Source organism: Sciurus vulgaris (assembly GCF_902686455.1).
Source record: "Sciurus vulgaris genome assembly, chromosome: X".
NCBI lineage: Eukaryota > Metazoa > Chordata > Mammalia > Rodentia > Sciuridae > Sciurus > Sciurus vulgaris.
Window position 1 is genome coordinate 25974644 of NC_136471.1, and position 72089 is coordinate 26046732.

A 72089-nucleotide genomic window follows, 5' to 3' on the forward strand; every position below is an offset into this window, starting at 1 on the left:
TGTTTTTGAATGCGATTTGCTAAAATTTTGTTCAGAATTTTTGCTTCGATGTTCATTAAGGATATTGGTCTGAAATTTTCTTTCCTCAGTGTATCTCTGGTCCTAGACTTTTTTTGTTGGTAGGCTTTTGATGACCTCTTCTATTTCATTGCTTGAAATTGATTTATTTAAGTTGTGTATGTCTTCCTCTATCAGTTTAGGTAATTCATATGTCTCTAGAAACTTGTTGATGTCTTCGAAGTTTTCAGTTTTGTTGGAGTATAGATTTTCAAAATGGCTTCTAATTATGTTTTGTAATTCACTCGTGTCTGTTGTGATATTTCCTTGTTCATTCCGAATTAGTAATTTGAATTTTCTCCCTCTTTCTCTTTCTTAGCGTAGCTAAGGGTTTATCAATTTTGTTTATTTTTTCAAAGAACCAACTATTTATTTTGTTAATTTTTCCAATTGTTTCTTTTGTTTCAATTTCGTTGATTTCAGCTCTGATTTTAACTATTTCCTGTCTTCTACTACTTTTGGTGTTGGTCTGCTCTTCTTTTTCTAGGGCTTTGAGCTGTAATTTTAAATCATTTATTTGTTGATTTCTACTTCTTTTGTTGAATGCGCCCCATCAAATAAATCTTCATCTCAGTACTGCTTTCATAGTGTCCCAGAGATTTTGATATGATGTGTCTTTGTTCTCATTTACTTCTAAGAATTTTTCAATTACGTCCTGATGTCTTCTGTTATCTAGTCATCGTATAATAGTGTATTATTCAATCTCCAAGTATTGGAGAAGTTTCTGTTTTTTATTCTGTCATTTATTTCTAATTTCAGTCCATTATGATCTGATAGAGTACAAGGTAGTATCTCTATCTTCTTGTATTTGCTAACAGTAGCTTTGTGGCATAATATATGGTCTATTTTAGAGAAGGATCCATGTGCTGCTGAGAAGAAAGTGTATTCGGTCTTTGTTGGATGGTATATTCTATATAAGTCGGTTAAGTCTAAATTGTTGATTGTGTTATTGAGATCTATGGTTTCTTTATTCAATTTTTGTTTGGACGATCTATCCAGCGGTGAGAGAGGTGTGTTAAAATCACCTAGTATTATTGTGTTGTGGTCTATTTGATTTCTGGAATTGAGAATGATTTGTTTGACATACATTGATGAGCCAATGTTCGGGGCATAGATATTTATGATTGTTATGTCTTGCTGATTTATGCTTCCCTTAAGCAGTATGTAATGTCCTTCTTTATCCCTTCTGACTAGTTTTGGCTTGAGGTCCACATTATCTGAAATGAGGAGGATACTCCAGCTTTTTTGCTGTGTCCATGTGCATGGTATGTTTTTTCCCATCCTTTCACCTTTAGTCTATGGGTATCTCTTTCTATGAGATGGGTCTCTTGCAGGCAGCATATTGTTGGATTTTTCTTTTTAATCCAATCTGCCATTCTATGTCTTTTGATTGATGAGTTCAGGCCATTAACATTCACAGTTATTATTGTGATATGATTTGTGTTCCTAATCATTGGACTCATTTTTGTTTTTTGACATGATTTGGTTTCTCCTTTATTTGGCTATTCCTTCAGGCCAGTTCCTCCTGTTGCTGATTTACGTCATTGTTTTTCATCTCTTCCTCATGGAATACTTTGGTGAGAATGTTCTGCAATGCCGGCTTTCTTTCTGTAAATTCTTTTAGGTTTTGTTTATCATGGAAGGATCTTATCTCATCGTCAAATCTGAAAGTAAGTTTTGCTGGGTATAAAATTCTTGGTTGGCTTCCATTTTCTTTCAGGCTTGGTAAATGGTGTTCCAGGCCCTTCTAGCTTTTAGGGTCTGGATTGAAAAATCTGCTGATATTCTTATTGGTTTCCCCCTGAATGTAATCTGATTCTTTTCTCTCGTGGCCTTTAAAATTTTGTCTTTATTTTGAATGTTAGGTATTTTCATTGTAATGTGCCTTGGTGTAGGTCTTTTGTAATTTTGCATATTTGGAGTCCTATAAGCCTCTTGCATTGGGTTTCCATTTCATTCTTCAGATTTGGAAAATTTTCTGATATTATTTCATTGAATAAATTGTTCATTCCTTTGGTTTGTTTCTCTAAGCCTTCCTCAATACCAATAATTCTTAAATTTGGCCTCTTCATGATATTCCATAATTCTTGTAGATTGTGTTCATGATTTCTAACCATCTTCTCTGTTTGGTCAACCTTGTTTTCAAGATTAAATATTTTATCTTCGATATCTGAGGTTCTGTCTTCCAGGTGATCTATCTTATTGTTTATGCTTTCTATGGTGTTTTTAACTTGGTTTATTGTTTCCTTCATTTCAAGGATTTCTGTTTGGTTTTTTTTTTCAGTATCTCTAACTCTTTATTGAAATGCTGTTTTGCTTCCCTTATTTGCTCTTTTAACTGTTGATTGGTGCGTTCATTTAATGCCTGCATTTGTTCTTTCATCTCCTCGTTTGCTTCCCTGATTGTTTTAATTATGTACATTCTGAACTCCCTTTCGGACATTTCTTCTGCTGTGCTGTCATTGGGTTTTATTGATATAGTATCTAGGTTTGTTTCGGACATTTTCTTCCCTTGTTTTCTCATATTGGTCAGATGTCAGTGGGACTCTGTGATATTGTAGATTTCCTCTGTTGGCTTATAGTGTCCCTGTAGATTTCCAGTGTATCACCTACCAGCCTTCAGTAGCCAGAAGTCTTGGATTAATTTGATAATGCAGTGCTTCCGAAGAACGCTCCCCCTAGTCTGCTACTGGTTCGAGGGAGAGAGACCTGGAGAGGTCTCTTTCTGCCCAGCCCTGGTCTCAGGCTGGTTGTAGGTCGGAGGTCTCCACTGGCTTGGGGACTTGTGGCTGGCTCTGTGTAGACAGGCTCTCACTGGGCGATTTGCCCCGAGAAGCTAGCCTAGAGAGGTGCTTCCCACCGGAGGGGGCTGGGCTGCTTGGGGAAGTCCCTGGCGCCCTGTGCTGGTCACTGAAACAACCTGCTGGCAGGCTGGATCTGGCAGTGGGGCGCCCCGGAGCTGGCCGGGGTGGGCTGTAGGTGGCCGTGCTGCTTCTGTGTAGAAGGGCTCTCACTGGGGGGCCTGTTCCGAGAAGCTGGAGGATCTGTCCCTGTGGGAGGAGCCCACCGCCAGACTGCGCAGAGCTGCCTGGGGGAGACGCTATCTGCCCTGTCCTACTATAATAAGCCACTCGAATCCGGGCCTGCCGCCCAGCTGAGCTTCGCTGGGTGGGGGAGACTCACCCTGTGGTTCTATTTTAGTCCGAGTCTCTCAATGCCTCCCCTTCTTGAATCCTGGGTTCTGGGGCGACTGGAGATGCAGTCACCCTTTAGTCCGCCATCTTGGATCACCCCTTGGAAAAAGCCTGCAGCTGAAGGGGAAAAGGCTGCCTGGAGAGGTCTCTGGCTGCCCAGCCCTGGTCCCAGGAGCCGCTTGCGTGTCGGATGTCTCCGCTGGCTTGGGGACTTGTGGCTGGCTCTGCGTGGAGAGGCTCTCACTGGGTGGTCTGACCCGGGAAGCTAGCCTAGAGAGGCGCTTCCCGCCGGAGGGGGCTGGGCTGCTTGGGGGAGTCCCTGGCGCCCTGTGCTGGTCTCTGAAGCAACCTGCGGGCAGGCCGGAGCTGGCAGCCTGTACCAACTTTTGATACATACTCTACATTTTAGGCAGCCGTTTTGCCACTGTGAACAAAAAACTCAACAAGAACAATTTTAGATAAGGACATGTTTATTTGAGGTTCATAGTTTCAGAGATCTCAGTATACAGACAGCTGGCTCCTTTGCTCTGGATCCAAGATAAGGCAGAACATCATGGCAGAAGGGCATCACAGAGGAAAGCAGCTCAGTTTTGTGACAATCAGGAAATAGAGTCTCCTGGCCAAGGATAAAATATAAACAACAAAGGCATGTCCTCAGGGATCCACCTCCTTCAGTCACACCCTATCTACTACAATTAGCACCCAGTTAATCTCTATCAGGGGATTAATTCACCGGTTAGGTTAAGGCTCTTATAACCTAATAGTTTCACCTCTAGACTTTCTTCCATTGTCTCACACATGAGTTTTGGGGGTCACTTAATATCCAAACCATAATACTATCATTTAATAGTCACAGAAAACCATTAAGGCAGTTATTACTGCTGTACCCATTTTACAGATGAAGAAAAAGAGTTGAAGAAATTAAGTAGTGGTTTTCCATGGTCTCACCACTATTAAATGGTAGGCAATATTCAGAGAGAGCCTATCTGACAAGGGCCCATATTCCTTGCATTTTCCCATGTGATTTCCTAATTATAATTCTAGGTCCATTGCATAGATGATTTAGATCAAAACTTGTCTAACAGAGCCTAGTGTAGTTTATTTAATTTGTGGAATCATTGCTGGAAAAAATCATCTAAGTTTTAATGCTTACATTCCAGGAAGTCTTCTTTTACAGGGATCTGGAAGTAACTGAAGCATTAGGTATTAAATCATAGTTCAGCAAGATTGTAAGGACTGAAAATCCTGCTGTGGAGCAACTGGGTTGGTGATAGAGAGGACTTGGTTTTATGGCAGCACCAAGGGACTATTCCTGAGGAACTAATAGTAATATAAGCCCAGTATTACTAATATTAAGATTAAATTTCCATTGGATTATTGAGGTACAGCTATAGATATATAGGATAGAACTGGTAGAACTCAGTTTAAAAAATCATGGTTAGATCATCTAGCTTCAATGATTAGAACAAGTTGGAGAAAACAGTTGTGTATATGTGTGTGTCTTGTGGGGTATGGATGTGGATGCCTGTGTTGGGTGAAATTAGAGGAGGGTTTTAGTCATCTAAGTGAGGTATTAATGGGTATTTGAGTTCCTTTCTGAATTAGAATGTGTTAATTAAAAATAAAAAGTAATGTTGGGTTGGGATTGTGGCCCAGTGGTAAAGTGCTTGCCTACTATGTATGAGGCACTGGGTTTGAGCCTCAGTACCACACAAAAATAAATAAGCAAAAATAAAGGTATTGTATCCACCCATAACTAAAAGAAAATTGTAGAAAAGTAATGAGCTTTATGTTCATATATGATATATCTTATAAATAAAGGTGTAAGAACAGCCTGAAAAGTAAAATGAAGGAAATTAATTTAAGAAGTTACAGTTTGTAATAGCTCATTATGCCATACATTCATAATGGTGTCATATACCTTGATGTAGGCATATGTCATATCAGAATTAATTGCTAGGTCAAGGAATTAAAGATACACTTGATTTCTTGAGCACTTGGTTTGAAAAGCAAAAACAATTTTGGGATTTTTTTTCTTGCTTATGATGAAGATACTAGAAATTCAGGTAGAAAATACTTTAGAAATTTATTATAAATGAATAATGTATGTCAAATTGTTGAGCTTTGGCTCTGAAATAGAGTAACACAGATCTGAATTCAAATTTCAGTTCTACCAATTACCAACTATGTAACTTTGGTTGGATTTCTTAACATCTATGAAGCCCATTCTCCTTATCTGTAAAGCAGTATTACAGAGAGAATGATTTTAAGTCATTTGTAATTAATGACTTTCATATAGTGTGTGATTAAAATATAATCTTTTTTTGTACATTTTGGTGTCAGTTTTCTTACACTGCAAATAGGGATGATACTACCTCTCAAACTCTTTCAGGGATGTCAAGAGAATTAAATATGACAATTATTTGAGATTGCTTTGCAAACTGTAAATCACTTCACACTTGTTAGGCTAATATAATGAGGGGTGATATTTCTGGGGCAAGAAGATTTTTTTCTGGCACATTTTAAATAGCACTGTGGAAGTAGGCACCTACTTCATCTACATATAAGACAATTTTTCATTTCCTAAGTCACTCAGGTGGGGAGGATTAACCACACTGAAAAACCCCATGATGTAAAGTGCTTTAAACTTTTCAATTGCTAATACATAAATCTCACCCATTGTTGTATTTAATGCGGTAGCTGTGTTAGAAGAAAGAGTTTGCATTTTTGTATTTGACTACATATTTAATTGGGCTTCAGAATCTTGTGTTTCACAGCAGGAATCACTGAAAGCTCCTGTGATGATTAGAGAGAAAAGCCTGGGGGAAAAAAGAAGGTTGCTTGGTTTCCTGATAGTGAAGATTTGATTGATTGATTCTCTCAATGATTTGTTCTTTAGGAAAAAAAATAAAAGATTTTCCTACCCTAGTGCCCCCTGACAATCCCTCTTAAATGGTCAAATAAATAACTCACTGAAGGAAATCTAACACTTTTATAGACTGACTATAATTCAGTGTACAGGAAAATATGCTGATGAAACTCAAAATTAAAATAATAATAAAGCCCATCCAGAGAGAGACCATTTTTAATTCTTATCTGAATTATTCTGTAAACGTATGTTCCTGACTTAAGTGTTTGTTTAAAAGTCCTGGATACTCAAATATTTGGAGTTATCTATTTGCCTTTAGTTTTGAAATATTTTATATCTTCCACCTCTAGTTTTTATGGTTGATATATGTGTTCAAATTGATATATGTGTTTAATGTAGGCAAGAGTTCACCATAAGAAAATATTATACTGTGGAGGGTCAAGCAATGGGAAAGGGCCTTTTAGAAAATTACTGAAGTATAATGGAAGAATCTTACTAATGTAGTAAAGTCTCAACAGTCCCATAATATTTGAACTACAGCAACAAATTCTTCTAGAGGCACTGAGTTATTATGCATATGATTAAACCAGAGCAAATTGATGTATGGCATATAGTACTATTTCAGGGTCACCTGGGCACTCAGCAATATCTATACTGCCTAAATTTTATTCAGCAATGGATTCTCCTGGAAATTCTAGCAGATTTCTGGGCTTCACCTTCAAGACTGCTATTCAGTTGATCTCTTCTGGGGTCTAGTTACCTGTAAATACTTAGTGTTTCTAATGGGGTGGTCTCCCAATCACAAAAGAATAATACAAATACTCCTCTACTTATGCTGGGCTTATCTCCTAATAAATCCATTGTAAATTGAAAATATCATCAGATGAAATGCATTTAATACACCTGACCTGCCAAACAGCTTAGCTTAGTAACACAGCACACTGAAGAGAATCATGACCACAGAACTGGTAGCGGGGGCTCACTGCCACTGCCCAGTATCAAGAGAGAGGATCTTAACACATGTTGCTAGCCCAGGAGAAGGTTCCAATTCAAAATGTGAAGTATAGTTTCTATTGAATTTCTATTGCTTTGGCACTATTGTAAAGTTGAAAAATTATAAGTCAAACTATCCTAGACTGGGGACCATCTGTACTAATTAGATAGTGTAAGCTTGTAGCCTCGCCTTCTGGAGATGGCCTTTTTGTGATCACTCTTCTCATCAATAAAAATACTGACCAAATAGAACACTTAAACAGAAAACACTTTAGACTATACCCTATGACTCCAATTACCTTTTGTTCAATAAACTTCCAAATATTATGATGTTTTGAACAGTTGTATTAAATTCATCTGCATCCAATGATTCTCTCAATGATTCATTCTTTAAATGAAAAATAAATAAACAAATAGATAAAAATGATTTTCCTACTCTAGTGCTCCTCACCAATCCCTTTCCAATGGTTAAATAAATAGCTTGCTGAAGTCTAACACTTTTATAGATGGGCTATAATTCATACAGACTGTATGGTCTTTTTTTCAGTCTTGTATCTTTCTCTACATTTTTTTTTGTTTTTGAATTACAAAGAACATTCTTCATTTTAGAAAACAAATATATCATTTTAAAACACACAAAAATTTTCTTAGAGACCTAAAGCAATGATCTGCTCCCCAGATCCTTTCAGAGGGTCTACATGATCAAAACATTTTTTTTATTATACAAAACAAAATATATTATACTTTTTTTATAATATATATTATACTTTTTTTGTCTTTTCCCTGTCATTCCTTCCTGAGAATACAGTGGAGATTGAAATTCATGCTGATGAAACTCAAAATTAAAATAATTATAAAGCCCATCCAGAGAGAGACCATTTTTAATTCTTGTCTGAATTATTCTGTATACATATGTTGCTGACTTAAGTGTTTGTTTAAAAGTCCTAGATACTCAAATATTTGGAGTTATCTATCTGCCTTTAGTTTTGAAATATTTTATATCTTCCACCTCTAGTTTTTTATGGTAACAAATTGACATATGTGTTTAATGTAGGCAAGAGTTCACCATAAGAAAATATTATACTGTAGAGGGTCAAAAGTCTAAAGACTACATGATATGTCATGTCATGTCTGTGATGTCCCATGGAATATATGTGTGTACATTCTGTTGTTTTGAAAATTTTGTTTGAATTTCTAATTAAATATTTATAGTTACAGTTCACTCAAATGAAAACTCTTTGGAGTTCTCGATACTTTTTAAATGTATAAAGTAATTCTAGGTCAAAACATTTTAGAACTTATGTCATTTTAGCAAAACACAGTTTCAAATATGCAACAGTTAATGTAAATTGAAAAGATTACCCCCAGAGCTTAGGGAAATCTCAAACTTGATTCATATTCAATTCCTATTTTTAGCTTCCTCTTTCTAAATCCAGAAGATACAAAATAGTAGGCCAAGGCAAGTCAAAAGTACTCATCAGATGTTTCCTGTATAATTGATACCATGCAAGTTACTTAAATGAGATTAAAAAATATGTTCAGATTTGAAGAGCTTATATTCATTTGGAAAAAAATAAAATTAAATTACACCAAATAAATGCCTAATTATTGAATGTTGACGTTATTTTCTTTATAAATTAACTGAAACCTGAGACAAGAGAGAGGTGAGCAATCTAATCACAAAAGATTTTTCAGAAGAAGCAGAATAACATCTGTACTTTGCAGGATGAATAAGGTTCAAATAGGAAAAAAAAATGCTATCCAATTAAATCTATGTCAAAAAGTTACTACAGATAGAGTTATAAGGGAGCTTTATTTTCAGCCTTCTGTTTTCCTATATGTATATGTATATACATACATACATATGTGTATGTGTGTGTGTGTGTTTAGAAAAAACATTTATCATCATTTCAAAACACACAAAAATTACCTTGGAGACCTAAAGTAATATCCATAAGATTCCAGCCTAAAACAAACAGAAACACTTGCTTCAAGGTTTTAGAAATTAATTAGGAATTAGTTTTCCAGTAGAATTAACTCAGATACTTGTCACAGATTTTTGGGTTAACCTCTAACCTTTGGCTAGAGATGTATAGAGAATAGTTACAAAAGCTTGACTTCAAAATCAGATTTTCCCTTTGATTTTAACTCTGTATAGCCACTTCATTTTATACGCCTACAGGGATTTTTGATTGTTTGGTGTTTCTGCTGTTTGTCTCTGTTTTATGTATTTTCAATGTTCAAATCATTTCAGAATGACAGCCATGTCTAGGCACTGTCTATGGAGTTTCAGGTAACATTTCATATGGAATCTCCCCTGGTTGGACTGCTGGAGCTGAGCTCTGTATTGAATTAACGGAAACATTTCCAAAAGCTCCAGAACAAAAAGCAATGTATCTTCCTATTTATTGATGTCAATTATTTACCATTTGCTTTAAGTCCTCCTCGTGATGACTCCTTTTGTATTATATCAATGGTAAGTGAAAACTGGAGATCCTGTTTGGGGTAAAGTTATCAGACTTTATTTTTGTAATGGGATGAAATCACTTCAATTATTACATTTGGATCCATTCAGCTCTGTTAAGAATGGTCCTGAAAACTACAAGGGACTAAAGGGGAGATAGGAGGAGTGGGGAAAGTGGGGGAGAGGAAAAAATGTAGCAGTAGAGAAGATGGACACTATCAATGCATGATATATGTATGTATATATAGAAATATCACAGTGAATCCTATTAATTTGTATAATTAATAAGTGTTAACATTTATGATAATAGAAAGGGTTCTGAAAGAAGATTTTCTCAGGAATCTCTGGCTATCCAGTTGAGAAAATACTGTTTCTATGTGTTTACTGTTCATCATGTTGCACAGTTGTTTGGTTTCATCAGATTACAACAATAATAATTTTGATTTATTTCACTCTCCACTTTGTATTTCCAAGAAATTTTTACTGGACTGAGGAAACAGCAGGGGAATAAAGTTTTAATTATATAAATATGAAAATCATCAAAGGGGGTACATACCAAGGTAGATTCGATGAAAGCTCAGACTGCTTTTCAATATTTACTGCTTGACACTAAATTAAATTTCAGCTTATACTTAGTAAGAGGATTACAACATTTAAACAAATAATAACTTTACACAGCAAAACCTAATTATATTTGTTTAGCCTTGTGCTTTGGATAACTTGCAAGAAAGAGGTTGGGAACTGCCAATATAAAGTGCTCAGTATTCATTTTATCACACACAGTTATTCGCTAAAACAGGATACATATTAGGTTTCACTACCTTCTAAACCTAAACTAAGTAAGTCACATTTTTTTCCTATGGCCGAGGTGAATTTCTGTGTTGCTAACCTCTGGTTATACATATAAAAAAATTAAATGGGACAAAATTAACTTCAGTATTCTTCGGAATATAATGTAGCTTAACTATAAATTTATTTCATGGCAATTACCTGACAATATACTGGAATATACCTCTATAAGAGTCAGGAAATGGCAATAAAAGAAAAATTCATGCTCTGGAGTCTTTAAAGCCTACAGGGACAAAGAGAACTTATTAAGCAAAAGTGCTTTCATATGTCACCCTGAAAGCTTAAATTAATATAAGCATAAACATATTTCATGTATCTATCAAACATCTAAATATTATGTTCAATATTTCACCCCATTGTTTGGTTTGTTGGTAGGTCTGCAAAAGCATTTTATACACATGATTTATCTAAATTATAGAACCTAGAAGCAATGATTGAAACAAAAACATACAACCATCTAGTGCCTAGAAAGACAAACATACTGAAAAGAACTGTTCTAAGATTATGATTTCAATAAACAACAAAAATCTTAAGAATTTTTTTCCTTTGGAGAACATGAAATAATGTGTGATATACCACTACTAGGACAATAGCCAGATTCTTGAGAATTGTAAGGTGTGCTGATGAAGACCTTTCATGCTTACAAGTCTGTGAACAAAATTTTACATTCTTTGTGAAAATGCCAAAGCGTTTGAAATTACTCCCCCACTTCTCCCAACAATCTATTGAAAATTGTTTTGAAAAATATGCCACTGACCTCTTAAATACTTCACACTACTTTAAGTACTAGTGCAAGAGAAGGAAATGAGCTGCTGAGATTGAAAAGCAGTTTTCAATGTAAAAGCTTCTGCCTTGTTCAAACCCTTCTGTTGTAACTATGCACCTTCTTTGGTAGGTGTGATATCAGGTAGGACCTAGAAGATAGGAAGAGAAGATGGTAAGAAGCACAGAGAAAAACAGTACTTAGTAAAAAGAGAAAATGTCAAATGCCTCATTCCTCTAAAGATTTTAAAGTGGACAGGTAAATAAATGTCTAGCCAGAGGCTACTGGCCCAGCTTTATTTTATTTCTGTTGTTTATATGTTTCATTTTTTTCTAGAACTTAAAACAACTTTGAAAAAGTAACTGAATCAAAAAGGGAGAACTGACAACTGTTCAAAGGTCAAAATTGATGACATGTTCAATATTGAGACTAATTCACAACCATTTAATTTTTTCAATTTCTGACAGTGCCATGAAATTTGGTTTTACTGATTTTAAATTCTAGATGTGACTTTAGATATAATAGTGTAATAAAGCCATTTTAATGCTACTTATCAATTCTTCCCCCTTTAAAAAAATGGCAAGTAGTGAGCAAGAACACACATACACAGCAAAATAACTAGAATTATGGAAAATGACAACTGTAGTTACAACTCTAGTAAACTGAGGAGGAAAAGGAGAAGTAGTCTAACTTATCTAGATTTTTATCTACTGAAATTTACACTTACTATGTCTTTGAACATAGTGGTTAAGAGTAATGGCTCAGGAATTACCTGTATGAACTTGTAGAGGTAATTAACCTTCTTTGAAATTCATTTCCTTCTTTTGTAAAATACCCATAATACTATTGTCCAACTTCTGAGTCATTGTAAAAAATAAAATACAACATGTAAAACACATAGTACTGAGCCTAGTAAAAAATAATTATTCCATATACACATTATAAAATTTGAGCAGATTTCTAATAAAGTCCTATGAACACTATTTGTTTTATATTAATAATAAAAAAATAATAGTCCCCTATCATTTTTTTAAATTCCTTTCTAAAGTTTGTTCAAACAAATTCTTCCTATGATACTACTCTATACTTCTAAATACAGATATTTCTCTGTATTTGATCTCTATCCAAACTTAGGAAACAAATATATTTGGGTAGCTGGGTATACCTAAATTCGAATATTATATTACTTAGGTTATATATGTTTCCTAGTTGATAAGGATATGCTATGTTGTCAGAGGGAGAATGCTTCTTGATAATTTATAAGTCTTTCCACAGTTGTCAGTGTTATGGAACTTGGCTCAAGAGAATTCTTTCGTTGGAAACATACTTAACATAGTACCTTTGCAGATTTATTTATTTATCTAATATTTATTGAAGATGTTCTATAAGTTGGTCATTTTTCCTGGCCCTAGGGTGGAAGACAAATCTAACAAAGTTCCTGTCCTCATGAATCTGATAATTTGTGAATATGGATATGATTATGAGTAGGAAGCAGGACCAATGTAGGTTACTTTCCATTAACTGATTATTGCTAACAGAGAGAACCAGGTTGTTACATAGCATCCTCCACTATAATAGTTCTAAACCTGTGAGCTTCAAACCTTGGTTTATTGTTAGGATGAGAAAGGACATGTTGTAAAGCTTGGGATGCTGCATGTTCCCTAGTTGTTGTGAACCCTGAACAACTCTATATTTTACAAATATGAATACAGCTTTTTTGAACACATGCAAATTATATGTTTAATACAATATAAAATTTTGAAGGTATTAATAAACATACATTGGAGTTTACTTATTTAAATCAATCAAAAACTACTAAGATGCAACTATTTTGTGAGGTCCCACATAATTTGTAGAAATTAAGTGTTGGGACTAATGACATGTTAACTAACTCAGGCTGACTCCTTACTTCCTGGCGAGTGAGCAAGATCAAGGCTTCAAAGGTGGTTTCAAAAGTTAATGACGATAAATCGGACCACCATCAGGGATTGGTTAACAACAGTTCCGCGAACGTGATCAGCTTGAAGCCATGTGACTTCCTCAATAAATGAGTTCCTGCTGTGACTGGTCTCCCTGACCTGTCTGATTGTCCTCCACCCAGAGGGGTGGGTGCGGGCCGTCAGTTGGCCCTACCTTTCCGGGTCTGACCATGTTGGGGAGTGCTCCCTTCCCTTGTCACTGGTTGAGAAGAGCAAGGGGGCTAAAGACCCCAACAATTAAGAAGTAGTCTTCATTTTTGAAGATTTAGGAGCCACTTACTCTATCAAACTCTGGATATTGTGAGAACACCTTAGGGTATTTCAGCTCATGTAAAAAGTTTCCATGTGCCAAATCTATATACACCCATTCTTAAAGAAATGAGTTATGTGGGATTGATAAATGTGAATGCAAAAATTCAGAGAAAAGTATCTTCCAAAAAAGGATATTTGGAAAAGTACAAAGTTAAGAAGTGGAGTTAAAGAATTTGTTTTGCTTTTCAAATGGTATTATTTTGCTTTCTGAATGGTTTTAATTGGAGATATAAATCACTTTATGGGCTGACAAATGATGATCATTCAAATATAATGATGAGAGTGAGAATGAACCTTAATTTATCTATTTGAATGGCTTTTACTATGCATAACTTTCTGTTGCTTTATTCTAATTAGGTCCATTATATTCTCCTAAACTTTCCCCCCCTCAATCAGTTTAAGCTACTCTTCATTCTCTTTAATCAACCACAGACCATTTCTGAATATTAATTCATCATTTGGTAAATGGTGTATCATGTGCTATGTGAAAAATGCAGTATTCAATTTGAGTTATGACAAGAATTAATTAGAAAATATGAACTTGTGATAAAGATATGTTTTAGTTCTAACTCTACCACTTACTCGTTTGTGTAAATTCAGACAAGGCATTTGATCTCTCCAAGCCTTAATTTCTTCCTTTCTAAAATGAAGGAATTCAACAAAATGATCTCTCTGGTTTATGATTTTAGAAGTAGAACCATGAATTAATAAGGTTCATTGTTAGATGGATTTAGGTATACTGCTGGTCAAACCATGCTTGTTCTAGGCCTGATAACTATTCAGTTGAAGTCTTATTTAATATATCCTACTGTTAGGGACATTAGTTCTGCCTCTAAAACAGCAAAGGTACAAAATATGTCACTATATTATAAAGAAAAAAACAACTGATTAATACCACAGTCTTACATGTATGAGCATAGTATTCAATCTTCCCCATAATCTTCTTATATGACACTTTTGATAAATAAGCTTAAGTTAAATACTCTACCTGGTGAATAATTTCTTGCCAACAGAACTGTTAATAGGTCACTTTTATGGGTAGGACTTTATTCAAACCAATAAGTTAACTCTTTCTAACTCCATGGGTGTAGTTTTCTCTAAATAGACTTTTAAGGCAACAGATTCATATTTTTATCACAAATTGATAATCCTTTTGAAAGCACCCAGAAACCACTCCGGACGTGGGAACTCACACAAGAGATTTTATTAAGTGGACAGGCAGACTGTCTGCCCACAGAGAGAGAGAGAGAGAGAGAGAGAGAGAGAGAGAGAAAGAAAGTGTGTGTGTGAGAGAGAAAGTGTGTGTGAAAGAAAGGCAGTGGAGCTATTCTTAAGTAGTGGAATTTCGTGGGATAATAACAACAGACCAATGACTGGCTAGGAAGTTTGTGGGCTAACAATCTGACCAATGACTGCCTAGAATGTTTGTGGACTGAGGAGAGGACCAATGGCTGGCTAGGATGTTTGCAGATAGACGATCTGGGTTGTAAAATGGTGTGTGTTGGGGAGGGGGAAGAATAATGGCTGCAGAAAAATGGTAAATCTGATGCCAATACCTTTAATCCCCCAAAACTGAAGAGATAATATTTTAGACATCTAACTGAAAGTGTCTGTCTGCTCCTTCACATATTTCACAACTGTTTCTTTGACTAATATGCTATGTAATAATTCTTCCTATCTTTCTCCCTCTCCTTTACTCTTTTCTTCTTTCTTTCTGTCTTCTTTCTTCTACCTCCATTCCTTCATTTCTTCCTTCATTTTCTTCTTTCCTTTCATGTTAAGGCAAGCTTAATTCACCACAGACCTTTCACGTCTGGGGTATGATCATGTATTTACAGAACAAGTGTTTTTACACAACTATGAATATGAATGATTGGAATGGATACTTAAGAGATCATCTAATGGTTTTGAGGAAGGTTAAATAAAATTGCCATATCCCCTTATTACCTTGGTTCTCTTTTAGTCAATGTACAAATGATTCTTTGAAGTAAAATTGTCATGAAATAAAGTATATCTTCAGTCTTCCATTTGGTGTTTTTACATTTGTATATATCCATGTAAATACCATTTAAATTAAAATGAGAAGAATGTTTCTATTAACCCAGAAGTTTCTGTCATTTCTCTTTTCAGTCAATTCTCTCTTCTAACCACTCAGAAAAAGGTCCTTTCTTGTTTTATTATTATAGGATATTTTGACCAGTTCCAAAACATTACTTAAACATTAATTATGCACTTCTTTAGACCTGGCTTACTACTTTCTTTTGAGGCTTATGCTGGTGCTCATATCAGTAATTCATCCATTTTTGGGGCTGAATAGCATTTTATTTATAAAAGTAGCATTTTTATCTATTCTCCTGATGATAGACCTTAGAGATGTTTTTGGGTTAAGACTATTACTAATAAAAATTGATCTTAAATTTGTTGTATGAAGTCAGTATAAGTATATATTTGCATACATTTGCTTTAATAGTCTTGACTTTGCTGCTGGAAGAGAAGAAAGTATGACTCATATCATGCACAATGCTAAATATAACCAAAAGAATATAGGCCTATCTTTATTGACTGAAGACAAAAAAGACATCATATAAAGGAAAATGGTCAGGGATAAATATAGAAATTACATAATGGTGAAGTGTCACTCTGACTCAACCATTGTAATGTTTCTGCACCTAATAAATGAGTGCCAAAATATGTGAAGGAAATAACTGATTGAACTCTAAGAAAAAATAGACAAGTCCGTTATTGTACTCATGGATATCAAATACATTCACCCAATAATAGATAAATCAAGTAGGCAGAACATCAGTAAGCCTATAGTTCACTCGAACAGCACTATTAGTCATCTTACTTTTACTAATATTTATAAATTACTCCCATCAAACAACAGCAAAATATATATTTTTTCAAGCTCATATTGAACATCTGGCACAGATATATCACAATTTAAGCCATGATACACACTTTAAATTATTTATTTATTTTTTCCATATTTTTCCATTTGTTCTTTATAATATACATGACAGTAGAGTATATTTTGACATATTATACATACATGGAATATATCTTATACAAATTAGGATCCCATTCTTGTGGTTGTACATGTTCATCAGGGATATTGGTCTAAAATTTTCTTTTCTTGATGCATCTTTGTCTAGTCAGGGTATCAGGGTGATACTAGCCTCATAGAATGAGTTTAGAAGGGTTCCCTCCTTTTCTATTCCATGGAATACTTTGAGGAGTATTGATATTAGTTCTTCTTTGAAGGTCTCATAGAAAGAACTTGGATGAGAATATATCTAGTCCTGGGCTTTTCTTTGGTAGTTGTCTTTCAATGGTGTCTTCAGTTTCATTGCTCGAAATTGATGTGTTAAAGTATTCTATGTACTCTTGATTCAATTTCAGTAGATCATATGTCTCTAGAAATTTGTGGATGTCTTCAAGAGTTTCTGTTTTATTGGAGTAAAAGTTTTCAAAATAGTTTCTGATCATCGTCTTTATTTTGGTAATGTCCATCTTGATATTTCTTTTTTTATCACGGATTTTAGTAATTTGAGTTTTTTCCCTCTTTCTCTTTGTTAGGTTGCTAAGGGTTTATCAATTTGATTTATTTTTTTCAAAGAATCAACTTTTTGTTTCATTTATTTTTTGAATTGGTTTTTGTTTGTTTGCTTGTTTCCATTTCATTGATTTCAGCTCTGATTTTAATTCTTTCCTGTGTTCTACTGCTTTTGTTGTTGATTTGTTTTTCCTTTTCTAGGGCTTTGAGGTGTAATGCTACATTATATATTTGGTGACTTTCTATTATTTAAGTGAATGAGCTCAATGCAATGTTCCTCTTAGAACTACCTTCACAATGTTCCAGAGATCTTCATAAGGTCTATCACTAATCTCATTTACCTCTAAGTAATTTTTTTTACTTCATCCCTGATGTTTTCTGCTATCTGTTGGTCATTCAATAGTGTATTATTAGTCTCCAGGTGTTAAAGTAGCTTCTATTTTTTTATTTTATTATGTATTTCTAATTTCATTCCATTTTGATCTGATAGAATGAAAGGTATTATCTCTATTTACTTTATTTGCTAAGAGTTGCTTTGTGGCTCAAGATTTTTTTTTCAGTGCTGGGGATTGAACTTAGGGCCTTGTGCTTGCAAGGCAAACACTCTACCAACTGAGCTATATTCCCAGCCCCACGACTTGGTCTAATGATAAATTATTTTCCCATCCTTTTACCTTTAGTCTGTCTCTTGGAGACAAAATATTGTTGGATCTTGTTTTTATTTATTTATTTATTTAACTTATTTTATTTTAATATGTTTGTAATTGTAGATGGACACAATAAAATAATTTATTTATTTTTATTTGCTGCTGAGTGTTGAACCCTGTGCCTCACACATGGTAGGCAAGTGCTCTACCCCCAAGCTACAACCTGAACCCTTAGGATCTTGTTTTTTCATTCAATCTGCCTGTTAATTGAAGAAAATAGAGACAGAGAATCAAGGGAAACAGATTTAAACACCAAAAAAAAAAAAAAAAAGAAAGAAAGAAAGAAAGAATACAAAACAAAACTGAAATATGCTAATTAAGCATCCTAACAGTCAAAAGACTGAGCCGACAAAGAAGCTGCCATCTTTCCAGGCAGTGAGTGGAGGACAAAGGAAGGAAATATTTTGCAACTGCTGCACAGAGGCTGGCAGCTGAGGGGGTTGATTCCTGGCAAACCTGAGTTTGACCTGAAATATGGGCCCAGTAAACACACATTGCATGACATAGTGTGTGCTTAAGTGACCAGTAGAAAATCAACCATGGAGAGAGGTTTACACAGGGGACAACTGGTTATGGAAACCCACTCAGCTATACCCCTCCCCCTCCCACTGACTGCTTATAGAATTCACTGGCTAGATGTTGAGAACTCTGAAGGGCGGGAGCGGGAAAGAGATTTTGAAGACTGAGCTTGAGACCAGGAAATATGGGGTCTGAAGGTGATATAGGGGACTAAGATTTGGGCCCCTCATCACACAGCTTTGACCACCAAGTACTGTACACTGGAGGTTTGGTGATTTTAAATCTCCAGACCAATTGGCATTCAGAAAAGAGCCTGGAACCCACCTAAGCCTAAACCTTGCCTCCAGGAATTCCGCCTATGGAATGACCTTTCTCAGTCCAGCAATTCAGAGGGTGGAGCATCATGCTCCACCTAACACTGCTGAGAGGAGAAACTGAGAATCTTTTTAACTTCACATAAAGAATTCTTCAACTTTTCATCAAGATTTCTTTTATTTATTATTTTTTTTCTCTGTTTAATTGTGACCTTAATAATACATGGACATTTATACATATTCATAATTTTTTCTCATTTCTAGCTTTTTTGAAGCCAGTTATCTTTAATTAATCAGGTTTTTTGTGAACTAGGATGTTTGGTTAGTATATTTTGGTTTTGTACTCTTTATTTTTCATTTTTAAAAAATTTTTAATTTATATATATTTTCTCTCCTGCCTGTTTCCCTTGATCTCTTGGTTCTTCTGCTAACAGCCAGTATCTATTGTTCTCTCTTTCACTCTTCCTTTAATTTTTCACTTCAATTTCTCTCACCCTCCCTACTAATCATCAAGTTCTACATTTTTTCTGTTCTCTCCCTGTCCACCATTTGAAATGGTAAACCCTTTTGCAAACTTACTATTTTTACTGTGGGCAGTTACTGATCACATCATTTCTGTTTATTGTGACAACTACACTGTAGACATCATAGTAGGAACTATTTGGTTTAATGCTATATATTGTTTGCTTTGGTTGTTGTTATTATTTTTCTCCCCCTAAACATCGAGGTACTGGAAACCTTCAGGGATACTATAAGCCCACAGGGTAGAAACTCTACTGCCTCAGATTCATACTTGTTAGATGGGTAGACTCAGAAACAACTTGAAAAAGCAAGGGAATAAATCACTCCAAACAAACCAAAATACTTCAATACCAGAATCCATTGACACCACACTGGAAGAAATGCCAGAGAAAGAATTAAGAATGCTCATAGTTAAATTGATCTGTGAGGTAAAGGATGATGTAAGAGTAAAGTCAAAGAGAAAATAGAGGAAGTGAAAGTTTACTTTAATAAAAAGGCAGAGATTCTGAAAAAAAAAAAAAAAGCAGAAATCCTTGAAAAGAAGGAATCAAAAAACAAAATTAAAACCTCATCAGAAAACATCACCAGCAGACTAGACCACTTGGAAGATAGAGTTTTAGACAAAGAAGACAAAATATTATAATCTTGAAAATAGAGTTGACTATGGAGAAAAGATGTTAGATAAACATGAACAGAACTTCTGAGAACTATGGGATAACATGAAAAGACCAAATTTAAGATTTATTGGGATAAATGAAGGCACACAGATACAAACCAAAGGAATGCACTATCTTTTCAATGAAATAATATCAGGAAATTTTCCAAGCATAAGAATAAAATGGAAAATCAGATAGAGAAGACTTAAAGGACCCCAAAATACAAAATTACAACAGAGCCACTCTAAGTCCCATTATTATGAAAATACCAAGCATACAGAATAAGGCTAGTAGAGAAAAACAATGGTCACATTTAGAGGGAAAGAAATCTGGATCTCAGCTGGTTTTTCAACCCAGACACTGAAAGTGATAAGGTCTTAGAAGTGATAAGGTCTTGGCCAAGCTCTGAAAGAAAAAGAATGCCAGTCAAGAATACCATACCCAGAAAAATTAAACTTCAGATTTGAAGGTGAAATCAACACCTTCCATGATAAAAGTTAAGAGAATTTGCAACTAGAAATCCTGCACTCTGGAATATTCTCAGCAAAATATTCCATGAGGTGGAAATGAAAAAAAGAAAAAAGTGAAAACCTGAAAAAGAAAGAATTACACTAAAGAAATAGTCAAAGGAGTAACTAATTGCAATTAAAAACTAGATATAAACCCAAATGAATGGAAAGACAAATCTTATTTCAATAATAACCTTGACAATTAATGGCCTAAACTGATCAATCAAAAAACACAGACTGGTAGATTGGATTAAAACACAAAACCCAACAGTATGCTGTCTCCAGGAGACTCACCTCATAAGCAAAGATATCCACACACTGAAGGTGAAAGGATGAGAAAAAATGTATCATTCACATGAATCACATAAACAAGCAGGAGTTTCTATCCTCATCAGATAAAATGGACTTTGTCAAAGTTAATCAAAAGGGACAAAGAAGGCCATTTCATACTGATTAAGGTAATTATACATCAACAAGTCATAACTATCATAAATATTCATACCCTAAACAATGGAGCTTTTACATACATTGAACAAACCCTTTTCAATGTCAAGAATCAAATAGACCACAACACAATAATACTCATAACTTTAACATGCCTCTGTCACCACTGGATAGATCTGCCAAACAAAAATTAAATGAAGAAGCTATTTTTAAGTAAAAAATACAATTTCTAATCTAGACTTAACAGACATATACAGAATATTTCATCCATCAATGACTGAACACACTTTCTTCTCAGCAGCACATGGCTCCTACTCTAATATAGACCATGTTATAAAGCTATCACATGTTGGCCTACAATTGTAATAGTACCTTAATTTATTTTTAGCATCTGTAAGCTTATTTTGACAGCTTCCTTTCCACTCATATTAATTTTTGTTTTCTTGTTTTTTTCTTGATATAACTTGTTTGATTTTTATCAAATTTTAGCTGTATTATTCTTCTCTCTTTCATATATTTCTGCTCCTATTCTTATTTTTTCTTTCCTAGTACATAATTTGAAAATAATTTGATTATTTTTCTAGCATCTTTCTGATACAAGTACTTTAAGTTATAAATGTTCATGTGAGTGCTATTTCATCCCAGAGAGCCTTATATTTTAAGCTTTTATTATCACTTAGTTCAAAGCAATTTTTATTTACTTTTCTTGTGCTTTCTTCCTTGACCTCTGAGATATTTATAAGTGTGCCTTTAATTTTGAAATTGTTGATGTGGAAGTGGGGTTCTATACATCTTAAGGAGATTTCTAATGTAATAAATCATGTGGGAAACACAGTTCGCATGATTTCAAATTTCAAAAAAGTAAGGGAAATATTTTATGTTGATTGTATTGGTTACACACAAGTCAAAACTGATCAAATTGCACACTTCAAATATGTGCATTTATTGTACTTCAATTAAAGGTACTCAATAAAGCTATGGGAAAGGTACTCAATAAAACTTTGGGAAAAAAATGTTAGAAAAAGCCAGGCATGGCGGCACTTGCCTGTAATCCCAGTGGCTCAGGAGGGTGAGGCAGGAGGATTGCAAATTCAAGGTCAGCCTCAGCAATTCAGTGAGGCCCTAAGCAACTTAATGAGACTCTGTCTCTAAATAAAATATAAACAGTCCTGGGGATGTGTCTCAGTGGTTGAGTGTCCCTGGGTTCAATCCCCCATACAAAAAAAAAAAGTTAAAAAAATGCTAGAAATGACAAGAGACAAATCTTTGTATGTTTAAGTGTCCATGAACCCTTCAGCTCACAATTAAACAGAGAGAAAAAAAAAGTTTTTGATGAAAAGATAAAGAATTTTTTCCTTTGGAGTTCAAAAGATTCTCAACTTCCCTACTTAGCAGTGTTAGGTGGAGAAGACTAGAGTGTGATATTGCTCCATCCTCAAGGTGGGGTCACTGGAGTGTTTTGTGAGAGCAGATCCCATAGTTGGAGCTCCTGAAGGTGGGATTTAGACTTAGGTAGGCTCTAGGTTCTTGGTTGAATGGTAATTGTTCTGAAGATTTTTAATCAGTGCACTTTTAGGGCCCAGCAGATGGTGGTCCATGCTGGGAGGCTACACCCCATGAATCTCTCCTGAGTTCCACTCATGCCATGGAGAAGCCAATCCTTTGTCTCCTCCATGACACATTGACCTGGTACAGTCTCCAAACTCAGTCACTCCCACCTTCACCCCTTTTGAATTTCCAGTAGGGCAAGTCTCTCCCATCCAGTCAAGTGAACTGGTAGTCTCAAGGGAGGGAGGAGGAGCCAGGTGAGTTTCCCTGACCCATATTGCCCTGTGTAAATTGCTCTCCAAATCTAATTTTCTCCTGGTCACTTAGGCACACTCTGTGTTGTGTGGTATGGGTTTGCCAGGCCTGTATTTCTGGCCCAGCTTGGGTTTGCCAGGAATTCATCTCCCATAGCCTATGGTCCCCCATGGCATCTACAGAATGGCTCCTCCCTCTGTCCTCCTCAGGCAGCCAGAAGAGATGTGGTTTCTTTCCTGCACAAGGGTATTGTACACCACACCTTTCAGATTAGTCCAGCAGTGTCTTTGATCTCTGATCTCTCCATACACGGACACATCACAGGCCTTATAAAAAGGCTTCCTTTAATTCCCTTATCTGTTACCCCCCACACCCCAGTGTAAGAAACCACTTTGTCTGGCACTGGTAGTGCTTGCAGCACTGGGGATTTCTTCTTTATTTTATTGTATCCAACCTCCTGAACACCCAATCTGCTTTGAATGTCCAGTATTAATTCCCAGTAAAGTCTGTTTCCTTTTTTGTCCCCACTTACTGAGAAGTAGCCTATCTGCATTCTTGGTTTCACACCAAGCAACCCCCTCTAATTCCATCATCTCGACTTGAGTAATTTTTAACAAATTTAAAGGGAAATAAAAGACAAAAGGACACAATGTCATTAAACTAGAAATCAATACTAGAAAAATAAAAGGATCATCACCAAATATTTAGAAATTAAATACCGTATCAGTTAAATATTTTAATCACATTAATTGATTAAATGACATATGAGTCGAAAAATAAATCTGAAGTAGAAATAAAAATATTCAAACTAAATGAAAATACAACTTAAAGCTTGTGGGCTATAATGAAAGCAGTTTTTATAGATGAATTTATAGCATTGGATACATGTATTAGAACAGAAGATCAATAATCTCAGCTTCCTCCTTAGCAAACAGGAGAAATAAGAGTAATTTAAGACTCTTAAAGAAGTCTTAAAGATGTAATAAAACTAGAGCAGAGATACCTGAAATTGGAAACAGAAAAAATGATATAAGAAATCCATGAAACCAAATGCTGATCCTTTAAAAAGATCAATATATTAATCTATCTAACCAAAAAAAGGAGAGTCAAAAAGCACTAATATCAGAAAAAACTAATAGCATTTTGTTAAAATAACCAAAGTGCTTTGAATAGCTATATGTTTAAATGTTATAATTTGACGAAACTAAACTATTCTTTCAAAGACAATGTGCCAACATATACAAAAGGAAATAGATATTCTAAATAGATATGAGCATATTTTAAACAGTTGAAAAAATGTTTAGTAAATTTCTGAAAATAATACTCCAGTTTAAAATGTTTTACTGGGAAATTGTATCAAACATTATGGAAGAAATAAAATCAAATTTCCCTAATATATTATAGAAAATAGAAACAGAGAGAGGATATTTTCTAATTTATTTTATGAGGGTAGCAATAACTGGTATATTAACTATATAAATTTAAAAACACTTGAAAAACAGCAGGTGAACAAAGATCACGCTCACCTTCATGCTGTTTTCTAAAAGCAGAGGTAAAATTCTCATGTGTAAGACACACATTCCCATGTGAAATAATTTCCTTGTCCTCAAGGATAAGAAGTTGAAACTGAAAGAATCATGTGCAGACGAAGACTGTATACAAATAATCCTCATCATTTTCCTTATCATGTTTAACACAAATCAATTTATTTTTTATTGCACAGCTTGTTCTTTGGTTGAAATTATACTTACAATTTTAAACATATGTAAGTCTTACAAATTGAGGGTAAAGGAAATATGTCTGTATTATATTTAGTACTGGTGATTCTAAATATATACCTGCTTTTATTAAATCAACACACTTGAACTTGCTTTCTATTTATTAAAGATTATTCTGAACCACATGAACTTGAAAAATACGTTGTTAGTTTGTACTTTTCTCAGAGAAAATAAGCATGTTGTATAAGCCCTTATTTTCTTTCTTTAAGTCCATTCCTCTCATAGGTACCAAGAGGACAATTATTTATCATGACAGTGCTTTAAAAAGAAAAAAAAATTTCTTATAGATACAGATGTCCATATCTTGAAAGGTACACCTACTTCAATTATGACTCAAAATCACTAAACATTTTTATGGCTTAAACCAATAATCTTTTTGTAGCTTAACCCTGAACACAAGTGCACCCCAAGGAGGTCATGAAAGTTGCAGTACCCCTCAAGATCCAAAGATTCTTCTACTCATAGCCAAGAAAAAAAAGACTGTCTGTTAACGAAGAGATGAAAGTCAAAACAATTAAGATATACTCCTCTCAGAGTAGGCATGATTAAACAAAGAGACACTTTGTGTTTTGGAATCCTAGCCAAATGACTAGCTGCTTGATTCAAGCACAAGGACTTGTGACTCCAGGCTAGTAGAGAGTAGAATGAATATCTTCTTCACTGTGCACAAAGTCAAGAGCTGAAAATGAGACAAAGGAAAACTTCATTAGGATTTTTCTTCTTATGACAAACTACACAAACAGAGAAAGAAAACAAGAACTATTTCCAGGAAGCTGTGAATCAATAACCAATGAGGACTCAGACAAAATTCACAAGAATCACAATTCAAAAAACTAATTCTGACAAATGTTTCCCTCCTGCCAATCTGAGTTTGTCAAATAAGGATCATGGTATAGTTTTTCCCTTTTTCTCTTAAGTAGGCACTACAGACAAAGATTCCGAATAGGTGACTGTGCAGAACTCCTATGTTCTGCAGACGTTTTCAGGTTTCCCAGGATCCCATCCTCAGGTTCTAGAGGTAATAGAGCATCCCTATATTTTAGGATCCTATTCTCCTGACAGAACCTATAGAAGCAGCAAAACTTCACCTCCCTTCTGTCAGGGTCCCAATACTTAATTTGACATAATATAGATTAACCAGTGAAAAGCTTACAAGGACACAGTTCACTAGTTTACAAGGCATAGTTCAGTGAAGTGTTTAGCATGCATGAGATTCTAAGTTAGATCCTCATTCCCCACAGAAGATTATTTTCTCAGTCATATATAAAATCTAAAATACTTGATGTCATAGAAGTTGAGAGTAGAAGGGTGGAAAATAGAAGGGAGGAAGGGTTGTGGAGGTTGATCAATGAGCAACAATATATAGTTAGGAGTAAGAAATTCTGGTGTGCTATTGCACTGTAAGGTAACTAGTTATAATGGAAAAGTATTACATATTTCAAAGAAGTTATAAGAAAAGGTATTGGATTTTGTGTTTTAACTATAAAAGAATGATAAATGTTTGAGGAGACAGAAATATTTAACCTGATTGAGGACAATGATGTTATTCCTTTTGGTATAAGGAGGATGCCCTTCACTGGGAATTTCATCTTCTGCTTTAAGGAAACAACACAAAGGTCAGAGTGATCTTTTTGCACCTGCCGCTTTTCAACTGCCTTTAACTTACATAGTCAATATGCCAGAATGGTATATTTTAACTCCTTTACAAAGAGTTTCTTCAACTAAAAAATGAGGAAACAACTCAATTAGGAAAGGGATAAAAGATCAAACAGACATCTCAATGAATAAGCAATATAGATGAGAAAAATAAAAAATATATACTCAACATAAGTTTTCATCATGTAATTTCATATTGTACCAACAATGTAATGCCACTGTACACCAGTGAAAATGGGTAAAACAACTAAAAAAAGAAATTTAACAACATGAAAAACTGGAAAGGATATGAAACAACAGAAACTCTCATTTATTGCTGGTGGGAATACAAAATGTATAGCTATTCCTGAGGACACTTTAAAGTTTCCTACAAAGCTGAACATACTTGTAGCATTCATCTCACAATCACATTCTTAGTTATCAACCCAAAGGACTTAAAAAGCAATGTCTACACAAAATCATGTCAATGTACTACCTATAATCCCAGCAATTTGAGGGGCTGAGACATGGCAACTTAGTGAGACCCTGTCATAAATTAAAACTGAAAATGTTCTGCACATGCATTTCAGTCATAGAGAACCCTGGATTATATCTCCACTACCACAAAAAATGCACATTCATGTTTATACAAATGTTTATACCAACTTTATTCATAGTCAGTCAAATTAGAAGCAGCCAGGATGTCATTCAATAGGTGAAAAGACAAAATGTGATATATACCTTGCAATATTATTCAGTGATTAAAAGAACTAGCTATTATGCCATGGAAACATGTGAATGAACCCTAAATACATATTTCTTTTGATGCATATTATCAAAGATAGCAGTCTGCAAAGGCTACATAATATATGATTCCAATTATATGACATTCTGTAAAATTCAATACTATGGAGACAATAAATAAATGAGTGGTTACTGGATGGATGCAGTGAAGTGGGGAAGGTTGGATAGTTAAAACACAGAAATTGTTTAGGACAGAGAAACTATTGGGTATGACATGGAAATTTTGAATACATCACACTAGGCTTCATAGAATTGTTAGAAACATCACTTAGGAGATCAGTGGAATCCTAGGGTATAATATAGAATCTAAAAAAATCACTTAAATGTGTGACAACGTAAGTTCAAACCTCAGTGAATGAGGCGGGGCAATATGCTGCAGACCTAAGTAATAAAGGAAATGGGTGAAGTTTGAGTGACTAAAGGCAAAAGGAATTGTAAAGAGGCATTGTACTCTAGTGGAAAAAGTTCCTTTCCTAGATGGCGTGGGTTAATAATGTTGATATTATTACACATGTATATTGGAATTGAACATTTAAGAAAATACATGACAGATGCTGGGAGCAAGATTTCTCTCTAGTGGGATGGTAATTGATAGTTATTCAAGAAGAAGAGGCTAGAATGAGGTACACATTAATGGATCCCATAGGTGGCTTAAGTATCTAATGATGTTTAGTGTAATATAAATATAGACAGTACACACAGAAATAGTTTAGCTCTTAGTCTACATAGTTTATTATATGCCCACATATCTCCTTGCTTTGCCAGCGGAAAGGGTCACAAAGCAATGGGTCTTTTTTTCTAATATTATCTAGTTCAGGAACCAAGCTTCCTTGGAGATATAGGTGAGTCAAGATTGAGAAAGAAAATGTGCAAGATGAGACTACAACAACTTCCAGAAAGAAAAGTTTCAGAATGAAAAGGAAGAGGAAAAAAAAAAAAAAAAAACTATGCAATGAGGTTATGTCAAAGGAGCACAGTATTTAATTGAAAGAGTTCCCAATGGTCAAAGTTAGAATAATTTGAACAAAATTAATTAAAGAGTCTTGGATTACAACCCAAACTGAGCATTAAATATCCATGAGTTCATGCTGATATAGTGATTGAATAAGCGAATAAAGACAAAAGAAAATTCCTTGCATAAGAATTAAAAATAATTTATGTAGTTACTCCACCCTTATGGATGGAGATCACAACTCCCCACTCCCTCCTTAAGTGTGGGTTGAACACAGTAACTTCTTTCTAAAAAGTATAGTGAGTGCACAATAAGGAAGAAAAGAGTACCTCTATCATGGAGAAACATGGAGAACAGTATCTTAGCCTGGAGATCAAGGTTAGCCTTAGCAGAGAGAAGTAATGTTGATAGTATATGCCTATCCTCTAATGTGTTGAGAATGTGGCTTTATCTCTGTGCTCTTCCTACACAAGTACACACTTATTCTGGCTACTAAAAGCTATTTAAAAAATCATCACAGATAAATCATATGATTTTAATGTTAGTTTATGACATAAAAATGTGACAAAATGCCATCATGATAACTTGCATTTTTCCATTATGGTAATGAAAACAAGATCACATCTTCAATCTTAGTTTGTAGCAATTAATTTTATGTTATTTTCCTGAGCACTTCAAAATAAAGAGAACATTAAGAAAGGAGCATTTTGTAACCTACTGCCAAAGTAAATCCAACATTTCCTCAGCTCAGTACATGTAGGTCAGTGATTCTGTAAACTATATTAAGGGTTTCCTGACATCATGCCAATTATTGTTGCATTTTTCTTCATTTTAGCTTTTATGAATAAATATCATTAAATATTTTAGTTTGGGATGTGAAAAATACTCTGAAGACAAAAGCTGAGAAAAAGAAAAAAATGCCAAAAATACATCCAAATGTAATGTCTTAAGAATACAAAACAAAACAAAACAAACAAACAAACAAACAAAAACAAAAGCAAAAACAAAACAAAAAAACTCTTCCATCTTATTCTTGGTCCCAGAGGAGCAACAAGAATTGGTAAAGGATGACAAGGCTTAAAGCATGAGCAGCAAAAGCGGGTGGCAATCAGGAAATAGTCCTACCTTAAGATGCTGAAAACAGATGGTGAAGGTGAACAGATGTTAAGCAATGACTGTGATACCTGCTAGAGAAAAAGTGGCTTTAGAAAATGAAAATGATGCACTATGCTTAAAGTTTTACAAAGGCTCTATTTTTCCCAGAGTGTGGTTTTAAACACACAAGTGCTATGCCAAATATGCTAGCACTTTCAAAGGCAGTGCCTGGATTAGGGTGAAGCAAGGAAGGCATCCTGGTTGCAAAAGTGAAGGAAGTGTTTGCTTCCAGTAAAGTACCAACCCTGCCCTGAGAGTGAGACTCTCACTACTGAGGTACCCTTTTTGCCTCCTTCTATTTTTGGTCTAATTTAAATGGCCTCTCTCTGTTGTATATTATCTGAGTAAGAGAATGGAAATAACATGGTTTGATATTTGTAAGTCAGTCTTGGTAACTCCTTGTGTTTTTTTTTTTTTGTTGTTGTTGTTGTTGCTAAAACATTCTAATAGGTGCTCTTGGAGGTCTATGAAAGGAAGATGGGGAAATGGCACATACCTGGAAACGTTTAAATATCATATGAGATCCAAGATGGAAGACTAGAGGGAGGTTGCATTTCTTGTCACTCTGTAACTCAGAATTCAAGCAGAGGAAATATTGTTTCTCTGCGGGGCAGTCCTCACTGTCCACCAATCCCCTGCTGTTTACCCCATTCGCCTGCTAAGATCACCATCTGCCAGCATTTCACCTGCCATTTGAGTGGGGTTCACTCACTGATCATCTGCCATTTGCCCATTTGTCTGCCCCTTGCCTGCCCATCACATGCCTTTCACCAACCCATTGCCCACTGCCTGAGGTCCACCCGCTAATTGTCCGCCATTAGCCTGCAGACTGCCTACAGACTGCCTGGAAGCCCATTGTCACAGTACAGGCATGTTTGGTTACACATTGCTGCCACAATCTTGTGACACCAGCTAGAGCCTGCAGGTTTGCCACACCATCTTGAGGCATGGCCACCTTGGTCTGGGGACTAAGGCCAGGGCCAGGAGATACACTGGGGTACCTGCCAGTTTGGTTGCACCTGAGGTCTCTCTGCTTGGTGTGGTAGTGGCTGCCATCTGACTGCCTCTTTGCAGGGTCACTCCTTTGTGTGAGCACATGCCTGGTGGTCTCTCTGCAAATTGAAAGGGCATTGAGATCTTGGGATTGCAGCAACATAAGGCCAGGGGAAGCTGAAGCCCAAGTCCATCAGATTGCAGCTGGGTTTGTGTGGGTCAATCTGGGTCTGGCAAGCCTGTGGAAAGCCAGAGACTAGAGGTAGTTCCCTGGGGGGAGAACAGGTTGAAGAAACTGAAGAAAACTGGGTTCTCTTCAGCTCAGTGACTCCTGAAGTGTGCAGTTTGGAAGGAACCAGCTACAATGAATGGGAAGACTGTAAGAAGGTATGAGGGCATCTTGCTCAATAATTCACCCACGTAACTGGTCTGGTAGCCACTGAACTGGAGCTAACATCAAACTTCAGACAACCCCATCTATTGGTAGAAAAGGGAAATCCAGAAAATTTTTGAAAGTCAATGGAAGCAATCATTCAATTTTTCCATTGAGACTTTCCCCCTTTTATTTTCTTTCTTCACCCTCTCTCACACCTTTATTATCTTTGAAACCAAATATTTTTCATGCATTAATTTACTGAGGAATGGAATGTCTGAATAGTATATGACAGTTTTATTGTGTACTCTTCTATTTTTACTTTTTAATAAATCTGCACATATTTTTTCTCCCACCTACCTGTGTCCCTGGATTCTTTTCTACTTCTCCATATGACCAGTCAACCTCTTTTACTTCCTCCCTCACTCTTAGTATAAATTTTTACCTCTACCTTCTCTCTTTCTCTGTTATAAACATCACACCTTACCCTACTTGTGTTCCCTCATTATCCATCATTTGAAATGGTAAACCCTTTTAGCAAACTTGCTGTTTATGTTGTCGACAATAATTGAACAATTCGTTTCTGTCTGTTGTGATAAAACACAGGACCCATTTGGTTCAAGGTGGTATATCATTTGCATTGGGTGCTGTTAGTATTGGTCTCCCCCTTCAAGGTGAGGTACTGGAAGCCTTCAGGGACACTATAAGACTACAGGGTAGAATCTGTATTGCCTTAGCTCCATATTGCTAGATGAGAAGACGTACAAACAACATGAATACACAAGGGAGCAAAGTGCCTCAAACAAACCAAGATGTTCCAAAAATAGAATCCATAGAAAACACAATAGAAGAAATGTCAGAGAAGTTTAGAAAATACATAGTTGCATTGATCTTTGAAATAAAGGATGTTATCGGAGAGAAAATACAGGAAGTGGAAGATGACTTCAATAAAGAGACAGAGATTATAAAAAGGAATCAAGCAGAAATTTTTGAAATGAAGGAAACAATAAACCAAATTAAAAATTAAATGGAAAGTATCACCAACAGATTAGACCACTTGGAGGTCAGAATCTCAGACAATGAAGACAAAATATATACTCTTGAAAATAAAGTTGATTGCACAGAGAAGATGGTAAGAAACCATGAACAGAACTTCCAAGAAATATGGGATAACATGAAAAGACCAAATTTAAGATTTACTGGAATAGATGAAGGTGTGGCGATACAAACCAAAGGAATGCACAATCTTTTCAATGACATAATGGAAAATTAACTATAAGAGGCTTAAAGGACCACAAATGGACAAAATTACAGCAGACCCACACCAACACATATTATAATGGGAATGACTAACAAATAGAATAAGGATAAAATTTTAAAGGTTGCAAGAGAATAAAATCAAATTACACATGGGGGAAACCAATTTGGATCTCAGCTGATTTCTCAACTTGGACCTTCAATGCCAGGAGGTCCTGGAATAACATATACTAAGCTCTGAAAGAAACTGGATGCCAACCAATAATTTTATATCCAGCAAAATTAAGCATCAGATTTGAAGATGAAATAAAAACTTTCCATGATAAACAAAAGTTAAAAGAATTCACAACTAGAAAGCCTGCACTACAGAACAGTCTCAGAAAAATATTCCAAAGGAGGAAATGAAAAAAAAAAAAAAGTGAAAACCAGCAAAAGGAGGAACTACATTAAAGGAAAGGTCAACCAAAGGATAAATTGTCAAAAACCAAAATTAAACCAAAATGACCAGGAATACAAATCATATCTCAATAATAACCCTGAATGTTAATGGCCTAAACTCATCAATCGAAAGACATTGATTGGCAGATTGGATTTTTTAAAAAGACCCAACAATATTTCGTCTTCAAGAGACTCACCTCCTAGGAAAAGACATTCAAAGACTGAAGATGAAAGGTTGGAAAAAACAGATCACTCACCTGGACTGCATAAACAAGCAGGAATTTCAATCCTCATAACAGACAAAGTAGACTTCAAATCAAAGTTACTCAGAAGGAATGAAGAAGGACATTTCATACTGCTTAAGGGAATCATATACCAATAAGACATAACAATCATAAATATATATGCCCCAAATAATGGAGCATCTACATACATCAAACAAACCCTTCTCAATTTCAAAAATCAAGTAGACCACAACACAATAATACTGAGTGACTTTAACACACCTCTCTCACCACTGGATAGATCTTCCAAATAAAAACTAAAATAAAGAAACTATAGAACTCAGTAATACAATAATTTAGACTTAATGGACATATATAGAGTATTTCATCCAACATCAAGCTAATACACTTTCTTCTCAGCAGCACATAGATTCTTCTCTGAAATAGACCATATATGATGCCACAAAGCAACTCTCAAAAATGTAATAATACCACCCTGCTTTCTATCAGATCGTAATGGAATGAAATGAGAAATCAACAATAAAATTAAAAAATAGAAGGTACTGCAATACTTTGAGACTAAATAGCATGCTAGTTAGTGATGAATGAATAAAAGAAGAAATAAAGGAGAAAATTAAAAAAAACACTTAAACATAAATGAGAACACTGACACAATATATTAAAACCTCTGGGATGCTATGAAGGCAGTGCTAAGAGGAAAGTTCATTGCATTGAGCTCATACATTAAAAAATTAAAAGTCAACAAATAAATGACCTTACATTACATCTCAAAACCCTAAAAAAAGAAGAACAAATCAACAACAAAAGTAGCATAAGACAGGAAATAATTAAAATCAGAGCCAAAATCAATGAAATTGAAACAATTGAAAAAATTGACAAAACATTGGTTCTTTGAAAAAAATCAATAAAATTGATAAACCCTTAGCCACACAAAGAGAAAGTGAGAGAAAACTCAAATTACTAAAATTCAGGATGAAAAAGGAAATATCACGACAGATACTACTGAAATACAGAGAATAATTAGAAACTATTCTGAAAATTTATACTCAAATAAAATGGAAGAATTTGAAGACATTGACAAATTTCTAGAGATATATGATCTACCCAAATTGAATCAGGAACATGCACATTTTAAACAGATCAATTTCAAGCAACAATATAGAAGATGCCATATAAAGCCTACCAACCAAGAAAAGCCCAGGACCAGAGGGATTCTACACTGAGTTCTACAAGACCTTCAAAGAAAAATTAACACCAGTACTCCTCAAATTATCCCATGAAATAGAAAAGGAGGGAACCCTTCCAAAATCATTCTATGAGGCTAATCAAGAAAACTTCAGACCAATATCCCTCATGGACACAGACACAAAATTCTCAATAAAATTCTGTCAACTCAGATACAAAAATATATTAAGAAGATAGTGCACCACAATCAAGTGGGGTTCATCCCTAGAATACAAGGTTGGTTCAACACATGGAAATCAATAAACATAATATATCATATCAGTAGACTTAGAGACAAGACTCATATGATTATCTCAATAGATTCAGAGAAAGCATTTGACAAAATATAGCACCTCTTCATGTTCAAAACACTAGACAAACTAGGGAGAGTAGAAACATACACTGATATTGTAAAAGCTATCTATGCTAAATTCATGTCCAACATCATTCTAAATGGAGAAAAATTAAAAGCATTCTAAGAACTGGAACAAGGAAGGGATGCCCTCTTTCACCACTTCTATTCAATATCATCCTTGAAACTCTAGCCAGAGAAATTAGACAGACAAAAGAAACTCAAGGGATACGAATAAGAAAAGAACTCAAACTATCATTATTTGCCAAGGACATGATTCTATATTTAGGGGATCCAAAAAATTACACCAGGAGACTCCTAGAACTCATAAATGAATTCAGCAAAGTAGCAAGATATAAAATCAATATACATAAATCAAATGCATTTCCATACATAAGCAAAGAATCCACTGCAAGAGAAATTATGAAAACTACCCCAGTCACAATGGCCTCAATAAAAATAAAATACTTAGAAATCCATCTAACAAAAGAAGTTAAAGACCTCTACAATGAAAATTACAGAACACTAAAGAAATTGAAGAAGAAAGAACTTGAATCTTTAGATGGAAAGATCTCCCATGTTCTTGGATAGGCTGAATTAATATTGTCAAAATGGCCATACTACCAAAAGTGTTATACAGATTCATTGTAATTCCTATTAAAATCCCAATGACATCCTTCATAGAAGTACCAAAAGATATCATGAAATTCATTTGGAAAAATAAGAGACTCAGAATAGCCAAGGCAGGAGGCGTTACCCTACCATACCTTAAACTATACTACAGACCCACAGTAACAAAAATGGCATGGTATTGGCACCAAAATAGACATGTAGACTAATGGTACAAAATTGAAGACAGAGAGAGACAAACCCACATAAATATGGTTATCTCATACTAGACAATGGTGCCAAAAATATACACTGGAGGAAAGATAGTTTATTTAACAAATGGTACTGGGAAAAACAGAAAATCATATGTAACAAAATGAAATTAAACCTCTATCTCTCCCCATGCATAAAAATCTACTGAAAGTGGATCAAAGCCTTAGGCCCTAGAACAGGACTCAGCATCTAATAGAGGTAATAGTAGACCCAAATCTTCATCATGTAGGCTTAGGACCTGATTTCCTTACAAGACTCCTAAAGTGCAAGAAGTAAATTAAGAATCAATAAATGGAATGGATTCAAACTAAAACACTTCTTCTTAAGAAAGGAAACAATCAATAATATGAAGAGACAGCCTACAGAATGGAAAAATATCTTTACCACATGCACCTCAGATAAAGCACTAATCTCCAGGATATATAAAGGATGCAAAAACACAACATCAAAAAAAAAAAAAAATCCCAAATGATCCTGTCAATAAATGGGCTAAGGAACTCAACAGACACTTCAAAGAAGAAATACAATCAATCAACAAACATATGAAAAAATGTTAATCATCTCTTGCAATTAGAGAAATGCAAATCAAACTACTTTAAGATTTTATCTCACTCCAGTCAGAATGGCAATTATTAAGAATATAAGCAATAATAAGTATTGGCAATGATGTGGGGAAAAAGGTACACTCATACATTGTTGGTGAGACTGAAGATTGGTGCATCCACTTTGCAAAACAGTATGGAGATTCCTCAGAAAAGTTGGAATGGAACCACCATTTGACCCAGCCATCCCACTCTTTACATTATACCCAAAGGACTTAAAATCCGCATACTACAGTGATGCAGCCACACCAATATTTATAGTAGCTCAATTCACAATAGCTAAACTATGGAACCCACCTAGATGCCCTTCAACATATGAATGGATAACAAAAAATGTGGTACATATACACAATGGAATATTACTCAGTCTTAAAGTAGAATGAAATTATTGTATTTGCAGGTAATAGGAAGAACTAGAGAATATGATGCTAAGTGAAATGAGCCAATCCCAAAACACCAAAGGCCAAATGTTTTGTTTGATAAGTGGTTCAGATCCATAGGGGGGTGGGTGGGTAGGGAAGAATGAAGGGACTTTGGATTATGCAGAGAGCAGTGGGTGGAGCGGGGGTAGTGGGGATGAGAAGGAGGGTAGAATGAGAGAGACATTACTAGCCTATATATATGTATGAAAAAAAATTTAAAAATATTTATCACTGTCAAAAAAAAGATAACGAAAAAATTTTAATACCACATATTACTTTAATAAGATTACTCTGAAATATTCACATTTTTCCTGTTCCCAAATTAAATTGATGTGTACTTACTAAGAATAAAAATAATCATATAAAATATATAGAAAATAATACCAAAGTTATGTCTGAATACAGAAAAACTAGATCTCCATGTGGTAATGCTTGATAATGGAAATTAACAAATGAAAAGACATTAAAAATTTGTTTATCAGCTTATAATTAAGTCCATTTTATCTCTACATTTGTTCATAAATGTGTATAGAACTTATAGTGAATTCCTGTTTTGAGACAGTTGAACATGTATTTGCTTTCAAAAATTGCAACTTAAAATTAATTCATGTATGGATTTGATTTTTTATAAATTTCAATTTTTTTAATATGCTCCATGACTTGTTATATTGTGACCAGTAGACAATATCCAAGGTGTCAGGAGGGAGCTAACAGAAAGAATAAATACACATCTCCCCACCCCAATAAACTACTACATTACAAGTCAGTGCAGAGATATCTGTATTCACTGTTTTGGAAATTGACTTTAATTCAAGATTTTGCCTACCAAATAAATGACCATCACTTTTGGACATTGCTTACTGAGGATGTGAGTCACAACCATTTTATAATTTTGAAACTTTCCTTTAAAAAATATTGTTAGAATTCCAACATAGTATTAAGAACATCAATAGACATATTCTTAGTGGAATGCTTATAGAAAATCAAGTAATATATTAAAGAAACAATGAGTGATTGAACACTAGAAGAAACAGAGACAGAGATTATGAATTTAAATACCCAGTTCCTCTTTCCCTTGATGTCAGAAGCCTCTTGTATTGTAAATTCTGTGGGATCCCCATGTTTCTACAATTCTCCTTCCTTTTCTTCCTGCTCTTTATTCATAGACAACCTCAAGCAATATTTAGCTGCTCTTAGAGATTTAGAATTGTGCATATTTCTGGGTTTGTTATCTGTTTTGCAATTTCCCTCATTAGACTCTTCCTGTTCTTTCAATGAGAAATCTTCTATTAATGCCTAACCCCAATACTGTAGCTAACACTCTTATCTGGAACTGAATTATGCTTGCTATGTCAAGGCTTTGCAAGACTATCTTACTTTCCAAAGTATCTGTTTCAGAGTTACCAGATGGAATATAGGACAGCAGCCTGCTTGATTTTCAAATAAATTCGGTTTCCTTCTTATCTAAATAGTGCAGGGGACATACTTGTACTAAAAAGTATTCATTAATCTGAAATTTAGATTAAACTGGATGTTTTTATTTTGTTTTTTCTCTGGGTTTTTAAATTCGTTGAATTTTTTGCTTTAATTTTTGGTTAAATCTGATAGCTTTACACATATAGGAAAGGAGCCTTTATGCAGCACTTCAAATCTTCATTTTTTTTTGCACTCTCAAATCTTCTATTTAATTCTCATAACAACTCTATGATGTATGAATAATCATTCTTATTGTATGATGAATAAGTAAGCTCATAGATTTGTGTGAGACCATAGAGCTAATAGCTGGCAAAAATGGGATTTAATTCCTTCTCTAGTATGAAACAAAATACACCTTTCTCTCCACAACTCTCTCTCCCATAGCCTTTCCTCTTTGCAGAACAGAAGACAGTTGAAAGGGGTGAGAGCTCTCCTCAACCAACATATGTTTTAATAATTTTTCTCTTTATAAAAGTTTAAATTATGAAAACTTTCAAGTATTCCCATAAGTAAAGAGAGAAATGTAGATAATTCCTATGTACTGATCACTTAGTCTCAAAAATTATCAACATAGCCAGATGCGGTGGCTCATGCCTGTAAATCCCAGCAGCTTGGGAGGCTGAGGCAGGAGGGTCACAAGTTCAAAGCCAGCGTCAGCAATTTAGCAAGGCACTAAGCAACTCAGTGAGACCCTGCCTCTAAATAAAATATTAAAGAGCAGGGATGTGACTCAGTGGTTAAGTGCCCCTGGGTTCAATACCTGGGTCTCAGGTATAATAATAATAATAATAATTATAATAATAATAATCATAAGTCAACATAGTTTTGAATCTTGTTTTATCTATCCACCATCCTCCTACTTCTTTCCTACAGTATTTTAAGGTAAGTTCAAGACATTGTCGTTTACATTCCTACTTGGTCCATAATTAAATTGTTGACTAAACTACTATTTTTGCTTACCTTCTACCAGCAACTTCTTTATTCCTTGTTATTCTTCATTCCCTTCTTTCAGTCAAATAACTTCAATTATTTTGAAAAAGGCCTTTTTGTGTGTGAAACCAGTAGTCTCTAGCAATTTGGATTATCTATAATCTACTTCAAAAACTTTACTACAATGATTTTGATTATTAGAATTTGAAAACAGTTCTTAAAATGAAGAACCACACATACACCATGGTATAGTTATTGAAGAAATATTTTTACTCAATTATGACCTCATAACTTAGATAGAAGTGGGTTTGAGCTACCTATGCCCTTAAAAATCCTATTGGATATTTTAGGTATGAAAAGAGGTTTGTAACTTTTTAAAAAATGGTGAAGTGAGTTCCTTTCCTGTTATCTTTACATAAATGAACTCCCCAGAGAAATAAAAGGTATATGGAATTTGAATCTCAAATATTATACAGAGAAATTTTACTGACCAAAGAAAGTAGAAATCATTACCTGAAAACTTTTTCCCTTAGCCTCAGTAGACTGATGTCAAAGAATTATTAAAATGACGTTAAGGTGGAACATGGTTAGCTGTCATAAAACTCTTCCACTTTATAACCTGTCACTGCACTTAATCAGAAATAAAAAAAAATGGGGGAGGGGTTAAAATGTACCTTTTGCAAAATGCTTAGATATTCTTAATAAATAAAGTTAATGCTGTCATTAGTGGCAGCTCTAAGCAAAACTTTTATCTTTTTTTTTCCAATGGATAAGCACTCTTTGGGGAGATGAATATTGCTGCAGTCATATTGTGCTTTCAGTTAATGAGATGTGGGTTCTATTTGTTAGAGTTTTATGGTAATGAAGCTTATAATTTACTGACAAACTGGCTTGCTTTCAAAACATTCTCTTATTGCACTGACTTTTTTTTTCCATCGGAAACATTGATGTGCTAATTTGTGTGTTTATGGCAGCAGATGTGCACCTTCACTAAAAGGCTGCCGGAATGAGGGGAAAGGACAGGACAGAAAAAGAAAAAGGGGAGAGGTGTTTAGAGTTTTTGACTGGTCATAAAAATGCAAACACAAATGACAAGAAGAATGGCACAGCTTATTTGAAACACCCAGGAACTCATTAAGTATGTTATCTGAAATATCAAATATTTATCACAAAAATTTGGTTGAGTTACAAATATGCTAAGTGCCAAATCCCTTTATCCAGTGTGAAAAATGAAGGGCAAAATTTGTCATTTAAAATTCAGTAGCTGTAACAGAAAATCACTAAATTAAAAGTAGGGGAAAAACACTTTCCTCTCCTAAAAGGGCAGAAAATATTTTTTTTTTCCCTGAGTATGGCACATTGCATTTATTACAATGGTGTTACATTATAACACTTCTGAATTTGTTTTTTCTCTAGCTCTGAAATTTTATGACTCATAGGGGTAAAAAAAAAATTGTTCCCAACTTCCAACCCCACCACAGTTAATGCCAGCTAAGTGAGTTGTGTAACAAAAATCAGAGCATCTTGAGGTTTCCTTTTGTAGGAAATTGAAATATTCTAATCACAAGTTTATCATCTATAATGGAGGACATAAAACCATGATGGTTTTGCAAACACCCTCATTAAACACAAAACAAAGCACAAATCTCTGTGCAACACATGTAATGAGAAAAAAAATGAAGGAAGGGTAGGCTGTTCATAGTGCTTTCTCTCTTAGAGGGATCAGGAAACAGGGAGACAGAAATGGAAAACATGCATTCACCTATGGCTAGGAACTGAGAGTTGAGAGACAATTGTTGACCACCCTAGTGAGTTAAAAAGTAGTTTTCAGAAAAATGCATCATATTTACTTGAAAAAATTGAACATATTTTATAATAAGAATATTCTTACTTAAAGGACTTAATTAAAAGTGCATATAAATATGGCAACAAAACCCAAAGATTTGAACACATGATTGCTTAAATAAAGATATAATGTAGGAAAAGTAGACTATTTAATAATATGAATACCCTTCATATTTTTGATCTTTAGCATCAATTTCTTCTTATTATGATGTCCTTCAAACATACATCTTCAGCATGTAAGTTTTCTTGAGATTCTGTTTTATGTGATACCCGGAAGAGAATAGTCTCAACATATGTTTAATAGACAACACATATTTACTAACTGAATACAATTATTCAGGTATTCAAGTATATTAAAATATATTTTAAAAAGAAGGTATCATTTCAACATCTTGCTTCTATATTAAAATTAGAGTATTATGATTTGGACATGAGTTATTCCACGTAAAGCTCCTGTGTTAATGCAACAGTGTTCAGAGTTTAAATGATTAGATTGTAAAAGCTGTAACCTAATTGTCCATCTTCATTTGTCTCAACTGACTGGAAGGTGGATGGGGGCTAGAGGAGGCAAGTCATTGGGGAGTGTCCTGGATAGGTGCATTTTCTCTGTGACCCCCTTCCTCTCTGAAACCATGAGCCAAAATAAAGCTTTCTTCCTCTAAGTTTTTATTTTAGGGTAGTTTGGTCACAGTGAAAAAAAGCTGAGTAGCACATAGACAGAAAATATTTCTATCCTCACAAATGCTTCCTTGCTGTTAATATGAAAATATCCTTCTTCAACTTCTTTTACTTTCTCCTTTCCTCCATCTTCTCTCTGAAGTTTTTTTAACTCACTTGAGCAAGGTAGAGGCCTTCAACTCCCATCTCCTTAGAAGACAATTAATTGCAAGTAAAAAACAAATAGTCATTTAGAATACGTAATTTAATGCTTATTATTTGCTTAATTACTCTGAATTTAACATATATAACTTGAAAATTAAAAATAGAAACAAATAAAATGGGAAAAATAAAAGCAAAATTTATCTCTCCATTTTTATATTATGTTTGGTTAGGGTTGATAGGAAACACGATCAGTAATGCTAAAATAATGATAATTATACCAACAATAGTTAAAAGTTATTGACAAACCTATTAAAGGTTAAGTATTGTTCCATGTGCTTTATGTTCAGTCTATAATACCTTATGGAGCAGGTATTGTCATTGTTGTCCTCATTTAACACATAAGGAAATTGAAATCCAGAGAGTTTAGTAATATACTTAAAATTATTGAGGAAGATGAAAGAGAAATGTTTTAGGGAGAGAGAAGTATATGTACAGAAGTCGAGAGAATGAAGCTCACTTTGGTCTAAAGCGGGTATCATGGTTGCGTGCTTCAGCTGAGAGATACTTATGCTGCCACAAATGTCTTGTAATTGTTTCAGGGATATTAAGATCTAGAGGTATTTATTGAATGCCCTTAATGGTTCCTATTCACTATCCGAGTTATCCTGAGGTCCTCAATGTCTCTTTAAGGATATCTACAAGGTAATATGACTTATTTGTGGATAAAGACACCCTCCCCTGGACAGTGCTGGAAATGCACACTGGACTACAAGATGCTCAACCAAGAGAAAAGAAATGGAAGCATAGAGGGGGACAGATTATGGAGGCATTTTAATTTAGATATGGAACAACAATTAAAAGTAGTATCCTGAGGGCTGGACTTTAGGCAGATTAATCTAATAGCTAAATTCAGAAATGGAGAGGAATGAGAGACAGTGAGATTGGCTATGAATTTATTGCTGTTATAGTAAATAGTAACGCTATTAGTTGATTTTTTCTAGACGACATATGTCACATAAAATGTCCAAAGCCCTGATGTATTTGTTTTCTAGCCTATGAACAAATAAAAAGTACAAGAATCAAAAATTTCTTGTTCTTTTTACTATGTTCTATTTCACAACATAGAAAGCTTTTGTATGATTCAAGATAAGTTAAATCACTTTTGGTTCATAGAATACAGCTTGACATCTCTAAGAAAATATAAAATTATTCTACCCAATAAGAGGGTAGGGTTTCCATTTACAGTAGAATATTTCATCTTAAAAGTATAAAAATCTTACATGTTAATTATAGTTTGCACATACACAAGGTTGATATTCATGTCACTTTGAGCAATAAATCATATTGACGTATTTTCATAATCACAAATTCATTAGATGAAGCTCTGAGGTAAAGAACATTAACCTGAGAGCCATCTAGAGGTACAAAACATAAGAATGCAATCTCTGGACTAAGGGTGTATCCCAGTAGTTAGAGTACTCATTTGGCATGTGCAAGGTCACTCCCGGCATGGCAAAAAAGTAATTTCTAAAAAAAAAATTAGTGAAAGGAATTCTGAATTCACATAATTAAACAGAAGATAAAAGAAGCATTTTATTCTTATTCTGATTTTTATTCAACTATCATTATTCCAAAATTAAAAATGAATTAGCTGGTTTGTTCACATCTACATTATGCAGTGAATGAGGAGAGATTTGGATGATCTTCTAGAAAGAGATTTATCTAGGTCACAAAAAAATGGAATTGTACTTACACCTATCTAACTGACTGTGTTAAAGTGGGAAAGTCACAGCACCTCTAGACCCTATCTTTTTTATTTATAAAAATAAAGGAGTTGGAGAAGATCCTGTTTCCTTCTAATGTTAATATTAAAAAAAGTATTTTGAAAATCTGCCTAATGTTAAAGCAACAATAATAACTACATAGTTATCCTGAAAATAATAAGATTTAGACATGCTAACCCTTGAAACAAAAATGAAGAGTTTGGTGGTGATGTCTTGCAAAATTTCCGAGGACCCCTCCATTCCCATTTGAGCATTTTCTATAAGTACTCCCTTTCACACCATAGTGAAAACTTAAAATAATAGTTAAGAGCTTAGCAACCAACTGGAGAATACATCTTGACCTAGGTAGAAAGTGTGAATATACAACTAGGCATTCTGATGTGTGTTATTAAGAATGGGAAATTCATAAAAAGAATAAGGTTAGAGATAGCTGTGACCATCCCAGGAAAGGTAGCCCAGTGTGGTCGTACATATCTTTAATTCTAGCTACTGGGGAGGCGGAGGCAGGAGGATGGCAAGTTTGAGGACAGCTCTGGCAAGTTAGTGAGACCTTGTCTCAAAATTTAAAAAAAAGTAATAAAAAGGACTGGGGATGTAACTCAGTGTTAGAGTGACCTGAGTTTCATCCTCAGTCCCCTCCCCTAAGTTTCAGTTTTTCATAGTATAATAAGAACAGAGGTGATACAACCAGTCTTTCTTACTTCACAACCACTGACTTAAGGAAGAGTTTTATAAACTATAAAGAAATAACACTGAAATATATTTAAAACCCTCTTATTAGGTGTTAAGTGATTATGCTTTGACTTTATCACAGGGCACAGAATCTGTCAACAAAATGCTTTCATTTTCCTGTTACAAAAATAGTAGTTGACGTATCACCACTGAATAATTGTATATTTGATATAAAGCACCACTGAATAATTCTTTGTCTACTATGAATTTTCTAACAGGGTTAATATATAGAATTCACCTGGATCTTATGGATTTTATAAAATATAACTCTGAAACAATGCAAGTTTAAATTTTGGGGATAAAGAATTCAAACATTTCTAAGAACCATTCTGGAATCATGTATTCAAGAAAGGTTTTATTTTTGTTACAGAGTTATCTTTGAATGACCATGTACTAACACGCATATAAGTAGTTGGTATTATTTACATACTTTAGTTTTCCAACCTCAGGCCAGGTTGAAGATGAACAGAACACTATTGGCTTATAAAAACGTATTGATGTGGTCAAGTAAAGACAGAGTACGTGGATTTACAAAAGGTAATATTAGGATATAAAAGAAGTTTTTAATTGTAATTATAAACCTAGCACCCTCTGGGACAAACAATTCCCAATTATCTCATTTTGTGCTTCATCCATTATGCAACTCTGTCAAAAGAGCTCTCTGTTCCTCCAAGGCAATGGATTAACATTGACCAGTTTTTCCTCACTTTCAGTTCAAAGTAATGTAGTAAGATTAACAGCACAATTATTTGCAGGGGGTTGAATCTATTATTTAACTAAAATAAAAGTTCTCTATGAAAAGCAACTTGTTTGCACAAATCCAAGAGAGTATAACTGATTTTTGCATTTAAATTTATGGAGAAGTGTTTTTATTCCATTCCATACAATACAAAATAATTTTCCTTTGCCATCAGTATGTCTTATTGTTTAAGTTTATTTTTAAAACTTTATACTTTTTGTGATGGAATCGTGGAAAGATGGGGTAATTTTGCTTCCAAACTTTTTTGTAAGAGAGAATCTGCTAATTTGGCATGATAGGAAAAGTATGAAATAGTCTTAAATGATTGTGATGTGAGCCCGCAGTGCCTAATTATTTGCTTAATCATTGTGCTACTAATTGCATTCTGCATTTGTTGGGGGGGAAGGGGACAAATAGAAGATGCACTAAGAAAGAAATCACTAAAAAGAAGTATCTTTAAATACAATTTCAATTGTAATTGTGTTACTAAAATCAAATTAGCATTTCTGAAATCTTTTCACCCTTCCTCTCAAGTTGTCATCAAAAATCTGCATGTTAATTATGTTTGCACATTTTTATCTGTGAATATGAGTAGAAAGACACGATGTACAGCTTCCCAGACAGTGGACAGATTCCAGAAGGTTTTGGAGATGCTTTGATGAGATTTCCTTCCCAGAAGTTAAATTTGCACTTTAATTATATTTTTTCTATAAATGCAATCACACATGAGCAATGAGAGTCTAGCTGTTTGAGGGGAAATAATGCTTTACAATAACTGCCTTTGGTTGACAAGTTAAGCAATTGATACATTTTTAATTATAACACCTTGGAGCTTTTAAAGAAGTATTGTAGCTTTAAGCAGTGAGAATCTCTGAAGCAAGACTTTCTATTGCTTTTTGTCAGGTTGATATAAATTTGCCTCAGGCAGTGCTACTGGCCAAAAAACAATTTGAGTAGATTAAAAACCAAGGCAGATGGGCTTCTATAAATTGAGAATGATCAATTCATAGATAGTTTTCATTGTAACTACTTTTGACCATTATTTAAAGTACAATGTATTATTTAACTAAGCTCTTTTATTAATGGCTCGATTTAATGAATCCTTATTAGTGGCTCAGGAAGAGCTGAATGATTCTATAGAGGAGCTACTACTAACAAGTAAAAATAAATTCTGTTTGGCTTACTGAATCTCTCTCACCATCTCCCTGCGTGCAGGTGTGTGTGTGTGCACAACATATGCGTGTGTATGTTTAACTCTATTTATAAGATATTTATACAGTGTGTGTCTGTTTTCCACTGGTCAGATGCCGTTTTATGAGACAATCCTGGTTGAATCTGTAAACTTTCTTAAAAGCCAGAGGAACTATAAAAGCGATGTGAGGAAAAGGAAGAAATAACCCAGTACAGTAATGAGGAGACAGTCATGCTTCAGTGATTTCCTTAAAATGTGTCTATTCCCTATATATACCAGAAAGGGTAGCTCATATCTTAAGAAATATAAGAGAAAGAGGACTGTGTCAGAATGAATGTAATTATAATTGGGACACCATTTATTAAGGCTGTAAATTATAATGTATATATCTGGCCTAATTTGGTGTACTACCACTAGGAAAATTATGAAGTAAGTAAATTTTGCCTTTAGAGCTTGCAGTAACCTCTTCTAGTATCTCTTTGTTATCTTCAAAACAGCCCATTTCCCACATCCTCAATGGATGCCCAACATCTTTATACCTTTCAACCCAAGTTCAATTCTTATCACAACTTACTATTAAGAAAAGATATAAAAATTGTTTTTATCATAAGGTATGTAAGAAATTCAGATTTTAAGAACCAGTTGTGGTGGCAGAGCAGCCAGGGCTATATTCCAACCATGAAGAGGACTGCAGTTACACCAACATAATATGCTTCCAGGGCTAACAAGGGACCAATAACAGAAAAGGATACTTGTGACATCCATCAGACTATGGTGCAGAAAATACAGAGGCCCTGTAGGACACCTAGCCGAACTGACTGAGCCCCGTCTCCAGGATCCCTCAGCCCGACCGATCACTCCCTGCCTCTGGGGCCCTCACATCGACTGACTGCTCCCTGCTGCCAAGACCCCCAGACCAACTGACTGTGCCCTATCACCGGGAACCCAGACCAACTGATTGCAACCGGCCTCCAGGATCCCACAACTACACCAAACACACCAGACCTCCAGGACCCCTGCCGGACCAACTGCATCCTGTCTCCAGGATATCCAGCTGACCACGTCCACCCCTGAGCTGCATCTCCCCATTTGCCAACACATTTCAAAGCCAGAGCGGCCATCTTGGATAATCCTGGAAGCTGTAGCACCGATCTTTGGGTGGGGCAAATCCCATCCTGAGATGCCTGCTGGAGGCTTGAAGCTCATTGTCAGGTACCTCTCATTCATCAGGCTACTGAACACTGGGAGGTTTCATTAGTATATGACAGTTATACAGCAGATTTTCTTTTTTCTCCTTTTTAAAAAAAAATTGTTTTTATTTCTTTACTTTTCTTGCTTTCTTTTCCTTTTCTTTACCTGTTCCCTCAGAGTCTCCTTCTCCCTTTTTTGCATGCTAACATCACATTTCTTTTGATTACACTCTCACCCTTTCTATTTTCTAGAACTTCTGTATATTCTTTTCTTATCCCATTAACATTCTACATCCCTCTGCATCCTCTTTGTCCTCCATTAGAAACTGCAGAACCTATTACAAACCTGTTTGTTTTACCGAAGATAACATTTGAACTCATTTTGTTTACTATGACAATTTTGTTATTGTCCCCATAGGGGCTATTTGGTCTAGGATTGCATAGTGTCTGATTCGGGCACTGCTAATATTGATCTCCCCTTAAAGAAAGGGTTTTGGAAACCTATAGGGCCACTCTAAACCTATAGGGGGAAATCTGCAATACCCCAGACCTGCACTGCTAGAGGGGAAGATACATGAACAACATGAAAAAACAAGGGAAGAAAATGATCCAAACAAATCTAGATTCTATAGTAATAGAATCCAATGACAGTATGGTAGAAGAAATGTCAGAAAAGGACTTCAGATTATACATGATTAAGATGATTCACGAAGCAAAGGATGAGATAAGAGAGCAAATGCAGGCAATGAATGATAATATCAATAAGCTGAAAGAGCACCTGCAGGAAGCAAAAGACCATTTCAACAAAGAGATACACATTCTCAAAAAGAAAAACCAAATGGAAATCCTTGAAATGAAGGAGACAAAAACCAAATAAAAAACTCAATGGAAAGCATCACCAACAGACTAGACCACATGGAAGACAGAACCTCAGACAATGAAGAAAAAATATTTCATCTTGAAAATAAAGTGGCCCAAACAGAGAAGATGGTAAGAAATCATGAATAGAATCTCCAAGAACTATGGGACATCATGAAAAGACCAAATTTAAGAATTATTGGGATTGAGGAAGGCACAGAGATACAAACCAAAGGAATGAACAACCTGTTCAATGAAATAATATCAGAAAATTTCCCAAACCTGAAGAATGAAATGGAAAATCAAATACAAGAGGCTTACAAAACACCAAATGCACAAAATCACAACAGATCCACACCAAGGCACATTATAATGAAAATGCCTAACATTCAAAATAAAGATAGGATTTTGAAGGCCACGAGAGAAAAGCATCAGGTTACATATAGGGGGAGACCAATACGGATAGCAGCCGACTTCTCAACCCAGACTCTAAAAGCTAGAAGGGCCTGGACCAACATATTTCAAGCTGTGAAAGAACATGGTTGCCAACCAAGAATCCTATACCCAGCAAAACTAACCTTCAGATTTGAAGATGAAATGAAATCCTTTCATGATAAACAAAAGTTAAAAGAATTTACAAATAGAAAGCCTGCACTACAGCATGTTCTCAACAAAATATTGAGGAAATGAAAAACAACAATGGAGGTCAGCAAAGGGAAGAACTACCTTAGAGAAAAAGCACTCAAAGGAGAAACCAAGCCAACTTAAAAACCAAAAATAAGTCAAATGACTGGGAATACAAATCATTTCTCAATAATAACCCTGAACATTAATGGCCTAAACTCCTCAATCAAAAGACATAGACTGGCAGAATGGATTAAAAAGAAAGACCCAACAATATGCTGTCTGCAAGAGACTCATCTCATAGAAAAAGACATCCACAGACTAAAGGTGAAAGGATGGGAAAAAACCTACCACGCACATGGACTCAGGACAAATGCGTGAATTTCCATTCTTATATCAGATAAAGTGGATTTCAAGCCAAAGTTAGTCAGAAGGGATAAAGAAGGACATTTCATACTGCTTAAGGGAACCATAAATCAGGAAGACATAACTATAGTAAATATTTATGCCCCAAACAATGGTGCATCCCTGTACATCAAACAAATCCTTCTCAATTTCAACAATCACATAGACCACAACACAATAATTCTGGGCAACTTTAACGCACCGCTGTCACCACTAGATAGATCTTCCAAACAAAATCCAACCAATGAAACCATAGAACTCAATAACACAATCAATAACCTAGACTTAATAGACATATATAGACTATTCCATCCATCAACGAGTGGATTCACTTTCTTCTCAGCAGCACATGGAACCTTCTTGAAAATAGACCATGTGTTATGCCACAAAGCAGCCCTTAGGAAATGCAGAAAAATAAGGATACTGCCTTGTGTTCTATCAGATCATAATGGATTGAGAGTAGAAATCAATGACAGAATAAAAAAAGGAAATTACTCCAACACTTGGAGACTAAATAATATGCAATTGAATGAAACATGGATAACAAAAAACATCAGATTAAAAAATTCTTAGAGGTCAATGAGAATGATGATACAACATATCAAAATCTCTGGGACACTATGAAAGTGGTACTAAGAGGAAAATTCATTGCATGGAGCGCATTCCAGAAAAGAATGAAAAGTCAACAACTAAATGACCTAACATTACAGCTCAAAGCCCTAGAAAAAGAAGAACATAATAACAGCAAAAGTAGTAGAAGACAGGAAATAAGTAAAATCAGAGCTGAAATCAATGAAATTGAAACAAAAGAAACTATTAAAAAAAGTGACAAAACAAAAAGTTGGTTCTTTGAGAAGTAAACAAAATAGATAAACCCTTACCCACACTAACAAAGAGGAGAGAGAAGACTCAAATTACTAAAATACATGATGCAAAAGGAAATATCACGACAGACACCATGGAGATACAGAACATAATGAAAAGTTACTTTGAAAATCTGTATTCCAACAAAATAGAAACTACCGAAGACATTGACAAATTTCTAGAGACATATGCTCCTCTCAAACTGAACCAGGAGGATATACATGATTTAAACAGATCAATATCAAGCAATGAAATAGAAGAAACCATTATAAATCTACCATCCAAGAAAAGCCCAGGACCAGACGAATTCTCAGCAGAGTTCTACAAGACCTTCAAAGAAGAACTCATTCCAATACTTCTTAACGTATGTCAGGAAATAGAAAAGGAGGGTACCCTACCAAACTCATACTATGAAGCTAATATTACCCTCATACCCAAACCAGGAAAAGACACATCACGGAAAGAAAATTATACACCAATATCCTTGATGAATATAGATGCAAAGATCCTTAACAAAATATTGGCAAACTGTATCCAAAAACATATTAAGAAAATTGTGCACCATGATCAAGTGGGGTTCATTCCTGGAATGCAAGGATGGTTCAACATTCGTAAATCAATAAATGTAATCCATCATGTCAATAGACTTAAGGATAAGAATCATATGGTTATTTCAATTGATGCAGAAAAAGCGTTCGACAAAATACAACACTCCTTCATGCTCAAAACACTAGAAAAAATAGGGATAGTAGGAACATACCTGAACATTGTAAAGGCTATTTATGCTAAGCCCATGGCTAACATGATTCTTAATGGAGAAAAACTGAAACCATTCCCTTTAAAAATGGGAACAAGACAGGGATGTCCTCTTTCACCACTTCTATTTAACATTGTCCTCGAAACTCTAGCCGGAACAATTAGGCAGACTAAAGAAATTAAAGGGATACGAATAGGAAAAGAGGAACTTAAGCTGTCACTATTTGCGGATGACATGATTCTATATTTAGGGAATCCAAAAACCTCCTCCGGAAAATTTCTAGACCTCATCAATGAATTCAGCAAAATAGAAGGCTATGAAATCAACACATATAAATCTACAGCATTTTTATATGCAAGCGACGAAATAGCTGAAAGGGAAATGAGGAAAAAAACTCCATTTGCAATAGCCTCAAAAAAAATAAAATAGTTGGGCATCAATCTAACAAAAGAGGTGAAATATCTCTATGATGAAACCTACAAAACATTGAAGAAAGAAATTAAGGAAGACCTTAGAAGATGGAAAGATCTCCCATGTTCTTGGATAGGCAGAATTAATATTGTCAAAATGGCCATACTACCAAAAGTGCTATACAGATTCAATGCAATTCCAATTAAAATCCCAATGACGTACCTCACAGAAATAGAGCAAGCAATCATGAAATTCATCTGGAAGAATGAGAAACCCAGAATAGCTAAAGCAATCCTTAGCAGGAAGAATGAAACAGGGGGTATCGCAATACCAGATCTTCAACTATACTACAAAGCAATAATAACAAAAACAGCATGGCATTGGCACCAAAATAGACAGGTAGATCAATGGTACAGAATAGAAGACACCGACACAAACCCAAATAAATACAATTTTCTAATACTAGACAAAGGTGCCAAAAATATGCAATGGAGAAAAGATAGCCTCTTCAACAAATGGTTCTGGGAAACTGGAAATCCATATGCAACAGAGCGAAACTAAACCCCTATCTCTCACCCTGCACAAAACTCAACTCACAATGGATGAAGGACCTTGAAATCAGACCAGAGACCCTGCATCTTATAGAAGAAAAAATAGGTCCAAATCTTCACCTTGTTGGCTTAGGTTCAGACTTCCTTAACAGGACTCCCATAGCACAAGAAATAAAAGCAAGAATCAATAACTGGGATAGATTCAAACTAAATAGCTTTCTCTCAGCAAAGGAAACTATCAGCAATGCGAAGAGAGAGCCTACAGAGTGGGAGAATATCTTTGCCACTCATACTTCAGATAGAGCACTAATTTCCAGAATATATAAAGAACTCAAAAAACTCTACACCAAGAATACAAATAACCCAATGAACAAATGGGCTAAGGAAATGAACAGACACTTCACAGAAGATGTACAAGCAATCAACAGATATATGAAAAAATTTTCAACATCTTTAGTAATAAGAGAAATGCAAATCAAAACTACCCTAAGATTCCATCTCACCCCAATTAGAATGGCGATTATCAAGAATAGAAGCAACAATAGGTGTTGGAGAGGATATGGGGAAAAAAGTACACTCATACATTGCTGGTGGGACTGCAAATTAGTGCAGCCACTTTTGAAAGCAGTGTGGAGATTCCTTAGAAAACTTAGAATGGACCTACCATTTGATCCAGCTATCCCACTCCTCAGCGTATACCCAAAGGACTTAAAATCAGCATACTACAGAGATACAGCCACATCAATGTTCATAGCTGCTCAATTCACAATAGCCAGACTATGGAACCAACCTAGATGCCCTTCAATTGATGAATGGATAAAGAAACTGTGGTATATATATATACAATGGAATATTACTCAGCTATAAAGAATAATAAAATTATGGCATTTGCAGGCAAATGGATGAAATTGGAGAACATCATGTTAAGTGAGATAAGCCAATCTCAAAAATCCAAAAGAGGAATGATCTCACTGATAAGCGGATGATGACACTTAATGGGGGGTAGGAGGGGGGCAAGAATGGAGGAAGGAGGGATTGTATAGAGGGAAAGGAGAGTTGGGAGGGGTGGGGGGGGAGGAAAAAACTAACGGAATGAATCAAACAGCATTACTCGATGTAAATATATGAATATGCAAGTGGTATGCTGTTACTCCATGTACAAACTGAACCAACACGTATCCCATTTGTTTACAATAAAAATAAATTAAAAAAAAGAAATTCATTCACTTTATTCTTTCATTCAAAAAATATTCATTGAATGCTCTCATAGTGCCAGGCATTAGATGCTACACAGTAGTTTAGTGGGGTCTAAAGCTTATACAATGCTGATATACCCACTTAAAATGAATACTACAAAATTAAAAATGCAAAAGTATATACAGGTTCTTCAAAAGGACCTATGCAAGAGGGAGTCCTTGAAGTTTAAAGTTCATTAGTTTCATAGCATAAAATTTCAAATTTGTTGTTGGAGATATAAGGGCATACAAGAGATAAAAATTTTCTGCCTTCAGGGTGCTAGTACTCTAGCTAAAGTGGTATCAAATAAACAAATATTCAATAACATTATGTACAAAAAATGGACTGAGAATATGCTAGAGAATAGTTGGGGTATTTGGATACGGTTCTCAGAGAAGACATGTCTGAAAAGGTAACATTTGAAAAGGTGCTTTTTATAGATTAGATCTGAAATGTTCCCCAAAGACTCATGTATTGAGAATTGGTCCCCAAGGCAGCAATGTTCAGAGGTGGCACTTTTGGGAAATGATTGGATCATTAGGGCTTTTAATCTCGTCATTGATATATTAATATTTTGATGGCATTATTGGGTGGTGACAGAAATTGTAGGAGGTAATACCTAGTTGGAGGGCTACAGTAAGCTCAGTCCTTGTCCCCAATACTGACTTAATAAGGAGGACACAGTTTTGAGAAAAGGAAAAAAATGTTTATTGCTTTGCTAGCAAAGGAGAAGCACTGGGGATTCCTTTGTAGAGGCTGTGATACTGCCTGTCTGGGAGAACTGAAGGCTTTAAAAGAAATCATTCAATGGCTACTGTCCAAGTGTTTCTTGTGATTTACTTGTTAATTTGGGAGATAGTATTTTCTAGATTGAGCACCATATCCTTCCTATAGTGGGTGTGTGCTCAAGGACAGAGAACTAGGCCTATGGTGGAGAAGAAAGGATAAAACTGTCTTCCTAATCCTATTAGGGAGGGAAGAAGGAGAAGAGAGAGAGAAAAATGTGTCCCTTTTAAAGTATGCCTCAGAGCAGCAATGCTATATTCAAAGGGTGAAGTGGGTCACTGTTATAGGAGGAAGTAGGTCACTGGGGGCATTCCTTGGAAGGGTATATCTTGTCCCTGGCCCCTTCGGCTCTGTCTCTCTCTGGTTCCTGGTTGCCATGAGATGAGCAACTTTCTTCCTCCACACATTTCTGCCACAATGTATGCCTTACCTCAGGGTGCAGAAACAATGGAACTAACCAATCATGGAAACTGAGTCAAAATAAATCTTTCCTCCTTTATGTTGATTCTCCAAGGTATTTTGTCATAGTGAAGAAGGTCTAACTAAGAGCGTACCTTTAAAAATTCAGAGAATTAGCCAATCGTGTTGGTGTATACTTGTAATCCCAGTGAATTGGGAGGCTGAGACAGGAGTATCGCATGTTGAAAGCCAGACTCAGCAACTTAGCAAGGTCCTAAGTAACTTAGTGAGATAGCGTCTCAAAATAAAAAATAAAGAAAAAGAGCTAGGAATGTAAATCAGTGATAAAGCATTTGAAACTGTGTTAAATCCCCAGTAACTAACTAACTAAGTAACTAAGTAACTAACTAACTAACTAACTAACTAACTAAATAAATAAATAAATAAATAAAAATAAAAAATAAGCCATTGTTGCATGCACAGAGAACAGAAAGCATGAAAACTAAGATATGACAATAGGTTTGGCATGATTCAGAGAATATAAAAAAGATCAGGTAGACATAATACAAGTCAGAGTAAGTCATGGTGAGTTTAGACATCATTCTAGGTATGCTAGAAAGCCAATAGAAGTGTCCAGAGGGGACACATAAATGCACTGGTTTACACTTAGAAGGCTCACTTTGCCTGCTTGTTGGTGTTAGGCATAAGTCCCAATGATCCTAATATTACCTGGAACTAAAGCTCTCCATTCTTTGCATTCAGAGTCTTTTCAAGCCTGAATAAGGATGTAGATACTTTCCAAGCTTCAAACTACTCCTGCTGCCCTACACCCTTCCATTCACCACCATGAACTAATTATACACTTTGAAAAATACCTCAGATCTGAACAGCTAAATGGACCTTGGATTCCCACTTCTGGATAGCATATCTCATTGACTTTCACTGTCTACTAATATGCCAAAGTTTTCATCACTATCTACCAAAATGAACCTCACTGTGATTCTTGTTGCTTGTATGTAGCTCTATCATCCATTTAACTATGTGATCTACCTCAGTATGAAGCCCTGCCATGGCCCCTCACTGTCATTATTATTCAAGTTTATTGAATTCAAAAGTTGATATAATCAATTGAAAATGAGATACTCAAAAGTGTGATAAGAAGAGTTTATATGTATGTGTCAGAGAAAAAGGGAATAGGACAGGTCCATGTAAATGTTAATACTAATCAAATAACACTATTTATGCTAACTACTTATACCACTTATGCCTAATTTTCCTGCCAACAAGTCATGGATTACATTAAATATACACAAGATTAAGTTGCTTGTGTTATTTGATTATTAACAGTAAGTGGTATTTATGCAGATCAGACTTTTTAGTTTACTATTTGTGTGCTAAAGTTGTTTGTCTTCAAATTGGAAAAAAATGGCCTAATATACTATTAACATAACTGAAAGATACTACATTTTCCTATTGAGAACCCAAAATTGGGTATTAATTATTTTAGTCAGTAGAGTGAGTTCCTTGATTTAATTGGTGGTATTCTTTCTTTAGCTCTTACAAAATTGCAAAACAGGAAAAGAAATTACATAAAAGATACACCATTTTATGTTTCTGGAGAATGGTTTTCTAGAATCTGTTTTATGATTTTGTTTCAAGCTATCTTAACATCTTATGTGGTGGATCTTTTCTTTATAGGAACTATAATTACATAAATAGCTCTGGGGATCTTGTTATGCTAATTGAATTATTGATTTATAATAAAATAAAATAGGAATGCAGTTATTATCTGAAATGACAGAATAGAGTGCCAATTTCTACTGCTATCACTGAAGCAAAATATGAATCGCCCCAGAAGGAGAATGCTATGTTGATTCAGATAATGTGAAATAAATGTGATGCTTTTATGCTTTCATGCATGATATATCTACAAGACATCTTTTGGAACCAATTTTGAACAACAAACTTTTGACCCTAAATAATCAGATTGGATTATTTCTTTTACGGATTCTGAATTTATGAAATGGACTCAATTATCTAGGTTCCTGTAGAGCTAGCCATCAATTTACAATGGACCCAGAAACATGCACTTGACACATCAGTCTTCTCTAAGTCTGACAAGGGGACAATAGATTGATTTTTCAGATCTTTGCTGTCATAAAATGTAATTAAAAATAGAATCAGTTATATGAAACTAAGAGCTGTAACTACTACCTAGTGAGCTATTTAAAGTTTGAATATTTAAAATTGGACTAGGCAAAGCAGGTAAAACATTTTGATAGAAAAATATAACACTCTTGTCTTAGAATATAGCCAGTTTCTAACTCTGAGTTGGTGTGACTTATTTTACTTATTAGCATCTAGATTAAGGCAGCATGAAAGCAATACTGAGAATCCCCCCTTAAACTACCAGTGTCTCTACTTCTGTGTGTTAGGAATGTGCATAATAATAATGCTAGAGACAAAACTAGTTGCAACACACAACATTCGGTTCCTATGATGTCCATAAGTGTTTAATGCTATATTTAATCTTAATATTCACTTCATCTACACAGATGATTTTAATGTATTAAAATGATGAGTCTATTCAGTTTCTTATGTTTCCCCCTAAAATACACTATTAAAATATGTCAAAATATTTGGAGACATATTTCCCTCCACTATTTAAATTAATTTTATAATTCTGTTAAAATTATCAATTTAAAAGTCCAATATACAGTTTAAAAAGTGGTAATTTAATAAAAATCCCCCCACTTTCATAAGCCATGCCTCTTGAGAGTATCCAGTTTCTAATACAAATTACACTTCTCAACCTTTTTGTCCACCAACATTACCCTAAATAGAAAAGAATGATTTTATATATTTGGTGATATATATATATATATATATATATATATATATATATATATATATATATATATATATGACAGCATAGCTAGAATCATCGCTGTGGCAAGTTTCTATGGCCAGAGTTTTGACAGGATGTCTATTTTCATTCAGTAAATGTCATGTAAACATGAATGTCTCCTTGTATGTGAATGTATATGAAACTATTTTAATAATGCTCTTTGGAACTAAAAATGGGTAAGTTCTTGAGGTATGGTGAGCTAAGTTTCTATGAGCTCCTTTTGTGTTTGACTTTTTACTTTATTGTATTCTTATAAGTATTCAACAATAAAGCTGATCATTGTACTAATATACAATGTGACTTTTCAAGAGAAATATGAAATTTGATTTTTCAGGGTACACTAAAGGAAGGATGGTTAAATACAGTATTGCAGAGCTCTATTCATTATTCCGTTTGTTTGAGTCATGTCTGAGCTGTTTTATTCAAAGTCCTGTGTTATGATAGTGCTGTATCTGACACTATGTGGTATTACTTCTTATTAGCTCCAGTTTAAAGAGCAGTTACAGAGAATGAACTGGGAAGAGTAGTGCATTTAGTAGGAGACAAGTCAGAGTACAATGTCCTGTAATAACAGGCAATGGAATCTGGTACCTAGTTATTAGTAAGTTTGAAGTTTATTCTCTGAACTTTTCCTTCTGTTTGGCTTGACCTTTGGCAAATTGTTTTATCTTTCTGCATCATCTCCAGTATTGGAAAACAAAAGCAGCAGATGGTCATGTCTGAAGTGCATGGCTAAGAAAAAGAGGTATCTTTCAAACTTTTCATTATATACCAAACAAAGCAAACTGAAAGCCCTGTCAAGCTATTATTAATTATAACAAGTAATGATTTTCAGTAATCATCAGTCCTAACCAACAGTCATAGGATATACTTTTGTAGTCAGCATGCACAGGATTGAAGTTCAACTAAAATATGAGGGCATTTTAAATATGAGAATAGAATATGCATGTATCATAGCCCTTCTATAGAAAATGACCTATTTCTTCATAGTCTAATGAAGACTAGTCAGTCTGATCTAAATGAAAAGAAAGCTTTAAGGTCATACAAAACCATTATTATGGTTGGCTCTGATTTCAAGTGAGCAGGGAAAACAAATCCTTCTCCAGGTGGATATTACTTTTGCTTTCTTCCCCTGCCTTTCAAATCATTAAAATCAAGTCATCAAGGCCTGTCTCACACATACCTTTCTAATGGATTGCAGTACTTCTTTGTGTTCAAGGGAATTATAGCAGCTTATTTGTGAGACAGAGTGTTGGCAGTTCAGGTGGTTATTAAGTGAGTATCTACATCTGAAGTACCCCGACTCCATCAATGTATGTTCAGATTGCTCACCTCATTTTAAGCATGCTAGCTTCAATACAGTCACTTTAAAATATGAACTATGGGTCTCAGAGTCAGACTTTTACATAAAGAGATTGCTAGGAAAATGTGAATTTTGTAAATGTATCATCATACCAATATATTTAACTTAGCAAGAATAGAATGCCTTCATATTATAAATTGTTACTGTTTAACCAGACTTTTATTCTTCTTTCTGACCTTTCCAACTCCTAAAAACACTCTACATGTGGAGGAATAAAATTAAGAAACAAATATGGAGGGCTGGGGTTGTGGTTCAGTGGTAGAGTACTTGCCTAGCATGTGTGAGGCACTGGGTTTGGTCCTCAGTACCGAATATAAATAAATAAATAAAATAAAATAAAGGTATAAAAAAGAGATGTGGGAAGAGCTGCAGAAGATATTTTAAAAGCTTATACCAATAGAATGACAAAAACATATTAGAGCCCTCCAAAAATTCCATTTTGCTCTATCTTACATCAAGCTCTGAGTAATGATGATACTATTACAAGTATGTAATTCCTTGACTGTCATAAAAGTGATTTGCCTTTATCAAATTTTGCCAAAAATTAAACAATATATTCATTATTGCTAGTTTGTTTGATTCAGGGTTTAAGAAGATCATGTTACAAAGGAAAAGGGATAAGGGTAGCATTGCAAAGAAGGGAACATTTCTCAATCAAGAATTGCCTAATCCATTTACATAATGGGCAATAATAAGAATATGAGCATGGTGAACAATTGGTTCTTAAATTACTAGCCCTGTGGTATTTTGCTAGAGAATTAAATAGTTAATAATGTTCAGAAACAGTAGTTAAATGTTTGTATTTGGCAATGGGTTATTGGCTATAATCCAGTGGCTTCTTGGGTCCTTCCAAACTTTTGAACTTCTGAGAGCATTACTACTGAATTTGATATATATATATATGCAATGTAGTCCATTTGCTACAGAGAGGACTTCACCATCATTTGAGAAAGGAATGAAGACATGTCTATGAGCAGACTCCCCAACTCAAAAACTTCAAGCATTAAGTAAAACAACTAATTTTCTAGTATTTTTCTGTACTGTGGATTACAGGAAAATGAGTGTTTCCAAATTATTATTCCCATTTTTTATAATAAATTATTAAAAACACTTTAAAACTTTTAAATATATATAACTTTTTGATTCATATTTACATGGATCCTTAAAAATAGATTTATATTTGTCACATAAAATTTTTTATACATGCAGTGGTATTTGACTTTTGAAATCTTTATGATATTATTACTATTTGAATCAGTATAACCTCATTGTCAATGCCTTCCTTTGGCATGGAAAATTTGGTGTCATATATTTGTAGACTCTCACGAATTCAAATACCTCTGCATTATTAATAATTCACATGTAGATTACCTTTTTAACTACCTGTAGAAAAATAAAATTTCTAAGTAAATTAACTATATAAACTAAATTTATCTGACTTTGCTTAAAATACTCAAGAAACATTTTAAATATCCACAGGCATATTAGTATGTTTTTGAACACTGAAAGTATTAATTACAATTATGTAATAAATAAAATTCAGCTCATTACAAAATAGTGAATTTTTGTTTCAACCTTAATTCTAAAACCACAAGTAATCCTTTATTAATTATCATGATAATTTTACTGCCTGCAATTTATGAAACTGCACCAAATATGCTCTAAGACACTTTGGATGGTACAAAGACAAATAAGACATATTTCCTAGAATCAAAGAACTTTTAGCCCAGAAGTGAAATCATGACAACCAACCAGCATTTCAGGCTTCTTTCAATGAATTTCATTACAGTATCCTTATTGCACATGCTGTATGATTCAGTTTTTTGATGTACTTGACAGTAGGGTGTATTTTGACATATTATACATAAAACCTGTTACAGTTTTGATCCCATTTTTGTGTTCGTACATGATGTGGAGTTACACTGGTTGTGTATCCATATATGAGAATAAGAAAGTTGTGTTTGATTCATTCTACTCTCTCCTGTTCCCATCCCCATTTTCTTCCCTTAATTCCCCTTAGTCTAATCTGATGAACTTCTATACTTTCTCTCCCTACCCTCCCTTGTTATAGGTTAGCATCCACATATCAGAGAGAACATTTGACCTTTGATTATTTGGGACTGGCTTATTTCACTTAGCTTGATGTTATCCAGTTCCATTTATTTACTGGCAAATGCCATAATTTCACACTGTGTTATAGCTGAGTAATATTCCATTGTCTATATACCAAATTTTCTTTATCCATTCATTTTATTGAAGGACACCTACATTGATTCCACAGCTTGGCTATTGTGAATTGAGCATTGATATGGCTGTATCTCTGTAGTATGCTGATTTTAAGTCCTTTGGGTATAAGCTGAGGAGTGGGATAACTGGATCAAATGAAGGTTCCATTTCACATTTTCTAAGAAATCTCCATACTGCTTCCCAGAGTGGTTGCACCACTATGAAGTTCCACCAATGATGTATGAGTGTAACTTTTTCCCCACATTCTCTCCAACATTGATGGTTACTTGTATTCTTGATAATTCCCATTCTGACTGGAGTGAGATGAAATCTCAGTGTAGTTTTAATTTGCATTTCTCTAATTGCTAGAGATGTTGAACATTTTTTCATATATTTTTGACCAGTTATATTTCTTCTTCTGAGAAGTATCTGTTCAGTTCCTTAGTCTATTTATTGATTGGGTTATTTATTTTGGTGTTAATTTTTTTGAGTTCTTTGGATATCCTGAGATTAATGCTCTATCTGAGGTATAGGTGGTAAAGATTTTCTCCCATTCTGTAGGCTTTCTGTTCATGTTCTTGATTGTTTGCTATTAAGAAGCTTTTTAGTTTGATGTCATCTCATTTATTGATTCTTAATTTTACTTCTTGTGCTTTAGGAGTCTTATTGAGGAAGTGGGTTCCTGAGCCAATATGATGGATAGCTGGGCCTACTTTTTTTCTAGTATGTGCAAGGTCTCTGGTCTAATGCCAAGGTCCTTGATCCACTTTGAGTTGAGTTTTGTGCAGGGTGAGAGAAAACGGTTTAATTTCATTTTGTTACATGTGGCTTTCAATTTTTTCTAGCACCATTTGTTGAATAACCTGTCTTTTCTCCAGTGAATGATTTTGACATCTTTTTCTAGTATGAGATACCAGTATTTATGTGGGTTTGTCTCTGTGTCTTCTGTACCATTGGTCTACATGTCTATTTTGGTGCCAGTACCATACTGTTTTTTATCTCTATAGCTCTGTAGTATAATTTGATGTCTGGTATTGTGATGCCTCCTTCTTCACTTTTCTTACTAAGGATTGCTTTGACTATTCTGGGTATCTTTTTTTTCCAAATGAATTTCATGATTGCTTTTTCTAGTTCTATGAAAAATATCATTGGGATTTTAATAGGAATTGCATTAGATCTGTATAATACTTTTGGTAGTATGGTCATTTTGACAATATTAATTCTGCCTATCCAGGAGCATGGAGGTCTTACCATCTTCTAAGGTCTTCTTCAATTTCTTTTTTAGGTGTTCTGTAGTTTTCATTGTAGAGTTCTTTCACCTCTTTTGTTAGATTGATTCCCAAGTATTTTATTTTATTTTTTTGAGGTGATTGTGAATGGGGTAGTGCTCTTTATTTCTCCTTCGGTGGATTCATTACTGATGTATAGGAATGTGTTTGATTTATGGGTATTTATTTTACATCCTGCTACTTTGTTGAATTAATTTATTAGTGCTAGAAGTTTTTTGGTGGATTTTTTTGATCTCTAAATATAGAATCATCTCATCAGCAAATAGTGATATTTCAGTTCTTCTTTACCTATTTGTATACCTTTAATTTCTTTCTTCTGTCTAATTGCTCTGGCTAGAGTTTCAAGGACAAATGGTGAATAAAAGTGGTAAAAGATGGCATCCTTGTCTTGTTCCAGTTTTTCGAGGGAATGCTTTCAATTTTTCTCCATTTGAATGATGTTGGCCTTTGGTTTAACATATATGGTTAATTTTGCTATCCCTAATTTTTCTAGTGTTTTGACCATGAAGAGATGCTGTATTTTGTCAAATGCTTTTTCTGTATCTATTGAGATGATCATATGACTCTAGCTTTTAAGCCTACTGATATGATGAATTATATTTATTGATTTCTGTATGTTGAACCAACCCTGCATCTCTGGGATGAACCCCACTTGATCATGGTGCACTATCTTTCTAATATGTTTTTGTATGTGAGTTGCCAGAATTTTATTGAGAATCTTTGTATCTGTCTTCAGAGATATTGGTCAGAAGTTTTCTTTCCCTGATGTGTCTTTGTCTGGTTTTGGTATCAGGGTGCTATTAGCTTCATAGAATGATTTTTGAAGGGTTCCCTTCTTTTCTATTTATGGAATAATTTGAGGAGTATTTGGTGTTAATTTTTCATTGAAGGTCTTGTAGAACTCAGCTGAGAATTTGTCTGATACTGGGCTTTTCTTAGTTGGTTAGTTTTCCAAGTATTTCATTACTTGGAAGTACTTGGAAGTAATGAAATAGAAAGTGTTCTGTTTAAATCATGTATGACCTCCTGATTCAGTTTAGGTAGGTCATATGTCTCTAGAAATTTGTTAATGCCTTCAATATTTTCTATTTTATTGGAATGTAAATATTCATAATAGGTTCTAATTATCTTTTGTATTTCAGTCGTGTCTGTTGTGATATTTCCCTTTTCATCATGTATTTTAGTAATTTGGGTTTTCTTTCTTTTTCTCTTTGTTAGTGTGGCTAGGGGTTTATCAATTATATTGATTTTTTTCAAAGAACCATCTCTTTGTTTTGTCAATTTTTCATTTGTTTCTTTTGTTTCAACTTAATTGATTTCAGTTCTGATTTTAATTATTTCCTGTCTTCTACTGCTTTTGGTGTTGATTTGTTCTTTTTCTAGGGCTTTCAGATGTAATGTTACATCATTTATTGGTTAACTTCTTAAATTTTTTTAATAAGTGAGTTCAATATAATGAACTTTCCTCTTAGTACTGCCTCTATACTGTCCCAGAGATTTTGGTATATTATATCAGTATTCTCATTTACCTCTAAGTATTTTTTCATTTCATCCTTGATTTCTTATACTATCCATTCATCATTCAATAGTGTATCATTTAGCCTCCATGCTTCAATGTAGTTTCTATTTTTTATTTTATCATTAGTTTCTAATTTCAGTCCATCAAGATCTGATAGAATGCACGGTATTATTTCCAATTTTTTTGTATTAGTAGAGTTGTTTGTGGTATAAGATATGGTGTGTTTTAGAGAAGGATCTATGGCTGCTGAGAAAAAAGTGTATTTGCTCATTGATGGACTAAATATTCTATATGTGCCTGTTAAATCCAAATTATTGGTTGTATTATTTAGTTCTTTAGTTTATTTATTTAGTTTTTCTTTAGATCTTTCCAGTAGTGAGAGAAGTGTGTTAAAGTCACTCAGTATTATTGTGTTGTGGTCTATTTGATTCTTGAAATTGAGAAGGGTTTGTTCGATGTACATAGATGCTCCACTGTTTGGAGCATAAATATTTACAATCCTTACATCTTTTTTCTGTGTAATTCCCTTCAGTAGAATGAAATGGCCTTCTTTTTCCCTTCTGATTAACTTTGGCTTGAAGTACACTTTATCTGATATGAGGCTGGAACCCACTGCTTGTGTATGCAATTGATATGATTAATGTCTTTTCCCATCTTTTCACCTTCAGTCTGTGAATGTCTTTGCCTATGAGGTGAGTTTCTTGGAGACGGCACATTGTTGGGTCTTGTTTTTTAATCCAATCTGCAAGTCTATGTCTTTTAATTGATTAGGTTAGGCCATTAATATTCAAGGTTATTATTGAGATACAATTTGTACTCCTGGTCCTTTGGTTATTTCTAGCTTTTAATTTGATTTAGTTTCTCTTTTGACTATTCTTTTAGGGTAGTTCCTCACTTTGTTGACTTTCACTTTTTTTTCACTTCATCCTCATGGAATATTTTGTTAAGAATGTTCTGTAGTGCAGGCTTTCTAGTTCTGAATTTTTTTCACTTTTGGTTATCATGGAAGGTTTTTATTTCATCTTTAAATTTGAAACAATTTTTCTGGATATAAAATTCTTTCTTGGCATCTGTTTTCTTTCAGAGCTTGAAATGTGTTGTTTCATGACATCCTAGCTTTGAACATCTGTGTTGAGAAATCAGTCAGGGTTCAAATTGATTTTCTCCTATACGTAATTTGCTTGTTTTCTCTCATGATCTTTAAAATTCTATCCTTATTCTGTATGATAGTCATTTTCATTATAATGTGTCTTGGTGTGGTTCTGCTATAGTTTTGTAAATTTGTGGTCCTATAAGCCTCCTGTATTTGATTTTCTATTTCATTCTTCAGGTTTGGGAAATTTTCTGATATTATGTCATTGAAAAGAGTGTAGTCCTTTCATTTGTATCTCTGCTCCTTCTTCTATCCTGATAACTCTTAAATTTGGTCTTTTCATGTTATCCCATAATTATTGGAAATTCTGTTCATAGATCCTTACCATCTTCTATGCATGGTCAACTTCATTTTCAATATTAAATATTTTGTCTTCATTGTCTGATGTTCTGCGTTCCAAATGGTCTAGTCTGTTGGTGACGCTTTCCATTGAATTTATAATTTGATTTATTGATTCCTTCATTTGGAGGATTTTTTGCTCAATTTTTCACAATCTCTAACTCTTTATTGAAGTGATCTTTCACTCCCTGTATTTTCTCTTTGATTTCAGTCTTTATATCATCCTTTACTTCACAGATCAGATTAACTATGTACATTCTAAACTCCTTCTTGAACATTTCTTCTACTGTGTCATCAATGGCTTCTCTTATTGGAGCATCTTGGTTTGTTTGGGGCATTTTGTTCCCTTGTTTTGTCATGTTGCTTGTGTGCTTTTCCATTTTGTTGTATGGATCTGAGGCAATACAGATTCTACCCTGTTTACCTATATTGTCACTGAAGATTTCCCATATCCTGTCTTTAAGAGGGAGACCAGTATCAAGATCACCCAGTGCAAACAATATACAGCCTCAAATCTAATAGCTCCCGACAAGGCGTCCACTGCCCTCTTGCTATAAACAGCAATGATGAGAGTTCACTGTCCCCAATAAACACATAAAATTTGCCAAATGAATTTATTATGTCAAATAGTGAACAAAGAAAGAATAGAAATAGTGCAGGATGTGGTGCTTATGAGGGAGAGAGGAGCCAGAAACAAAAACTCACAGGAAGAGGTGAAGAAAAATCAACAGAGGTGGAGAAAAGGTAGAAAGGGAATCCAAGAAGACAGAAGAGGAAGAATATATATAAAGAGAAAAAAAATTAAAAATGTAGAATACACAGCAGAACTGCAAAACACCATGTATATATCACAGTCTTTAACAAATTGATGCACAAAAAAACACCCTGCTCCAAATATGGTGGAGAGAGATGCCAGAGAAGAAAAAAATAAAAATAAAATAAATCTCAGTAGAAAATTGAACAGCTGTCTCTGCTGGTATCCAAAAGATTCTCAGCCCTGTTTCTGACTTCCCACAAGACTGCCTGGCCCAGACAGGCCTTGGCAGACCCAGTCACTATCGCATCAGTCTGGGCCTCAGATATCCTGGGCTCAGTCAGGTTGCAATCCCAAGATCTCAATGCCATTGGAATTTGGAGAGAAACCACGAGGGATGAGCAATCCTGAGAGACAGTAACTAGATGGTAGCAACTAGCACTCCCAGGAGGAAGACCCCAGGCCCAGCCAAACTCATAGGTACCCCAACACTGAACCTTCAGGTCCTGAACAGTGTCCCCAGACAGGGGCACCTGTGCCCCAAGATGGCAGTGGCAGCAAACTCATGGGCACTCCAAACAAACCCCAGGTTCTAGCTGGCATCTCAAAATGAATGTAACTGTATGCAGTCAAACCTGGAGTATCCCTTGCAGTAAACCTCTGGGCAGTGGTGGAAGTGCTAGTAGCAAGTGTCGGTGGCAGCAGGCAGGGAGTCAGTAGCAGTGGCAGACATCGGTGGTGTTGGCAGCAGGTGGCTGGACTATGGCAGCAGTGGTGGTGGCAGCAGCTGTGGCTGCAGCTGTAGAGGCTGCACCACAGGGAAGACCTCCTGGTGACCTCCAGGGAGTAGTAGTGACTTTGTCAGAAGTGGTGTCAGGGGTAGCAGAAGTGGCAGCAATGTAGATTGCAGCCAGTGTCTAAGGAAGCGTGAAGGGCAGCAGACCTCCTGGCGATGGTGACTACGACAGTGTCAACAGTAGCAGCAACCTCCCCTTCCCAAGAAAAGACCTCCAGGTACATGTAGCAACACAGTCAGGGGCAGCTGTGCCCCAAGAGAAAAATCTCTGGGCAATGGTAGCAGTACCCGCGACAGCAGTGCCCTGGGAAAAGATCTCCAGGCATTCCAGGCGACATGAGCAACAGCAGCACCCAGAAAATATGCTTCCGGGTGTCTATGGCAGTGACCTCAGGGTCAGCTGTGGCCTGCATCCCAGAGAAGACCTCTGGGCATGGCATCAGTGTCTGTAGCAACTGAGTCTGGGGATTTCCAGTTTTTCTTGAGGTATGTATTGCACACAAGTGTAGTAGTTGGGGGCTATAAATTCCTTCTTTTTATGGAACTCATAATGTTACTGTCATGTTATCCATTCTCAGATTCCCTTCTCAGCAGCAAGAAGTGGGACTGGTCAAAGGGTGTTTGTTGTCTATTCCACTCACAGCGAGAGGTCACTCTAGAGTTCTGTGAAATGGGTTCTTAGAGATTGAACTCCTAGAGGCAGGGTTTAGGTGTAGCTAGACCCCTGGTGTTTTGTGGAATGATGTTTGGTGAAGCTTTTAAATTAGCATACCTCCAGAGCCTGGTTGCTTCTGGTCAGCACTGGGTTTCTGTATTGCTTGAATCTCCCCTGGGTTCTGCCAGTCCTTTGCCCCTCCTCTGTATCTCACAGCTCCTGTATCTTGGTCACATGGGTTCAATCCCAAAGCACACATTCATTCTCCCCCCACCTGATCAAGTCCCTGGTCATCCCCAGCTGGTCCTGTGAACTGAGATTCAAAGAGTGAGAGTCACCCAGGATCTCCTGGGTTTGAGTGTATCAAATTCCCCCAGGTGCAACACTTTCCACACCTGAATTTCCCCTGCTTTTCTAGTCACACCCTGTATTGTGTGGAGGGCCTCTGTTAGGTCAGGTTTTCAGACCTAGCTGGAATTACACAGGTCTGGGTACCTTAGTTAGCACAATGGCAAATGATAGCAGCTGACCCTGCTCTCTGTAGGTCAAACAGAGACATGCAGGGTCTTTCTCACATGAAAACAAAATGCAGCACCCTCACTGGATCAGTTTGACAGTGTCCAAGATCACTGTCCTCTCCCAAGACATGCTTTCATGCCACCCAAAATGTGGGCTGTCTTAGTCTCTCTCTGATCTGCCCATGGTGGATCCCTATCAGCAACTGCTGCTGCCATTGGTGGGTTTTAAATTTCTTTTATTTATTTATTTATTTTTTTAATTTTATTTTATCCAAACTTCTGAGTCCCTAGACCATTCTGAGAGTCCAGTATTAAATCCCAGTAGGCTTGCTTTCTTTCCTCCTCCTCCTCCTCCTCCTCCTCCCTCTTCCTCCTCCTCCTCCTCTTCTTCTTCTTCTTCTTCTTCTTCTTCTTCTTCTTCTTCTTCTTCTTCTTCTTCTTCTTCTTCTTCTTCTTTCTGATGTCAAAGAGAAGCTATTTGTCCTCTTTCCTGGTCCTGTGTCATGGAGGAATTTGGAAAGTAACCTTCTCTACTCAGCCATCTTGACCTTCCTTTGCTAATATTTTAAGCAGGGTCAAAAAGGATCCTGGAAGAGACAACAGAGACAATCTAGTTTATTGTCTTTGTTTTGAAAACAAGTGAAATTGAGGCAAACAGAGGAAGACAGACAGGTTAGGAAAGTGACTCAAAGTCACATATAGATATAATGGCAGAGCAAGGTCCAAATTATGAGTCCTGATTTATAGTCCACAGCATTTTCTCCAGTCCACTGCATGTTTGGCTTCCACTGTGCCATGGAGTTGATTAATAATGAGGAAGCCTTAGCCTCTCAAGTATTTTTAATATAACTACAAAATTCTGAGTTACAGTTACTTTATGGGTGGACAAATGGTGGGACAATGGATTGGAAGGAGTTTCAGAAAGTCTGAAGAAGAAGCCAAGACATTGAAAAGAATCTAACTGAAAGTTTGATCCCATATAGATTTTCTTAGTTTTTCCCTTTATTTCCATGTCATAGAAAGTAAGGTGTGATTAGTTCTGCATTTCTAGGATGCAACTGCCTGCTACATCTCTCCCTGTTTATTGGTTTCCTGAATGCGACAAACTCTAGTCTTACTAATGTTATACAGCTCTAGTTGTGTAGCAGGATCCTTGGAAATCTGCTCAGTGAACTATTTTCAAATGCAAGTCCAGAGAGCAGCCTTCCCTACCAACAGAATTTCTAATAAGCCACAGCTAATCTTTGAACCACTTAAATTAAAATAAGTGCTTTAAGGCAAAGACAGTTTTTACGTGAAGTATTTTAAGCTCCCATTATGTTCATAAAGACTTTCTTAGATATACTGTACTAAAATAAAATCTACCACTGAACCATCAGAATAGTACAAATGCATTTCTCCAATTATCACCCATTCCACTTTTCCCTTTCCCATCACTATCACTTTCACATTGCATCCCACCTGCTAAAAGAGGCTCATTCCACCAAGAAAGTCTTTTTTAGATAACTTTGGGCTATGCACTATCCAAGAGGCCTTACTTTCTTTAATGATTTTCCAAGGAAAATCTTCTATATAAAGTTTCTTTTTGGTAATTTTATAAGTCCTATCTGCTTTAAGCCTTAGAAAAAGGACAATGTCTCAGTGGCATGTGCAGGGCAAATCAAGGGAATCACTTGCCAATTTTTACACATCTTCATAGAAAAGGTAGCTGAACAATAGTCCAATACATTGTACAGAAATAAAAAGGGTGGTATCTTCAATATTAATGTCAACTAACATGTCCTTCCAGAGAAAACCAGAGGCAAGCTAAGGAAAAGAAGTCTGACTTTCCTGACTCTAATTAGCCTGGTGTGAGTCTTAACTTAAGCAGGTATTTCTTGGAGTTGTCTTTCTGCTGTGCTTCATCCTTAAGAGGAAAATCAAACTAAGGCTTTTCTATCACCTTTTCGGGGCCTGAAATGAAAAATAGAGTATAGAAATTTCAATTCTGGAGATTTAGTCATTTTGCTCCTCTTGAATAAATGAGGTTGGCCTGAGAAATGAAAGAAGAAATTGAATTGGAAGGAACTCAGTAGAATATGACATTTTAGTCAGAAGAAAAGGATAGATTACATAAGGAAAAGTTGTCTGTCAACTAAGGAGGGGGATTCAATGTAGCAATCTAGATGTCCTAGTTTTATGCCTTTACCACAAGGGAGTATGCAATAGGGCAGGGGTGTTTTGCCTTTTTGTATGAGTTCAAAGTCCAAACGCATATTTAGCATTCCTAACATGAACTATGGATATGGTATTCTTGAGATAGCTTGAATTTTTACTGAGAAGCAGTGACTGAAGTATTTTGTACTAAAGATTGGTAATACAGACCTCATTTGCAGCTATTTTCTCTATCATTTTTCATTTCTGATGGAAATTTGAAAAGCAAACCACTTTGCTTTTTGTATAATGCATGTTTCTTAAAAAGTACACTGTGCTAAGGGTAAGATTTCTGCTTGTGGTTTGAAGCTTTAATCCCATCTTCAGTACTTACTAACTGAATGGACTTGGACAAGTCATTTGAGTTTTGGAAACTTGGATATTTATTTGTAAAAGGGAAATCTACTTTGCAGGAATTAGTTGAGACAATGGGTGTGATATTGCTATGTGAACTAAAATATTCAGGGATATAAGACAGATGTAAGAGGAACAGATATAATTATATCATGGTTAGTGAGATACTTAATAATTTCTTCACAATTACCCAATGCAATATTGAAGACATCCTGAGGGAAGGTCACTTTATCTAGTCTCTCTAAAATGAGCTCCTAGCTGGGCACAGCTGTAATCCCAGTGGCTTGGGAGGCTGAGGCAGTAAGATCCCAAGTTCAAAACCAACCTCATCAACTTAGCAAGGCCCTAAGCAAATAAGCAAAACTCTGTCTCAAAATAAAAATGTAAAAAGGACTGGGGATGTGGCTCAGTGGTTAAGCACCCCTGGGTTCAATCCCCAGAACTATAAATAAAGAAAGAAAGAAAGAAAGAAAGAAGGAGAAGAAAAATTCCAACAAATTGAAAGGGTGATGAAAGCAGCAATGCAAATAAGAAAAGTAAGTTAAATACAAATAATAGCTAATAATAAACAGAATAGAGAATAAGGAAGTAATTATAATGGAAGGATCACTAACTAAAACTAATTTAACATATGCTATGCTAGGCACTAAGCTATGTTGTCTCACTAGTCTCCCTTACAAGAAAATCTTTTTTCAAATTTAACCATTATCAATGTAACACTTCTTTTTGTATAGGCTCTTTGTGACCAATAAATAGGTGTAGAATGGAACTTAGCAGAGACTTTAGCAAATAAAAATTTCAAATACAACAGGAGAGTAGACAGATTAAAATCATGAGAGAGAGGTCATAAGATAGAAGCAAAAAGCATACCTATTCCCCTTCTACATAAGGAAAGAATGTAATATTACAGGTTGAAGAAAACAAGGTATTACAAATGCATAGGTTTTATATTTTGTCCAGATTATTTTGTAGAAATGTTGTCAAAAAGCACAAAAACTCCAGACACAGTGATTAAAAATGACTCCCAGTTATGCAGTAAGACTGGAGGCACTTGATGAAGGGTTCTTACCTGGAGGATTCCAAGTACTAAGAACTCACTTTGAAAGGTAGACCAAACTAAGAGAAAAAGTTGAAGCCAGGAGAGTAGACTTTAAAAGTCATATGGCAAGTTCCTATCAATAATGGATATACATCGAGATGTGCTGCATCTCCATTGCTCTATGTATAAGACATTCTCTGATAATCTTTGATAATGTTAGAAACTTGGAGATTTCAGTCTTGAAGAAGAGGGCTATTTAAATGCAATAAAGTGAGTATCAGCAACATTTCTTGAAACTTTTAAACGAGGGAAATAACATTTAGGAAATACCATCTGTGTAATGACTAGAGGCTGAAACAACACAATAAATAAATCACTCCCAAGAATAAATTTCAGATTGGAATAATTGTAAGAAAGAATTAAGAAATGTTGTTCAGAGGCCCTAATGTGCCTTGCCGTATATGCTGATATATACATAAATATGTATGTAACATATATAAAATACATAATATGTTAAATATCTTAGGTATCATTATGGTTTGGATGTGAGGTGTCCCTCAAAAGCTTCACATGTAAGACAATGCAAGAAAGTTCAGAGAAGAAATGTTTGGATTACAAGATCCTTAAGCCAGTCAGTGAATTAATCATCTGATGGGATCGAGTGGTACCTGAAGGTAGTTGAGGTTTGGCTGGAGGAAGTGGGGCATTGGGGACATAATTTGGTGTGTATATTTGTATCTGGTAAGTGGGCAGTTCTTTTCTTTCTGATCATCATGTAAGCTGCTTTCCTCTGCCACAGTCTTCCATCATGATGTTTAGCCTTAGCTGGAGCCCCTGGGGAATGGAGCTGGATTTATAGGGACTGAGACCACTGAAATCCTGAACCCCTGAATAAATTCCTTCCCTAAAATTGTTCTGATCAGATCTTTTAGTCACAGCAGCAAAAAAGCTGACTAAAACAGTTATTTATTTGGATATGTATTATCATATTTAATATATAGAACTACATTTATTTAATATTTAATCCTTACCCTATTCTGTAATATTTGTACAATTACTTTTTCCATTCCCTACCCTATAAGATATGGATGAAACTGAAGCTTAGGGTCAAGGAATTTATCCAAGAACATAGTTTTGATAGTTACCAAACTGTATTCGATACTTGGTCTATATAATGCCAATGATTTTGCTTTGTCTACTATACTTTCTGCTAAATTTCCACAAATGTATTCTGACTGAAATGGGTACAGGAGCATCACATTGACCTCCCGAAGATGCCAGAGTTACTTCACTCTAGGCGGTTCTTATGCATCCCTTATACACACAGAGTGCCCAATTGTCCTCCTCCATGTAATTTTTTAATCAGAAGCCAGTAGACAGTATTTTTCAGGGAGTACCAGCTTCTTAAGAAGAATAGGGAGAAATTTCAAGTAACAGAAGCGTCGCCCATCTACTTGGGACAAGAAAGAGCAGTGAGTTTTATGGGAGATACAACATTTCTTGAAAGAACATTGCTGAAGTTCAGTGTTTACTTTGGCAGTTCAAAGTTGCTTAAGAGACTTCTCTATTGCTGATTCTGAACTCACTTAAAATTTCACTTTGCTGAGTAAAACATTTAAAAATGCTGGATTATTTGGGAAAGGTTTACATTATCTGAATAAAAAGTGACTGGATTACTTATATAAATCATATAGTTACCTTAAGAAAGGGATGAGTTGATGTTGAAGTTCAAAATAGATCCCCTTTGAAGTTGTCAGATT